Source organism: Columba livia, chromosome 4, assembly GCF_036013475.1.
Source record: "Columba livia isolate bColLiv1 breed racing homer chromosome 4, bColLiv1.pat.W.v2, whole genome shotgun sequence".
NCBI lineage: Eukaryota > Metazoa > Chordata > Aves > Columbiformes > Columbidae > Columba > Columba livia.
This window is the reverse complement of record NC_088605.1, coordinates 15,525,117-15,597,205: the sequence shown is the minus strand read 5'-3', so window position 1 is coordinate 15,597,205 and position 72,089 is coordinate 15,525,117. Positions and strand designations below refer to the sequence as shown.

Sequence of the window (72,089 nt, the reverse complement as noted above, 5' to 3'; positions counted from 1 at the left end):
GTTCAGCTGAACCAAACACCTGAGTCAAATCCAGAAACTTGTGAGATTTCCTTTTTTTCATCAGTGTACTGTATGAAACAAGCAGCTTTGAATATACTTGTTTGAAACTGAAGAATATTACTACCTAAGAAAATTAATACACTTAAGGAATACTAATACATCTATATCTAAGTGAAAGGTATGATAATTCATCATCTGAAATCCCTATTGGTATTTTCTTCACAGATAGAGAGCTACCAAGCATTGCAGAATTCTTTTCAGCAGAAAAAGGGGATTATTGCAAAAACTCTATACACACAAGCAAGCTGGCATTTTTATGGCCAAGTATTTGCATGTTTGTTGATTATTCAGTGTCTGCAGCTTCCAGAAACTTTAACCAAGAACTCACTGTGGCAGGGGAAAAAGTTACTACCTTAGTCACAAATATATTCCCACAATGGAGAGTTTCCCAAATTTTCTCAAGTTAGCCTGCACTGTACTTTTCTAGAGTGATGTTGCTGACACTGTCATGAGATATTGGTATATTTAAGCTAAGCCTGAGGATTTCAAAAGACTTTCAAAGAAAGAAACCAAATGACTTTCTACAACTGAGTCTCCGTCTTGACGTTATGAATAATGAATTTGCAGTAATTTCATTTAAAGAGAAGCAGAGAAAAAGGTCAGTTCAAACATGGGAAAGTAAGCATTGTGATTCTATCAGAAATCATGTTGAAAGGATTCATTTTTTCAAAAACAAACTAAAAGAGCAGCTAAAAATATTAATCTTCTTCCACAGATGTTTGATTAAAAAAGCATGAAAGGAGCCCCCAGCCTGTACAGATACACTGCCACATCCAGTCTATGATTCAATTAGACAAAGAAAGCACATATACGTAGGCTGAATTTTTCTTCAGTCATTGCCCACTTTCCATAGGATCTTACAGGTTGGAAATGCTGCAGGAGCTCAGTGCCACACCGAAGGACGCAGCACGGGCTCCCACTGCTGCAGGATTTTAACCAGAGTAATGGGAGACAACTGTGGCATTTTCTTGCCACCTTTTCCAGGTGTTAACAGGATAGTACATGGAAAGAGAGCACATCACAGAGTGATTTGATTTTTGAAATGTCTTTAGCCAGCAGGGCAGCAACTGAGTGCATTTCTAATACCCATATTTTATCTGATCATCCTCTTTAACCAACAATAGTTTTAGACACTGGTGGGTGTCTACATATCCTTTAAGTAGCTGGCCTCTGTTGTAATAAAACGTGGTATTTTCTATCTTGTAGCTACACTTCACCCTAAAGGGCTGTCATTTGTGCATTGGCCATACTGGATAACATTTATCCAGAGTAACAGTGATTGATATTTTTAAGTCTTAAAATATTAGCAATGTGGCAAGCATCTAATTGCTATATTTGGTCTAAAACCAGAAATAATATCCAGTCTGAGCTGAATTAGAAGCCAGACAGTGATAAAACCAAGAGGATTTGTGTGTGTGACAGTGCACTTGATTTATTGCCTCAGACTGCAAGCAGTAAAAGGCAGTGTCAGTACTCATTTTCAGGTGACAAAAGGCATAAAGAGGTTATTATAAGGACTCTAACAAGTTTCTACAGGCTTGATCTGGGAGAAGATAGTCATGTTAGTTGTTACATAGGGATGGGGCAGAAGCACAAGAGACTAACTGGCCAAGGAGGAGATTCCCAGAAAGCAGCTGAAGGCTTCAGCCGCCAAGAGCTGTACATACCCAAAACACAGATTTTCAAAGCTTTTATCTAGTCTTGAGACATTTTAGCTAATAAACAGTAAAATCGCCAAGGCACATAATGTTTTGCTCCCAGGCAAAAAACCTGTGCTCAGAAATGAAGAGCTCAGCACTAGAGCTCATGCCCAGTTCCCAGCAGGACTGACGCAGTAAGGTCCCTTGTCTCTCTCCCTGGTGAAGCCCCACAAGGTCACGAATCCTGGCAAGATGTACCTAAAATAGAGCAAACAGTGTTCCCTTTGGGTCACTCATGGGCCCTGTCAAGGGAAACGTGCTCAGATCCCTGACACACAATCCGTTGCTCAGAGCAAGACCCAAGCATCCATCTCCAGGATACCCAGAGGCAAGCTGCTGGCAATAAAAACCAATGGCAAAATCTCAGCAGAGCCACATATTTTACACTTGTCTCTTCTATGCTTTGGGTGGGCCACTGAAAAAACACAGTCAGTTAGGTTTCACCCTGTCTAATTTCAGCTGCCTGAAAGTTAAGTGTCTGTTCAAGGGGGTATTGCCAGCACAAGGAGAGAGACATTTGCAGGAGGCAATTTATTCCATGCATCTCAAAGACTAGCCTTAGGATCAGACAGCTCACAGCCCAGAGGGCTGTCTTTCTCCCAGTGATTTGGGATCTATCTGTACCGCAAGATGGTGCAATCCATGGTGTGTCCTGTAGTCCAGGTCACCCTGTCATCAGCCCAGAGAAATGCTGAGGCTGCTGGGGTTTCCCTCCAAAACGGGGGCTCAGGTTTTCCTGCAGAAACAGCCATGGCATGCAGAGGGACAGCAAAAATTCTAGTTTTGCCCTACGGTGCAGCTGGGTTGCAGCTGGAGTAGATATCTGAAGATGAGGACCATGGAGGGTATTACAGTGCTATTTATTGTGATATAAACACAGCCTGTATTCATAGCTTAGGTAAGGACCATTTTAGCCAGATGGCTAAGGCGAGGGGAGATGAATCCAGAATTTAATGATACATACCTTAATGGTACTTTTAATGTCACTTATGAAACAACACCAGAATAAATGCTGAACACACACTCTCACTGTCTTTCAGACTGAACTCATGCTAATGTCAAATATGTTTTAATGCTGATTACTTTCTTGAAAATGTAATATATTACAGTAGATTCTATACAAATATAGTGCTGAATATGAAGTAGCTGCATTGAAATATCACTTAAAGGGAACTTTACATAAATAAGAAGAAAGCTGGTAATATTTGAGTTTACTTTTTTGTTAGCATTTAATATTACAGTGTACAGGTACCTTTATCAGTGCTTTGTTTACCATGATTAAGTCTTTAACATTATGTTACCCCAATGTTAGGGAAATTCTACACAAAATGAATGGTATTTTGCGTATTATATTCTTTACTGAGCATCACAAAGAGGTGAACTAGGTGAGGACAGGCCTGTTAACCAAGTACACTTATTCTCAGGTTTTTACAGGGATTTTTTTAATTGTCTCAAGGTTCTGCAGGATTTATGAGCTTAGCCATAGAGCTATCTGCATGACATAGGGTAGATGAGAGAAGAGACGTGCACCATCAAAAAAAGTTATTTTCACTTACAAATGCTTGCTAAAGAAAATGCTTCAAAAGGTACTGGAATAGCTATTCTGTTGCAAAACGGGAATTTAACTAAGGTGCTTTGTTTTATAAGCATTTAAAATAAAACTAATGTGTGTCTGATGTACGGCAATGAAGTATGGGCTGAAAAATCAACTATTCTGAGCAAATAAAACAATTCTCCCAGAGCTGTCCTCTGTAATCCAAATTTATTTTAAGAAAGCAAGTTAAGACCTTCATGGCCTCTTAGAGAACTGAAGTACTCATGCAGCTCCCTCATCCAGCCCATTCCAGAGGTACAGGGCTATCACTCGGCTCTTGATCTTGGGTAACATCCACATCTGTACCACCAAAACACTATCCTAGCAGACTTTTGCTTAACAACTATATGAGTTTCATACCAACTTAGCCAAGAGACTGAGTGAGCTTGAAGATCTTTGGTTTTCAGTTATTACCAAAGTCTTCTTTTGAGGAAAATTGGGCAGCAGTAGGAAACTGTCTCCCTCATTTCTGCCCTTTCTTCAATTATTTGGCGGTTGGTGACACGTTGGGCTGTATGGTCTCTTCTCCAGATATGCCTGGCCACCAATAAACAGAACTGCCAATAGCCTTGGGGGAAAAAAAGAAAACAAACAAGCAAACAAACAAACAAAAAATATATATACACACATAGTTTGACAAAGTGTCTGGCAAATTCAGTCAGTAGCGGTAACTATAGCTATCTGGAAATACTGGACAACTGCAAATTTCTGCTACATGGGTTGACTCTACAGTGCATGGGAACCTTAGCACTTTTTGGTTTTGTTTCTTATATCTGCTGTCTTTGCTGCATTGGACATTCCGCAGTCATACCTGGAGTGCAGCGTCCTCAACACATCAACAGATGTAAAACCTCTCTTATTTACAGTAATCATTGTGTACGTGCTGCATGGCACATACACACAAAGCCTTGCCCAAGAGAAAAACAGAAGCCCAGCTTCCATGGAGCTGAGCCCCTTAGAAAATACTGGCTATGAAACCATCAGGTAGAAAGGCAATTGGTTCTGAGGTTTAAGAAAAGAAGCAAAATAGGTGCATATGCTGCCATTACAGCTTTAAAAGAACATTTTCTCTTCTGGGGATGCAAACAGGACAGAGCCCTGCAGTCCTGGACCAGCCCTGCTATCCGTTCAATTCTTTGAACCTTTGTCCAGCAAATGCTGTATAGAAAAAAAAAATAGCTTTTTACCATCTACCTACAGCATGTGCCGTCACGGGTTCACTAGAGCGGTTCTGATTTACCATGTCTGGTCAGTGAACAGTACACTGAGCCGGTCAAGTCTTTGCAGCCAGGTGAGAAACAGGACAGACAGGAACCTGGTGAGGCAGATCATTCTCAACAATAGTCTCTAATGTAGAATGAAGTGGCAGAAACAGTACATTATGGATATTATCATCATTATCTCTTGCTACCTCTAATAGGTTTTTATATCATTTTGCTCATTTTTATAGCTTGCTGGCTCAGAACCGACATTATTCGTAATTCACTGGAAGAAATGCTTGATTTCAGCTCCCCTTGTTCTAACCATCCCCAGAATGGATGAAATAGGGATGTGACCGTTGGAGTAGAACAACCTTTTCTTGCATGATTCAAACTAAGACTTTTCTAAAGCATGGTATTTTTTATACACAAAGGTATAAAGGAAACTTCTTTTTACATTTCTTTTGGGATACCTTTTTTTTCCCTGTCTTTCTGCTTAAGAAAAATCTACAGAAAGGTGCAAACTGGGCAAAACACAGTCCTCATGAAACTGCAAGGGATTAAGCACTGAAAAAAATCTCAGAAGACTATGCAAAATGGTTACACAAACCCCTGAACCAATATCTGTAGGATTTTCCCAGAAGATAATTGATAGTCTGCCTCCTTCAAACAGCCTCAGGACATGGAACAGAATGATAACTCATTATGGAAATATCATAAATTGTTCCAGCATTTTTTATCATCTGAAAATGAAACTTTTTCTATGAGAAGGGTAACAACAGGTTAGCAATCTGTGTTATGATAGAAACCCCACTGTAAATACAAAATAATTTAAAATCACCTCTCTCCAATATATTCAATATATTCATCAGTTACTTGGATGAGGGAATAGAGTGCACTGTCAGCAAGTTTGCAGATGACACCAAGCTGGGAGGAGTGGCTGACACGCCAGAAGGCTGTTCTGCCATCCAGAGAGACCTGAACAAGCTGAAGAGTTGGGTGGGGAAAAATTTAATGAAATATAGTAAGAGAAAGTGTAGAGTCCTGCATCTGGGCAGGAACAACCCCAGGTTCCAGTATAAGTTGGGGAACAACCTGTTAGAGAGCAGTATAGGGGAAAGGGACCTGGGGGTCCTGCTGGACAGCAGGGTGACCATGAGCCAACACTGTGTCCTTGTGGCCAGGAAGGCCAATGGCATCCGGGGGTGTATTAGAAGGGGGTGGTTAGTAGGTCGAGAGAGGTTCTCCTTCCCCTCTACTCTGCCCTGGTGAGACCACATCTGGAATATTGTGTCCAGTTCTGGGCCTCTCAGTTCAAGAAGGACAGGGAACTGCTGGAAAGAGTCCAGCACAAAGCCATGAAGATGATTAAAGGAGTGGAGCATCTCCCTTATGAGGAAAGGCTGAGGGAGCTGGGTCTCTTAAGCTTGGAGGAGACTGAGAGGTGACCTCATTAATGTTTATAAATATGTAAAGGGTGAGTGTCACGAGGATGGAGCCAGGCTCTTTTCGGTGACAACCAATGATAGGACAAGGGGCGATGGGTACAAACTGGAACACAGAAGATTCCACTTAAATATGAAAAGAAACTTCTTCTCAGTGAGGGTAACAGAACACAGGAACAGGCTGCCCAGGGAGGTTGTGGAGTCTCCTTCTCTGGAGACATTCAAAATCCACCTGGACACCTTCCTGTGTAACCTCATCAAGGTGTTCCTCCTCCGGCAGGGGGATTGGACTAGATGATCTTTCGAGGTGCCTTCCAATCCTTAATGTTCTGTGATTCTGTGATTCCTGGGGGTGTGCCAAGACCCTGCATCTGGCCAGCTCTGGGGAGCAGGGAGTGCACACTACTTTCTACCTCTTCCTTCAGCAGTTTATTATTCTTCTCATGTATTTGCTGAGATAAGCAACGTTCGGGGTTTCTGTGTGCTCTGCAGGGATGCACATCTGAGGGGGCACAGGGAAAGTGGGGAGGTGCCAGTTTGGGGACTCAGAGGAAAGAAATGTTGTAGAGCATGAGTGGGGGAAAGCAGAAGCACCAGGACTGCAGAGTGGGAGTGGGACTGGAAGGAACATGATGGCAGAGAGGTATGAGCATGGTGTTCCAGAGGAGGAAAGCTGGCTCTGGAAACACAATGCTAAGATGGGACTTCAATGGGAAAATGGGATTATGCATGAAACATCTGAGGGGTAGGAGGTCTGAGATGAAAGAGAAGAAATCTTCCATGGGTCAAGAGAAAGCGGGATACAGCCACCTGCAACACGCTGCAAGGCTAATGGTCACCTGCAGTGTGGGCATTAGCTGCTTGCAAAATAAAATTTAGCTACTGTTGTTACCTAAAGAGGCAGTTTCAGGTGTCACATCCACTGCCATTTCACACTGCTAAGTCTTTATTAACCTGCCAACACATTTGCCTTGTATACCACACCCATACTGTTATTTCTGACTATTCTGCTAGCCCTGTGCTTATTGCATTTAGTATCTTTCAAACTGGTGGATGTTTGGTCTGTTGCGCAAAAGGAACAAGAACTCACTGGGGAATACAGGTGAGCTTTCTGCCTCATTTGCTCTGTATCTTTTTCTAGACCATGCATATTTTCTTAATGTGTTTTCTTATTTTTTAAGGTAAGTACAGTCAATTCCTTACAGTCACTCTTCTTTAGAGATTCTTCTTATGTTGTTTATTACTGACAGTGTTCTTTGGTAACCCCTTGTAGTCCTGCTTCTAACAGGGCTGGGCCAGTTCTAGATGAGGTCAAACCAGGAGTGTTCTGGGTGACATGACAGATGACAGTCACACATCCCCTGAAATACTGTATACACATACATGCATTGTGTACACATACATGCATATGTGTTCAGTGTTTGGTTTTGGTAGGAGTTTATATATCATCTCTAAATGTTATCATGCTACTTAGACAAGTACAAAGACTTGCACTTGAGGAGGAGTATAGGAGGTTTGGGATTATCCTCATTTCCTCTGGATGTTCAGTCTAATCTTAGACAGGCTGTCAAGAAATCTCTATTCCCAACACAGTCAAATGTAACCTTTATCTGTAGGAAGTTCTGTTAAGCCAGAAACATAAAAACCTTGAGACCACACTCTTTATCACAAAGTTTTAGCTAACGCTATATGTAAACTGAACCCCAGCCATCAGAGGTCTGAAGCATGACATCCAAAGCGTTGAATTCTGGGGCCTGGATTGGAGAAGAGAAAATATATATATTGTGTGGGCTCATGCTGTTGTTTTCTGCAATTTGATGGGCTGGCCAGAGCGCCAAGACTTTCCTTGTAGGCTTAGGGGATTGGCACTGCCTGCAGAAAAACAGAGTCATGGGGAATGGGTTGATGTTTTAGAGATGGAGTTAGAGTCCTCAGGATAGCTGGGGACAGTAGAAAGTATTCTATACTGCTACACTACTATGCAACAGCTTGTCTGAAATCGGCATATTTGGCTGGCACTCAGGTGCCTATTGTCTAACCTCTTGTCTAGTGGTTGTAAATATAAGTTAAATAAGAGAGAAAAAAAAAAGTCCTTCGGGGACTCTACAAGAGAAAGAGTGTCATAGGGAACACCGACAGGTCCCAGATATCGTCCTCAGGGTTTATGCTGTTAAATTCTGTTCATAATGCATGCTCACACTCTGTTGTTTTTTAAGAAAGACTGAAACATATATATTTTTTTATCCCTCTTTGGCAACTGGTGTCACTATAATGTTTCCTATATATTTCTCAGAGATAATATCCTGCTACATAGTGCTGCATTTATTCTGGAGTGCCTGCATGTAAATTAAACCATCAGCACCGAGGAAGCAACAGATATATCAGCCAAATACTGTTTTCTTCTTCGAGTTCTGGAAAAAAGTTCTATTTAATGAACAAATATTGATATGATTATTACTTCAAGACCTTTTACCTCATTTGAGAGATATAAACTTGTGTAACAGTATATTTGACCGTACCCATAGTTGACTCTGTGTTTTTCCTTCATGCAACAATGTTTTGCAAAAAGAGCGAAAACCTCATCTTTTCCCTTTGAGTTCTCCCTATTAAAGTGGATGTTGAAGGTTTGGCTTCATCTGTTGAAACTGGTATTGACAATGCATTAAGGCCACACATTACTCACTGGTAGTTTGCTCACGAATACCACTAAAACGGTAGAAGCACATTTTTTAACTGGTGGCTTCTCACACCACTGGTTTTCACTTCTAAAACTGGGAATAAATTCTAATGAAAGGGATGTGCAGTTGCTAGACAAGAGCTCACACCTATACAAAGCAATGGACCTGTGTCCAGAGTTCTTCCAGATGTCAGTAAGTGCACCTATGTGTATTTTTATAGACCTACTGCTACAGTATTTTTCACAAATGAAAATACCCTTGAATCCTGTCCATAAATCAATTCGCTATAATTTTCATCCTCAATAGCAGTACAGCGTGATAGATACAATAGGTTGCCACTCCAATTTCTTGATCCCAGTTGACTGTCTTGGACAATGTTGTGAGTAGTAGGAAAACAAAGCATTTCTATTCCATAGTAATGCCATGGTACCTTAATGACATTGAAGATTGTTGCTGAGAATCCTGCTTGCAAAACTGACTTCGTACAGTTCAATCCTAGGATACGTTTCTCAAGTTATAATTATGTAATCATGCATTCATTCAATGTGAACTTTGTCTTTTCATGAAAAGATATAATATTATATGGTTTAAAATAAAACATGGAACTGCAACCATATATTTTAGTTTTGCTTGCAATACTAGAATATACACAGTCATTCTAGCTTTTGAGAGGAGGCACAAATTAAATATGCATGTTATGAAATGCATTTCATGTGAATAAATGTCAAAGCAGCACACGGTTTCACCCCTCGACTAAGCTGAAGAACTCATTTAATATATTAAAATGAGACTATATAGATGAAAATGGAGAAAATAATAGCAGAGTATCAAATTCAGATTATTGTTACCTGCTATCCTACAGAGTTTGTCTAAAACTGAAGGCTCCTATTTTCTTGGTTTTGTACTTCAACCCACCATCCATTCTGCTCACTTTTAGAAATCATACAGTTTGAGAAAGCTATAGTGGAGTGGTAGATATAGCCTGCATATGCCTATGGGTGAGCTAGTAATGCAGAGTTGTTAAATCAAGAGAGCAGATCTTAGGAGCAACACTGCGCATTACAACCTCTGCATCACACAGCCTGGAGCCGTGACTGCAGGGATGCTGCAGGGTGAGAGCACACCAAAGGTACAGCCCTGTTTACAAGCCCTTCACAGTACTTCGCCAATACAAATTACAGTTAGATAGAAAGGAAAAAGAAAATATAGATTACCCTGTGCCGTATTAACGAATTTTCCTATGGCAGTGTGTTTTTTCAAGGATAAGCAGAATCTGAAATCTGCTGTGTTTTTTAAAGACAAGGAGAAAGAGCTAAGGCATCTGCACAGGTACAGCAGGCAGCTAATTTGAGAGTCCTTTTCTGTACCTGTATCTACAAAAGACAAACATAAACATTCACAGTAGAAGCCCCAGTTTGGTAGTCTCTTCCACCAGGAGGAAGTATGTCACAACACAATCCCACAGACAGCAAACGCACATACCAGATGTGAAGAAGCTAGAGAAAATAGTTTGATTAGATAGGAAAGCATATTGAATTTAGCTGGTCCTTGCATGACCCTGAATCATGTTCAGTCCATTAGGTAAGAGCACAAATAGTTAAACAATAGCACTTACTGCAGCCTCAGGTGCTGGGCTTGCTCAAGGGTGATACAGGAGAAACTCTCTAGCCAACGGCCATGTACGCCTTCCTCCTGATGTACTTACTGAAATGTTTTTCCCCACTGACTAAGGCAGTTAGGCATGATTTTCCATGCACCTGCTTTGGGGACTTGCACATCTCTGTAACCAGTTCAGCTGCAGAGAAGGAAGGCTATAACTTGGGTTTTGTTGTTTAAATTTTTACAGCATTCATTAATGTAGCTGAGATCAGATCCCATCCTAAGAGAGAAAAACACCAAGCAATGGTTGCTAAAAGATATGAGTATTTAGGAAGAATAGACTCTTTCCTTATAAACAGGAAACAACAGAGACAGAAACTGCTCTCTGCTGGAAAAAACGTGCCACATATGCAAAACTGGAAGATGCCTAAGGGAAAAGACAAAGTTGGTATCAGTGTGAGTGGCATCTTGGGGAAAACCCCAGCTGACAGAAGGAGGCTGCATAGAGGGAAGAGTGCTGGGAACTACTAGACGACTGACTGGCACATATGTGATTTCTGGTGATTAAAATAAGCCATTTAAAAACAGACCTGCTTGAAAAGCAAAAAAGTAAATGACATTATACTGGATGGAACAGCTACCAGATGGTCCAGTCACCAGCAGCTACTAGATTTTGGGATTGTTTTTTTTTTTTTAAATACACACATGCACTCACATGAGCAAATGCTCATGGGCCAAACTGGACTGTAAAAGCCATCTGGCACTGACTGTGTAAGTTTACTACACTGCAAAACCTCATTTTCTCTGACATTATTTGTGGTTAGAGGACTAATTCTAGTTTTAGCCAGGCAACTAGGCTGCAATCTGGAGCATGAGAATTGGAGGGCATGGAAACAAAGCATGGAGCCACAGGCTGGATTCTCAGCAGTGAAGAGTCAGCTTCCAAAAGGAAAATGAACTTCACTTTCTCTATTCCTAACGGGACAGTAAAAAAAAATTCCCCTAATTCTTTCCTACAGATCCAGACCTGTTAGAGCCTCCCCCCAGCTTTTACAAATGGTAGAACTCTGCAATTGTTTTACAACTAGGATTTTTAAAATTTCTATTTTTATTTCTATTTTATTATATATTTATAATTTTATTTTATAAATATATATATATGTGTGGATTTTTTTACACTCACCTACTGCTTTCTTCTGTCTTCTCCAACTTCTGTCCATTAGGACACCACAGTATTCAATGAGTTTCTGTTCTTCATTTACTCACTTTCTACCAGTTCAATTTCACTTCCCTGCTCTGGCACATTAAGGGGGCTGTGATCATCTCCAAAAAATGAAGGAGAATTATCTGCCACCATGTATAAATTACATTTGATATGTCATCACAAAGCATGGATAATATATGCTTATAGCACTCATCATCTTAACATCTCCTGTATATATTTTTCTTAATTTTTAAAGAAGAAGTTTAACAATGTGTATTCCTCAACGATCTCATTCTGCCAGGAACTTGGCATAATCTTTATTAAACAATCAAAGAATTTTAAAAAATTTGAACACCTATCTATTATTGTACTACAGACAATGTCTTTGTCCTGGGGTCTAATTGGGTGAGAGACACAATACAATCAGAGTTCAGTTTAGTTTCATTAAATACTCTCTTTGGCTGCAATGTAGAAAAGTTTTTTTGGTGTAAAGAAGGAAAAGAAATGAACGCAAACAACAAATTTCAGATCTATAAATGTGCATCAACAATCAGCATAGAGTCTATTCTATTTCTAGCCTATTAAGAACTAGATCTGCATCATATATGTTAGGTAACTATTCCCTCCCAGCTGTGACCTGTATCCGAGGATGTAATAACAGTACTTCAAGTCTGTTGCTGGACCAAAGTCCAGAGCCCAAACTGAGGCTTAACACATGGTACAAACACAGCCCAAAGTAAATGCTTGGCCCATGTTTACCTTACAGTCCCTAAAATTCACTGGTAAAGCTTTGAACTGTGTGAACGTGAATTAGCTCTGATCTACAGAGCATCTTGACAAAGCTTAAATCACTGCAATCAATGTCCAAGCTACTAACATTGCCATACAGCCCACTTGTGAGGGCAGAGAGGCTCAGCTTTATTGAATTTATCTATATGGACTTGCCCTTGTCGTACTTTGCCAAGAAAATTGAAGTTACCTAAACAGTGGCTGAGGGCATTTACACAGGGACTGGATGTGGTTCAGTTTGTTTTCAATATTCTGAGATGGCAATTTAGAACTCTGAATTATGAGGTTATAAAATATATGTCTTCAATATAACAAGAAAAACATTTGTGAAGGAGACCATGGAAGCCTCAAGCTCCCCTTTGTAAGGCAGCTAACACTTTGTAACCAATTCAACTCAAAACGTTCCTCAGAGAGTAGCAAGTCAGGAAAAATGTTATAAACAGCCAATTATCACTATATAAACCACTCTAAAATTAATTCAAGTTACAGATAAAACCCAGAAATGCTCTGGTGACAAAAGATGACACCCGCATTGCTTCTTAGCCATTTTCCCCCAGAAACACTCAGGGAAAGTAAACCAAATAAACTAATGTGAAAGCTAGGATGTCTCACTGGGATTTTCATATTCCCTTTTTCTCTCTCCTCCATCTTAAATGCTTTGTTTAGTGCTTGGAAACATCTGTTGAGGAGGATGATCCACAAAGCTTCAGTGCAGTTCTCTCCAGAGGCCAGGGACAACTGCTCAGCCACACCTCTGGTTACTGATATATATTTTAGGCTCATTTTTAAAAGTAGAAACATCACTATTTTGATGATAGTCATCTGAATCATTATCATGAAGCTGTCAGCATTTCATTTTACGGTAACAGAAACACTAAGCTTCTGTTAGGATAATTTTGTGGAATTCACAAAGATCCATCCTGCAAGGACCTGTGTATTTACCAAATGTCAGAGCAAATCTCTGACCTCTTCAGGACAACCCAAAACCCACAAAGCCTTCACACTTACTTACAATGCCTTTAATGGAATTTCACTGATGGAAGATAGTTCTTCAAAAGCTCTTGTTATAGGACTAGAGGATGACAAATATATTTCTTTGCCTTAATTGCTGAGAAGTTGTATACAAAAATGTTCACGAGTCAGACCAGAATTTCTCAGCCCTTTGCCAATTCCATTGCAAACAAAAAGTAGGTTGGAGGTTTGCCTCACTTCTTCAACTTGTAATAACCACTCTAGTAAAAAACAGTGACACTAAAAGTACACTTCATCTGAGATTTGGTGTATTTTAATGATTTCTGGTTCATTTGGACTCGGGTGGAAAATGCAACTTTGCTGATGAAACTGTTGCATATAGCTGGTCAACAAACTAACAGATATTCCTTTGGATTTTTAAATTTTGTACAAAACTAACCATTGAGGTGCATTACTAGCATCAGCAAGCCCTACCAAAGATGAGATCCGTGAGGCTTTTCCCACGGAAGACGTAATCAGATGTGCCATAGCATGGCATGCTCTGTTCCTGTGCTGCTGGAATCCCAGGCTACTTAATATGCCACCTCCTATTTACAAGCAATTGCTCCCACCAAAAGAAAATACACCCCCCACCCTTCTACAGGCACCTTTCTTGCCTTTTCTACTTGCAGCTACAGGGCATTTTTCGATGGAGGGAAGAAGGGGTTAAAAGAAAAACAGCATAATCTCCACTCACACATTTTTCACCTTCCCCAAAATAGCTGCAGAATTTGAGCATAGTATGCCATTTTCCTTCCTGACAGGTTAATCCATTTATTATTCATCTATTTAATGAAAATACTGTGTATCCATGCTAAGAACAAAACAAAACCTCCAACAACATTGGTTCTCTTTAAATCATATTCATAATCTTTCACAATTCGATTTGTCCTTTAATTCAGCTTTATTTTTTAACTATAAGTGAAAAGCAGGAAACCTATTTCTTCAGATTTTGCATTGTTGCCACTAGCCATATTTATGGAATGTTTTTCTGGGTTTTGCAAAATTATTAGTACTTCATTACCTGCTTCTGCAACAGCCATGCATCTACTGTGAAAAGGTCACCCAAAAGTTAATGAACCTCATGTTTAGCCAAACTGCTCTCCTCCCGTGGGATAGAAATTTTCATGAAACTCTGCAAGGCTCATCTTGCAAAGTTTCCTGAACATGCTCCAGTAAAACAATATTTAGTAAGTCACAGAGCAAATCTGTCCCGTTTTTGCAGGCAACTGGCTCTATTAAGCTTTCTGCAAAAACAGGGGTCTTGACTTTTCAATGGCATCATTTCTAAAGGAAAACTACAGAAGTGCTTTGAACACAAAAGTATTACAACCACATAGATATACAGAACAATCATATTCCCTTCCAGGCTTTCATTCTTCTAGAGAATTCCCTATCTTCATGGGAAGCACCTCTTTTGATGCACCACATATGGTTTTTTTCACAGACTCATCATGTTGTAAGACTGGATTCATGATCCATTCAGGTAGTATGCCTAGATCTATCTCTTCCTCAGGCATTTCCTCATGATAATTACCTTGAATACAGAAGAATTCTATAATATGCATTTTGAACAACTGAATTTCATACCACTCCTCTTACTCCAGTCCTCATTCCCGTCTTATATCACAGACGTTTTCTGTATGAACAGTGCCTCCAAATTCCAGCCAGCCAGCATGGTCCCCTATGTTCCAAATGAAGTATTAATGAAGGTATGAAATAGGAAAAGCCCGATGAGAACAATATTTGACTCTCTCTCTTGACACTTCCTTTCCCAGCCCTGATGACTGTTGCCCTGTTCTCTCCCTTCCAGTTCCCTCAGGTCACCGCTGCTCCATCAGCTTTCACTTTGGGACCACACCATATGTTCACTTTTATCAAGGAGTGACATCAGAGAAATCCAGCAGAATCTGTTCTTCATGAGCCTGTTTTATTACACCACACGTTGCCTTCCTTGGGTTCAAATATGAGAAAAAAAATCTGTGGCCATTAATTGCACATTTAGTTGGAGATCACAATATCGTAAAACACCTTTGTAGAACCTAATGCTGTCTCAAAAGTGAAACATGGCAGTTAGGTGGATTTTGAATCTGATCTACTATTTAGTCAGAATAACTGCATGAACAAATTGCTGGAAAAAGATGACTACATGTTTGGGGTTTTTTTAATTTAATTTTGGAAGGAATGTTCTGAATGTTCTTGCACCAAGGAGTACATTTTATATATATATATATATATACTATATATTATATATATTATATTATATATATTATATTATATATAATATATATATATTATATATATTTTATATATATATTATATATATATAGGTGTAAAAGACAAGGGCAGTTGTTTTGGAGCTGTTCTGCTCTGCATTAGAGGCAAATTGCTCCAACAAGAAAAGGCGTGTTTTGTCTTTTTACTCTCAGAGGAAATTATTACAGCATTAAATGTCCGTAGGCAAACTAGAAATAGAGCAAGACTTGAGGTTAAGAGATGTTAATTCAACCGAATGCAAAATCTGCTAGACTCTATGGTGTCTGGATTTCATTCACTGATAACCATAGTTTCTAGTTCAAGTAAACTGTGATTTCCACCTACAACAGCCACTCAATTTAAACAACGCCATTCCCAAAAAAAGAGACTATGTTCTCTAATGCTTTCAGCTCATTATTAGGAGCTGGAATTTAATAAAAGGCATGTTCTGATAAAAAGACAGATTAACAACAAGGGAAAATATAAGAGGACTCTGTTGTTTTAGGAGGAGAAACCAAAAGAAGTTTGTAGAAACTAGAAAAACTCCTGGTAACCACCAGAAAAAGACTAGGCAACCCCAGAATACCTAGAGTTCAAAAGATCTGTATTGTGTCTCATTGGCCTGGAGATGTTAATCTTGTCTCCTGTATGTCCCATAAGTGCCCTTCACAGTTACTTATTAGATATTCTTTGCTATGAAATAAAGGTCTTCCTCTTTATCTTTCCTTTTAAATGTCCTGGTTTCACCCTAGTACAAAGTAAGAAGAGAATTTGCGGTGGGAAAACAGTTCCTTCTCTAGCTGCATTGCCCTTATGGAGGCTTCCCTGGGGCTTCAGCCAGGGCCACCTTTTCCATGGTTTCTGAACAGTAACATGAGACAACAGCTCACAGAACTACTGAAGGTTGACTGCTGTTTGAAGCATACCTTGGAAATTAATAGTATTGGCAGAGGTGTAGCTTTCAGGGCCAGCATATATAGAGGAATAAGAGGTCTTAACCAGATTCAAGACTGGAGGCATTGCAGCAGTCCATGTGCACAACCACAACCACTCAAGCTGGAAGGGATCTCCTAAGGGCTCTGGTCCAATCTTCTTATCTAAGCCGGGTCAGCTGTGAGATCAGACCAGGTAGCTCAGGGCTTTACCTAGTTGGGTTTCAAAATCCTCTGAGGACAGAGACTGCAGAACCTCTCCAGCCAAAATGTGTAATTTAAGACATCTATTGTTCAAGTGCTGCCTCATAACAGCATTTTTTCCAGGCCTGAATATATGCTGGTTTTAAGTCAGCAACTGTTTCCTACTTATCTGTCTTGACAGAAGTCATCACCATAGCATCCAAGCACCTGGAACAATCACCTGAGGGACAATATGGAAATTGCAAGGCAGCTCCCAGCACAGCTAAGAGGATTCAAGGGCAATGCAATGCCCAGTGCATCTGCTAGGGGCTAACAGCACCCTCTTATTTCACCCTAAACCTGGGTGACTCCGGTGTGACACCTCCAGCTGCCCACCTGCTGTGAAAGCAGACAGCGCTTCCCAAGCTGCCAGTGGATGCTCCGGTATCATCACCAGCAGCGCACAAATACTCCTGGGCATAGGCAGAGTGACGAGGCAGGTCATAAACAAAACAGATGAGATCTTAAAAACAGGAGCTCTCTTTGAGAGATTACACTTGAAAATGTAGCGACCTGCATTTTTTTTCTTTATCTGTTAATGTTACTGCACAAATTGCAGAAAATCATCACTGTACTTCTTTAACTGAGCAAAAATAATGTTTCATGTTCTGCTTTCAACCAACAGACATAATGAATCTGTGCAGGTTCATTTGTTCTGGTGGACTGCATGCCCTCAGCATAATTGTTTAACTTAGCTGTAACTTGACTTAATTTCCTAGTCATCCTCATCAAATTTCCTCAAGCTGTTAGAATAGAGACCATATTTAAATAGCAGATTCTAGGTATTAATAGTCCAGAGCAAATGGCAGCTAAACAATGGAAAACTTTTTTTCTTGACACTGCAGATAGACAAGCAATCAACAAGCTATTTTAGCTTGCTTGTGTCCCTCGGACAACAAGGCTAAAATAAAAATACCTGTTGTGAAAAGACTTACATGTCTCTCCCAGTTACAAAGAGAAATTCAAATTTCCCACAAAGGTTAGGCAAAAAAATCAGTATTCATCCATTTTCATATGAAACCATGCACTGCTAAACATTTTGGTATGCAAAAGAGATCTCAGAGTGGGGCAGGGAGAGGGGATGTCAGCACTGAAATAGCTTTAGAGCTGCTTTGCAAGACTGGCACTTACACAGCAGAGAGCTCAAGGACTTGCTGACCTTGCCAATTGTTTCACAGGGAAAGGACATTAGATTGCTTGGACCTAACAAGCGAGACAAACGCTCAACAACAGGCATGGAAATACCTGTATTTTTCTCTCATTCCATCATCTGTTTACAAGATTCATTTGAAATATTAATAAGTGACATTAAGTCTGGACGCTAGAACACGCAAGTTTATGAAGTCTGAGTACTGGCATATTAATTAATGTCTATGGTTGACAGTAAATGATATGATACACACAACTCAATTTTATATGGCTCAGTTCTGAGTTGTGGGAGTTCCTGTCTTTAACTGGGAGCTGAGGATGGGAAAGGAACAACTACAACTTGTAAAGCAATAGGCTTTCTAAGTTCTGCTTTTAAAAATATTCTAAATAAGCGTTTAAATGTTAAGAGAGATTTGGAATGAGATCTCGCACAGCTCCCAGCCAGAATACCCGATGCAAAGCAAAACCAGCTATTTTGAATAAAGAGTTTGTGTTGTACACGAACTTTTCTGAAGTTCAGACGAAAAGTAGAGATTGCCACCTGCTGACCAAACGGAGAGTAGCAACGGGGACCAGAAAAAGAAACTTGCCGTGAAACAAACCCTGGCTCTGACTAAATCAACGGGGATTTTGCCGCTGCCTTCACCAGAGTCCAGATCCCACCCTTGCTCTTCACTTCCCTCGCCAGCCAAATAATTACATGCACTCGTAAAACCTCAAAGCTGTCTACTTTATCTGCAGGAGAAAACATCTGACAGAACAAGAAACATATTCAGCCAGAAGGTCTCCGCTTCTGTCAGCTTCAGCTGATGAGCTCTTATGATCATAGTGATCAAATCATAGAATGGTTTGAGGTGGAAGGGACCTTTAAAGATCATCTAGTTCCAACCCCCCTGCCATGGGCAGGGACACCTTCCACTAGCCCGGGTTTCTCAAAGCCTCATCCAACCTGGCCTTGAACACTTCCAGGGATGGGGTATCCACAACTTCTCTAGACAGCCTGTTCCAGGGCCTCACCACCTTCATGGTGAAGAATTTCTTCCTTATATCCAATGCAAACCTACTCTATTCCAGTTTAAAACTGTTGCTCCTTGTCCTGTCTCTACAGACTTAGTAAAAAGTGTGCAGTTCTGGGCCCCATAATTTCTGAAAGATGTTCATGTACTCGTGTGTCCAAGAGGGCAACAAAGCTGGTGATAGGGCTGGAAGGAATGTCCTGTGAGGAGCAGCTGAGGAGTCTGGGTTTGTCTAGTTTGGAGAAAAGGAGGCTGAGGGGCAATCTCATTGGTCTCTACAGCTTCCTGAGGAGGGGACATGGAGTTGCTGAATGGAAATTATTCAAAGCTGCACCAGGGGAGGTTTAGACTTAGCAATAGGAAGCATTTCTTTACTGAGAGGGTTGTCAAGAACTGGTATATGTTTCCTAGAGAGGCAGTCAATGCCCCAAGCCTGTCAGTGTTTCAGAGGCATTTGGAGAACGCCCTTCATTACATGCTTTAACTTTTGCTCAGCCCTCAAGAGGTCAGGCAATTGGACTGGCTGGTCCCTTCCAACAGAAATGGTCTATTCTATTCTATTTAGAACTGTATGTTAAGCAAAAACAGGAGTTCCCAAATTATCAGAAAACAATTTATTCTTGTGAACAAAACATTGCTGCAGTTATGCTCCAAGTGAAAAGCACTTTTCTGTGCTGCAGGCACAAGCGTTTGTGTTGAGCCTACAGATCTTCCACCACCAACATTTGTTCATGACTCTTAAGCAAGTTATTTATTTTAGGTATGTATTAGTCATTCATTCTTCTACTCTCTTGCCTCCTCCTGCTCGCCTCCTCCCCAACCCCAGCCAACAGACTTATCACTCCCTAAACAAGCTGTTGATGTTTGTCTCAGAATTGCCATTTTGCTGCAAGTGGCACACAAATCCCAAATTGGCTATTATACTTGGTTTTGATGAGGGCCTAACAATTCTGCCCGCTTCAGAGAGTCTAGCCAAAATGCATAAGTCACACAACACTGCACAGACTGCTTTGTCGTGGAGGTGAATTTTGGGCTGAAGAAGGCTGGACGAGCTCTGTGGATTACTGCCTCCCTCTCGTTACAGGGAATGTGGGAACACTTTCCTCAACAACAAATTTTAATTTTCTGGCTACAGGAGGGAAAGTGCCCCTTTATATAAATACTGGAGAGATTCTTCCTCTGAAGACCTATGAAATTAGGTTCAAATATACTTAGCTATTGAGTTACTTGAGTGTCCCCAAAGGAAGACTGACACAGCATCTTGGAGAAGACATAAGGAGAAAAAACGTAAGGGAACTGTCATCCTTGGAAAAAAAAAGTGATGACCATTGTTACAGATCAGAAGAAATGGAATTACATGGTCCTTGTTTGGAAAATTAAGATAATAGGGAAAAAAAAAAAAAAGTCAGATCTAAACCTACATATTGGCAGAAGAAATAAAAAGATTACAATAAATAGACATGTAAATATGATCAGTATAGATAGTAGCATATGTGAACTGTTTAAAGTTTGTCACTTTATGTCACACTGAGGGAACTGTGAAAGGAGGGTTAAATGAGAAAGCACAAGGAAATAAACAATTGCAAAGTTTTAATGAGTTTTGCAGACCTTTAAAAAACATGAAAGACCACTGGAGATTTAACAACGAACAAAGGCAAGATAGAAAAGGAAATCAGGTGCATGTTAGTGGAGATAAGAGCAGCATGCAGCCAAACAGCACATACTTAACGAAAATTTTCACTTCATTATATTTAAACCTTGAAGAGAAAGTCTGCTCTTTTACACTATCACAATATGAAGCCTAAAAGTAAAATTGTGCTTTGAGACTTTAAATAGATCATGTCTCCCTGGCAATTTTAATTAGCATGCTTCTGTTTATACAAATGTGTCTGTGGGGAGCTAGTTTGAAAATGGAAGAATAAGCCTAGATGAGTATGTGGAATAATTTTAGTATCCATAACTTAAGTTTTCTTTGTCTACCCAGGAGCAAAAGGATCCAAAAAAGCATAAAATTAGTATTTTAAAGTGATCCAAAATCCCTGTTCATTTAATGCACTACTTACATTTCTAGCTTGCTCATATGCTAGTGCAAATAGCCATCTCAAATATGTTGCAATTACACAGAGAAGTATTTCAATAAAATGTAAATGTGAGAAACAAGTTCTAACTGCAGTGAAACTGGAGTGAAACAAAGATAGAGAGAGGGAGAGAGACAGAGAGAGACAAAGAGGGGTCGGGGGGGAGGGAAGGAAGAAGGGAAGGAAGGAAGGAGGGAAGGAAAAAGGGAAGGAGGAAAGGAAGGAGAGAAGGAAGGAGGGAGGGAGGAAGGGAGGGAGGGAGGGAGGGAGGGAGGGAGGGAGGGAGGGAGGGAGGAAGGAAGGAAGGAAGGAAGGAAGGAAGGAAGGAAGGAAGGAAGGAAGGAAGGAAGGAAGGAAGGAAGGAAGGAAGGAAGGAAGGAAGGAAGGATGGATCTTTGAAATTCTTAGTCAGAAGACTCTCTCTTTGCTATTTTCTGACAGGAAGAGAATTTGAGAATAAATCTATAGAGAAAACAGATGTGCCACCCCCCACCACCATGGTTTACTCTGAGTGTTTTAGTATCAGAGGAGTAATCTATAATATATATCCCAGGAGAATCTAGAAATACTTGCACCTGCCCCAGAGGTTTGGATTACTTGTCTAATAAATTATTTTAATCTGTCCCCCGGGCAAATAGAGAAATTTGGCATATGGCAGCTCTGTCCTTCCTGCCTCTGCTATACATAAGGTAAAATCTGACTCTGGTTTACATGCAGTACTCCACCACTGCAATTAATGGAACTGTGGCAGGAAAAGTCAAGGCATAATCTAGTGCTATAGATATTTTTTGCGAATGGTAGATTTCACAAACTTTCGCTATTAACCAGCCTTCATTGAGTTCTGAGAGTTCACGTATTTTTCTCCTGACTCTTTCTACTCTCAAGATATTTTATTGCAGGCTTGTAAAGAAAGTTCTGTTATGCTGTATAGGATTTGAGTTTATGGGGTGTGTGTGTACATCATATTTTTGATAATCTTGTCTCTTCAAACTCCTTTCAACAAGCAGTAAATCACAAGTTTGGCTGAAACAAACAAGTACAGAAGGTTATTTTAAATTAAAAAAAAAAAAATATCCAGATCTTGCCAGGGAGATCTTTGTATTAAGTTTTAAATAAAGCAACAAAACAAAAAAAAAAAACCACAACTCCCAAGTTCATGCCCGGAGAAACATACAGGATACAAACAGAGAGTTGTTCTGTTTGTATGAAGAGACAGACAGAGGGACAGTGTAAGAGATGGACTTGGAGGAAGGACTTCGTAGCAGCAGTCCTGAGAAGTTTCTTTCCCCTATAACACATAACTTCATGGTCTCTCTCCTGTTGCAAGAAAAAGGAGACTAAAGTATCCTTGTCCAATGTGGGCAATTACTCATTCTGTCTCAGTGGAGGGAGGGTTGGAAGCTGATGCTTTTTTCATTAATGGACAAAAGTAGATACAATCAAAACTCTGGACAACTTCAGATTCTGTTTTCTCACAAGAGAAATCAAACAGTCCTGGGAAAGGGCTTCAGACTTATAGAGAGTGAAATAAATAAATTCCCATCTATACTCAATGTTCAGACTGAGAAAAGTGTAATCACTTTAGATTATTTCCTTTGATGCCAGCAGCCTTGGCAAGACTGTAGTAGTTTTTATCCGTGGTAAACACTGTAAAACATCCCACTGCATGTATCAATCACTTGAGGGCAGCAGAGCAGTGTGAGGTCCAAACAGAGTTGTCCTCGTTTCTCAGGCAAGGCACCCCAGCTACCAGGCTCTGAACCTGACACACGTGCTTTCAGCACACCAAAAAACACGTCGAGCCCCTGCAGCACCCAGAAGCATTTTCTTCCCTCTACAAAAACATCTACTAGCACTAGCTGGAAACACTGATGTTACTGCAACAGCAAAAGACAGAGGTGCAGAGCAGGTTCTTCCTCAAGCATCTTTAGGACAGAGGGGCAAGTGAAGGTTAGACTGCAGAGGAGAGCAGAGGGTTACCAGTATACAGTTTGTATTTTAATTCTCTAAGTCTTTAATTGTTTTTCTAAGCCTGCCTTTCTTGAAGTTTGAATTGCTAAAACATTTCGGGGAACCCTAAGCAAGCAGGTACTTTGGATGATGGGATTCCCTTAGGTTGATCCACTGTCACGTAACAATGTACAGGATTTTCCCAGCACCTTACTGATAAAAGTGAAGAACATGCCTTTTAAGTCAGTGTATAACAAGAAATTAAAACTGTCTTCATGTAAATCATACAACACAGCTGGTTAAAAGAGCCTGCAGCAAATGGAGATAGCTTTAAGATATTTCTAACGACACAATAAATCCACTGAAGTGCAAGGCTGCTCTCTTAAGAATTACTCTTACGAAACAAGCTGTATGACATTAACAAAGCCAGTCAGGTGATGATCATTAACACACAGCAAGAAAGACCATGGATAAAATGAAAAAGGACAGATCTGTGATACCTGAGGCAATGTCTGCTGAAGAGGCTGCAGACACAGCAGTCTTGCCCTCTGTGCTCCAAGGCGCTGCAGACAAGCAGCTGGATCCAGCAGCTGTGTGACAGCCGTGCTGTGCTTCAGCCTCCATCCTCCTGCCAGCCAGCACACTTGTAAAACAGAAGAAAAAGGCCCTTGCAAAGTTGTTTTCCTCCTTTACAGCCTCAACAGCTCCTTTTTACTGCGCACAAAAAATGTTCAATATTTTTTTACTAATCCTATTGCTGGAGTGAACATCACACTTCTCCATTTCAGGAAGGTTTCAAACCTTGCTAGGAACAAATAAAAGTAAAAAACACCAATACATTCGGATTTCTTACTGTTGTACACATTCATGAGAATAAATTTTTAAAATGCTCTCTTCCTACTATAGGATCAAACTCAGGATGCTTGAATGTTTGGGGTTAGCATTGGTAATACTGTTACTACTTTTCCCTGACTATTTTCCTCTGGTGAAACAAATGAAATAGAAAACCTTGCATTTCTCACACTCCACAGCATGAGCGAGCGGGTGCACTAGTCTGGGATTGTTCCCCTTGTCTGAGTCCTACATCAGTTTCTATTCAGAAAGCAGCTGGTCTCTGAATATATTCAGAGCTGGTTATCTCTATATACAACTTAGCCTAGCGGATCCAGGCTTCTATTATTTTTTTCCCCTAGGAGACAGTTATTTCACTATTTGTCAGTCTTTCTCCAATCCCTGCCCCATAACTTTTGAAATGGTTGGCCAATTTTAATGAAATCTGGCAGAAAAGCAGGAATCTTAAAGACATTAAATTCCTGCCATCTTTGTGCAAATCAATAGGTGAGGAGAAAGATTTTGAGCAAGCACTATTATTTCTGCTATTTCATTGAAGATTTTTTTTCTCCCATATTCCATCTTCTTCAGAACAAGACCTGAGGGCTGCCCTTGGACTCAAAGTACACTAGTTTGGGGTACTCCTCTGGATAGGAAGGAAATCTCTGGGCTCTCACTGGATGCCTGGATTTGCAGTGGGACCAGCCTGAGGTCCTAAGCCCAACTCTCTCCTCTTCTCCCCCTGCTTGATGAAGGGCCAGGTGAGGGTTCCAGGTGTGCTGCTGGGGTAGCCAGTGGGATCTGCAACAGACTGGGGACAGAGGAACACCCTCAACTGCACCGGACCCACAGCCCAATTCGCAGCCAGACCCAGCAGGGTAGCATGTTCCACCCTCGCCTCGTCACACCAGCCCTTGCTCTGCACACTCCCACCTCACTAATGACTTCAGAGATTTCTTAATTGTCCAGCTGTATGGGGAACCAAGCACAGAAAGTAGGTCAACAGGAACAAAATAACCCATCTTGTTCCCTCCCTCCACGTCACTTCTCCCAAAAGAATGTTGTCAGAAGGTGACTCAGCATCCCTTTCCCTCTGAACGTGTGGCAACCCTAACACAAATGAACAAGTCAAAAGCCCAAATTATTTTTTTTCCTTTTTAAATTTTATTTCCTTAAACAACATTTTCAAAATTGTCCATGGAAAACACTATTTTTGTACCAGATACAATAACCCTAATTTTTACTTGAGGATTACAACCAAGGTTGCAAAAATGATGGCATGAGCAATTTTGAGCACCCTGTTATTTAGTAGCAAAGTTCTGCTTTGATCCATCTCCCTGCTGACTTCAATGGAACTACACTAGGTATAAATTAAAGCAAAACTCAGTCCATCAGCTCTACTTTAGGCTTCATGCATCCCATTCAAGCAATGCCTCCACCTTGATTTCACCTTGCTGCAGTCAGCACAGAATGCTGATATAAAAGGTGTCGTGCTTTCGTGTATCCACTCACTCTACCTTCATGTTTAAGCTGTACCATTTTACCTTACCGTTAAAATTACATTCAGGTAAAAGTGAAAGAGTGTATAATCTCTTGTGCTCTCTCCGGAGAACAAGCATCCACTAAGTTTTTCTCCGCCTCCCTGTTTACCAACAGCGAAACCATGTACTTTCCAGTCAAAAACAAACAGAAAAGTAAAAAGTCTATTAAACGGAGCACAGTCACTGATTCTAACATTTTTCATCTGAATGGAGAAATAAAGTGGTATTTCTCTCGCAGGCAGGAACCTACATTTCAAAAAAGGGGAAAAAATGCTGAGATCATCAATCACATTAGTGAGAAGTAGATGTCCAATCCCTTAGATGCCAATAACAATCTCAAGCATATTGCATCAATTAGTCACTGATGGCTTGTGAAGAGGTTAGAAAGCTTTACTGCTTCTCTCCCTTCATTACCACAGAAGAGTGCAGCACCAGGAGCCGTACAGGAGTCACAGCCACGGCCACGCGGGTGGGCTTTCCTCTCACGGGCAGGTCAAGGCTCCATCTCCCACTGAAGATTCCTTCCTGGTTACAGAAAAAGAAAAATAAAATAAGTCTGTGGATTAAGCTATTTGTGACAGCAATCTTTTTTCTTTTTGCACTCAGATGTCATCTGCTAAGCAGGCTCTACTCGTCTTCTTAAAAAACCTGGTGATCCAGGAACTCATTCTTTGGCCTTGACAGAGACATAAAATGAGAACAAAGGGAAAAGAGGCATAGCTGCACTAAACTAGGTGTCACAATGAAGTTCTGAAATTGGAAAAAATAACCCTAACCTTTCAGATAAAGTTACACTAAAAAGTGCAACTTTAGATCATTTTTTACATGTTAAAGCTAGATAAAGATTATTTCATTTCTCTGCACGTCAATGCATTTCAAAATATAGTTTGTTGAAATATGACTAAGAAGACTTTACGACTTTATACGTTTTCTTTAAACTTTAACCATACAATCTTCCCAGTAGATACAACCAGTAGTATTAGCTACTGAACACGAAAACCTTAGATTTTTAAAGAGCCCTTCAGTCTATCTGACTAGCCACTTTGAGGAGCCACCACGTGCTGTTTCCATTGATCTGAAGTGTCACTGACAACAATCCCCCCGCTCAGCTCTGGTGGGAGACCCAGGATCGCACAGTAGTTCTAGTTTTGCTCAAGGAATCTCTTTAGAAGTAACTGAAAAGTTCTAGAGGTGTCAGCACAAGGTCATGACAAGCTAGTTTAAATAAAAGCTTTCCTTTCATCACTCTAAAACACATTGTCCTGTCACTGTTTTCATCTCTGACAAGTCTTTCATTTGCCAAAGGTTTGCCTATGGAAAACATACAGGACAAGCAGCCTCCTAGTGAATCAAAATACATTTGTCATTTCATGGATAAGCCACCAAGCTTCACCTTTTACATAGGGGCTTCTTGCCAGTGCCAAATGAAAAATATATCTGTATGTAAATATATGCCTGAACAAATAAAAACACTACCAACACCTGGAAAGATACATGGTTGTAAAGCTAGAAAGAGCAGTTCAAGCATTCTTTATTAAACAACAAGCAGTTTATCCAAATGTTCTTTATTTACCCTAAAAAAAAAAAAAAAAAAAAGACTATTGCCATGTCAGAATATGGACATCACTCTGATCACATCACAGCTGAAGTCACAGTCCGTGTCTTGGCTACATTTTAGTTTGGGTACTAAAGCGTCTCATGCTGCAGCTCAGCTGAAGCCGCTTTTGCTGTTATCGACAAAGCATAAAACCACAGCAATGCTGGCACAATTTCTCTGCTCTTTCAAAACAGGTTGGACTAGATTGCGATTACTGATGTTGCTCCTAGGCATAATAACTTCGCCATTTTTGGAAAAAAGTCACATAAGCCAGAAAATTTGAGACTTTACCTAGAAGCGATCATAAAATACACTGTTCCTGCACGGAGAGAAGCAAATATGAAATATGCATCAGGAGATGTACATTTATACAACAAATCAATTTATCACCACGGGTTCTGGGTTTTATTGTCCCACAATAAACAACACATGAGCTACACACCAGAAGAAAATAAGCTTCAGAGAATGGAGCAACAGCGGTAACACAGATGGTGCAAGGCACAGACATGTTACCACATTCACAGAGGAAGAAGTGAGCAATTCAGCCATGCCAGATCTCTGGCTGGCATTGGGCAGCTTTAGAGATTTTACTATCCAAGAATCTGCCTGGGAATTCCAGTCATTCCTGGTGCAAAGTCCTAGAAAACCTTTTCCCAGAAAACTCAAATTGCTTCTAAAGAGCTCCCCTTCCTGTGTATCCTAGTTTATAAAAGACTACAGAGATTTAAGAGGAACATTATCCTAGTAAGCTTTGCAGACTTGTAACTCAACAGTGCCAGCAACACTTCAGAGAGCACAGAACCTTGCAAAACAGAGCTCATCATGGAGGAAGGGCATCTCTTATCAAAACCAAACTTGTTCAGATTGGTACTTCACCCCTATGCAAAGTGAAGGGTTTTTACCTTTTTTTTTTTACCTTTTAATCCAGCTGTCACCTATATTTCAGATACTTTATAAATCCAGATTCATTAACAGGATACCAAAGGTTTTGAGAGGAAAAAGCTTGCCTGCCAAGTTCTGTTACTACTTTTATCAGTTATGTTACGAGCTGGTTTCAAGAAAGATTAATTTTATTAATGCCCAAGAAATCAGTTGGGGATATTTGTCATGCTGAATTCGATGCTTGTGGGCATTCATAGAATAAGGTTTCTGCAACACTGTCCAAAAGAGAAAGAGCTATTGCAAGTGCTTTATTTTGACTTTTATATACTACCACTATTTCCAAATTCGACATATTATTTTATTACTATTTAGGAGCAGATTTTCTGCTTCAAAAGTGGCATCATTATTCCATTTATGTCCCCAACTACTCAACCATAACCTGAGACAAAAAGACGTCAACCTGAACTCACAAGCCGTGTGACTTGCTGCTGTAAGCACAATGGCTGATATGGATCTGTTCAGCCTTACAGTCCCGTGTCTGGTTCAGGGAGACCAAAACCAAACCTAGACTTAGAAAGAGACTCCTATACTCTCCCAGCCCCCAGCAGCGTACAGTGCAGGGATATTCGGAGCCAGAAGTACTCTCCCTCCATTTTGCGACTTCTCCTACTTGTGTGTCTTTGTCCAGGCTCCTCTCACAGCCATTTGTTCCCACAGTATCATACGCACCTCCTTTTTGTTTGTCTCATGTCTCAGTATTTCTTCAGTAATTTAAATGTTGCTTGAACTTTAAGAATGGCAGCTGGAACTAAGAAATATCTGTTATCTACACTATTAAGTAAGAAAATATTGAGAAACCTTCTGGGACTTTTAATATTAAATATATGTCAAGAATATTTTAAAATGAGACTGTTTCCCTAAAAGAGAATGAAAAAGCAACTGCAGTCATTATCAGTTTGTAAATATTCATAGCAGGTTGCAGGATATATAAAAAAAAATATGAACAAATAACAAAACTGTAATTTATTTAAAACAAAAATATTTCACTACAAGTTCCAGATAAATTAAAATTGACCACAGTCAGAACCCAGAGTATAAAATGACAATTCTCATACACTGATTAGGGGTCACAGATGTTAACACTGGAAATATTCCAAATTACTTTAGAAAAAGTATAACTCAAAGTACAGAAAGTTTGTAGTGCAACACATGAGTCAAACAGATACTACATGTAATTCAACTATTCACATGAGGTGAATATGGAAAAAGCAGAAGTTAAGGAAAGATACTCTTAGGTCTTTCTGGAAAAATAATTGTTCCAAGCATAAGGGAAGATACCAAGCATGTGCAAATTTCACCTGATAACAGAACTAGAGTCTAGGAAATTTAACTGGGACTATGAAAGTAAACGAGATAACTCAGAACAACAAAATACAGAAGAAAAAAAAAATCTTTGTATTCACTCCAAACTGTTTGTTAATTATCTGACAAGTCTTTTTCAATCTGTTATCTCACAAACAAAAATATTTTACTAGCACTGAATATCAGGCATCACTAAGTGATTACATCAAATGACAGTAATAACTAAACTACAAAGATAAATACAGAGTACAAAATGAACAACTATGAGTACTGAATAGTTCTGGAACAATTGAAACAATTACACTTAAATATGTACGTTCATTTGTGAGCTCACTGAAAACAGCAGAATGACTTAACATTTAGTTATACATTCATAATTCTTTGTATAGCTATACCACAGCGCAACCAATAAATAATGTGCATTTTTATTAGCATACAAGACTTCATGTAACCATATCTCAGCTAATATAAAACTGCAAAGCAACCTTAAAACAACCTTAAAAGGACTGATTTCAGTTTAATTCAAATTCATGTTTTGGTTATTTTCAAGCAGCTTCCAGTTTCCTTTACAGCATCTTCCCATAGGACAATGTAGTCAGACCCAGGCAACAAAAGAGCCATTTTCAGCCAGCATTCAGCATAAAGATGTTTTATTTGATAAATAAGGTATTCAACAAGCCTGCAACATTCAGTAAGTTGCATGAAACACAGGATGATACAGAATTCAGAGCACAGAACAATCTTCTACATTCAACTGTTGAAGCAAATAGAGTATGGACTGCTTGTTGCAACAGTTTCAGAACACTGGGCATAACTGATCCCTAATAGCCGTTAAATTCCCCATCTCACTAATGGATTCCCGTTCCCTAGTATGTATCCTTCACAGCACATTCATTGACATAGTCTGAGACAAAGACCACAGATACTCCAGGTTGTCCATGACATCTTGTGTGTGAATGTTACACCCTTATGTGGGGCAGGTATCCTGCTCATGCTGTTGAAATAAGATTTTTTTTTCTCTCATTTTCTGCACCATCCTTGATTGGTAGTTGGGGAACAAAACCAAAAAAACAAAACAAAACAAACAAACAAACAAACAAAAAAAAAAAAAGAAAAGAAAAAAAGGAAAGCACAGGCAGTTGCAGTCACTTTTCCTAACACAGAGTTCTCAAATTGTTAACTTTCCACTCAAGTCTGAAATTTTTGTTCACTATCTGTCAAAGTTTATTTGCAAGGCAACAATAAACCATGGCAGATGCCTTCTGTTAATCCTGTCCCCCGCACCCGGAGAAGGCGATAAGAAGGATAAGAGTCTTGCAAGTTGGAAAAAAAAGTTTTTAAAAGGCTTTACTAATGCTACTAATAAACAGAGAAAATAATACAAAATATACAAAACCAATCTTGAATATCCCGGGAGAGCAGCTTTGCTCGATATGGAGTTGGCGTCATTCCAGCAGCTGCAGGGCAGGCACCTGGAAGTCCTGGGTGAGACTTCACAGCAAACCGGAAGTGGATTCAGGGATGCAGGGACTGGATCCAGGCCTAGTGTCACAGGCATGGCTGGTAGGTCCTCTTCAGATACCAGCCATGGTCAAAGACAATGAGACCCTCATGATCTCCCTCTTTTATAGGGTGTATGACATGGATGGGATGGAATACTCAGTTGGTCAGTTTTAGTCACCTGTTCTGTCTGCCCCTCTTTACAGATACACCCCTCTCGATTATCGGATTCTACTGTAATTCTTAGTTGTTATAGCAATAAATCTAAACATGAACCTCTCCTGCATTCCATCAGTCATCTTATCAGTCCAGAGTGAACAGTGTCTCAAAAAACATGTAGCTAAATTCAGAAAAGTACAGTTACTTAGAAAAACTTAGCTGAAAGGAAAATTCACTAAAAGAGGACTGGTCTTGCTTTTAACAAAACCAGGACACTATCACAGTAAGTCACACATTATTTATATAGTAGACGCATTTATCAAAATGACACTCTTCACTTCTGCCCTTTCTCATTTACTGCTACATGATCTTTAGTTGGCAGTGAAGAAACTTTTCTTTATGGAGAAGAGATGTCACGAAGTTACCAGATCACACATTTGGATATACCAGCAGGGGCTGTACCAGACTCAGAGCTGCAGATTGCCCACCTCTCTTAAGCTTTTGTGCTTTAATCCTTACAGACATCTGTGCAGAAAATAAGAAACTACACAAAAGTATGACTGATTTTTAAAACTACTCTGGTACCCAGAGTTAAAAATCTCATAATACATTTAAATACTTGACAGACTTGTTTCCTTCCATGGATTTCTAGTCTAGGAGTACTTAGTTTACAGTAGGAAAACTGGATGCCAGCTTTACACTTCTGATCTACTTTTAAGTCTGCAATAACAATCTTGACACTCCTACCATTACGATCAAACTGATTTTTAATTACTACTGCAGAGGCCGATTCCTAACATTTGTAGCTGGACAAGATCTCCACTCATTATGCCGACAAATTTGTGTAACTGAAACACTATTACTGCCAAGTCCCTATTATCTTACTGTAAGCTAGTCATGCGTTCTATTATAGGTACATTTTTATACTTCCTATCACTCTTCCCCATCCTGGGATGGACAGGAGCAAGGCAAGAGGAGACTGGAGAGCCAAACTACACCCAGTAAGGCAGGGCTGCTCCTCAGTTATTGCCTCACATATTAACTTCTCTATTTCCAGATTTTGTTTCCTGCCCCTGGGGTCCTGCTTTAGTCACAACAGGTCAGCCCGGGCACCGCCAGCTCGCAGTCTGCACTGAATCCAACTTGCGGAAACAGAAGATACGCAGAGGACTGACAAGAGCAGCCGCAGCCAGAGACAAGACTCCAGTACAGCATATTAAACAGTTGTCACTGAACACTAAGACAACAGCAAGAAGGTGTTAACAAATCTTGAGGCACACAAGACGCGGCCTGAAAACATTTGTATTAGAAGAGCACGTGGGAACGCATTGAAATCTAAAAGAAACTCCCTGAAGTGTTTTAAATGCCACCACCCAGGCCTCTCACGCCCCCGCGGCGGCTGGGATCCCACGCAAAGAGCAGCCGCGGCGGCACTGCCGGGCGGGCGGGTGAAGTGTCCGTCAGTGGCCGTTAACGGGTGCCGTCCCCCGAGCCCCGCCCTGCCGCACGCAGCGTCCGACAAGCCCCGCCCCCTGCCCCGCCCCGCGCCTGGGGGAGGAAGCGCGCGACGCTGCCCCCACCATGATGGCGGCCAGCGCAGGAAGGGGCGGGGCGCGGGGCGGAGCTGTGGGGACACCGCCGGGGAGCACGGCAGCTGCGCGGCGCAGGGCGGCGGGCGGCCGGGGCGGCGGGCGGCTCCGCGGTGCCCGCAGCGCCCAGGCGCGGCCGCGCGGTCCGGGGGGCTGCCGGCAAGGCGGGCGGGGGCTTAGGGCCGCCGCGGCCGCCCCTTTCCCCCGCCCGGCCGCCGGACCGGGGCCCCACTGGAGCGGGCCGCCAGCGGCTCCGCCCCCTCCGTCTCCTTAAAGGGCCCGCGGCGGCTGCGCGCGGTTCCGGCAGTGCTCGCCTCGCGCCGATGGCGCCGCTCTCGGCGGCGGCGTCGCTGCTTCCCTTCCCATCGCCCGGCGCTTCCTCCCTCCGTTCCCTTTCGCTTCCGGGGTCAGCGCTGCCGCGGCCGCTGCTCGGTAACCAGCCCCGTCCCGGGGTCCGGCCGGGAGAGCCGGCAGCCGCGCTCTGCGCAGGCCGCGCCGCCCCGCCGCCCCCATGGCCAGCAACTCCCAGCCGCAGCCCCCACCGCCGCCGCCCCCGCCACCGCCCCCTCAGCAGCCGCCGCCGCTGCCGGGGGCCGGGGCCGCCGTGGGGGGCGGCGCGTCCGAGCCCGAGCTGGTCTCCATGATCGTCAACCACCTCAAGAGCCAGGGGCTCTTCGACCAGTTCCGCCGCGACTGCCTGGCCGACGTGGACACCAAGGTGCGGGCGGGCGGGCCCGGCTGCCGGCGCCTCGGGTGGGTCCCGGCGTCCCGCCGGTGGCTGTCCCCGGGCTCCGGCACGTCGGGGGCGGCTGGGCCTGTCCGGGAGCGGCGGGGCCCGGCCCGGGGGTGGCGGCGGGGCGCGGGAGATGGGCGAGGAGCTCCGGCCGGGCCCGGGGCTGTGCTCCGTGTCCCGGGGCAGAGCGGAGCCCCTGTTGGCACAGGGAGCGCGGGCCGGCGGTGCTGGCGCACCCGGGTTTGTAGCGACAAGGGCCTGTTTAACATGCTGTGGCCGCTGCAAGGGAGCGGCTGCACTTTTGGGGGGTTGGGGGCTCCCATGGGGCTTCCAGCTCTTCATCCCGGCCTCCGGAAGGATAACTGCTTCCCAAAACCCTCCTGTCCAACCTCTCTGTTGTTGCTTTGTAGCCTGCCTACCAGAATTTGAGACAGCGCGTTGACAACTTCGTTTCCAATCATTTGGCAACTCATACCTGGAGTCCTCATCTCAACAAGAACCAGCTGAGAAATAACATTAGGCAGCAGGTTCTCAAGTAAGTGACAGCCCTGGGCTTTCTCTGTTTGAACGTGCTCATATACCATAGGAGGTGACAGAAGCTTTAGGTCAATTGTAAAGTGTCTGCTTTCTTGGAAGGAATTTCTGAAGAAGCTTTTTCTTTAGTATTTAAAGCATGGTATTATTTCAGATAGCGACTCACCATCCGTGTTAGTCAGAATTACACTGCAAATATTATTTTGTCAGATCCAAGTTGATGCAGGGCTGGAAAGCTTGTTTCTAACTTTAGAAGTAACACCCTAGCTAAAGTGTGTCTTTCCTGTTTCTTTTAAGGGAGATATTTGTACAACTGCGATTGTCATCAAGTTTTGAGCAAAGAAAAAATTACTTGACAAACTAAGATCTGCAGAGTACAAAGCTAAATTTACTAGTCAGGACACTGGATGTGAATCTAGCTAGACAGAGAAGAGACTTTCCAGAGCTGCTGTTATGTGAAAATGATGTCAATCACTTATCTAATGTTACATTGTATCATGAGGGTTTTCTCAAGTTTTTCTTCTCAAAACTTAGAGTCAAAAGAAATGTTAGGAAATCTATTCAAAGTAGCATGAGTTTTGTCACTAAATTGGGTCAAACAAGAGATTTAGGAATTAACTTATTCAGTTAGGGTATAATGATGCCATTGATATATGGTACTGAGGAGCTGTTTTGTTTGTTTGGAGGAGAGTGGTTGTTGTTTGGAGGCTTTTGGTTCTTTTTAGAGAAGGGATGATGACAAGAGACAGTGTATGTTCCACAAAAAGTTACAGGGGTCTAGAGAGAACCTACATTTACAAAGCTCTCTATTGCCATTAACTTGATTTTACTGAAGATTAGATGTGTTCTGTAAAGCTGCAGAACTCTGAGATGTTACACTGTATTGGGAAGAACGTAACTTAGGGTGATGATGACGACTGGTGTAGTATTTGTTTGTCCCTCATGCGTTCTATAATTGATCTGTTTTATGTTGTGGGAAATAATAACATAATATTTGTTCTTATTTTTTTTCTACAAATGTCCCTTTTATGGTTAAATAATACTTCTAGGCATGACCACTAATGACATAACAACGGGCTGTTTGATGCATTGATTCCATGCAGTTGGATTGCTTTGTTTCTGTATTATTTTTTTCCTAGTTACAAGGCTTAGAGAGAGCAGCTGGCTAAATATGTACTTGAAGTGATGCTCAGAAAATGTTAATGTTTCATTAGAAGTTTTTAAGAGTGTTTACGTCGCATCTAAATGAGCATATTTTGTTAAGATGTTCTTGAAAAGTCATTTTTCTTATTAAGTATTCATGTAACTTTGTTCCAGGTCTGGAATGTTGGAATCTGGAATTGACAGGATTATTTCTCAGGTTGTGGACCCAAAGATCAACCATACATTCAGACCTCAGGTGGAAAAAGCTGTCCATGAATTTTTAGCCACATTGAATCATAAAGAGGAGGCAGGCCCCAGTACAACTCCAAGCGAGGAAAAAACAGATGGTTCTGTTACAGTACAAGGTATTCTGCCATTTCTCTGAGCAGTCTATTAACAAAACTTTGTCAAGAGAGAGGAAACATTGACTAGATTTGATGCTAGCACAGAATTGTTAGCATCAGTACTAACAAGCTGAGCTCCCAGCAGTCTACCGTAATACTTGTCTCTTGCTGTCTGTATAAAGGTAGAAGGCAAGAGAGATGTTGCCAGGTACCACCATGTCACTCTGTCACTTCTGCTTGAGATTACGAGTGATCAGTTTACTGTAGGGGAAAAAAGTTAGTCTCAGGGTTTGGCCATGTAAGTTTTACAGGATCAGATAAGACATATCTTTAACAGAAGAATGATCTAATTTTTTCATGCATTGGTAGATCAGACCAAAAAAAAAAAAATCTATGGGGCAGCTGTATTAATGCAGTTGCTGTGTGCTGTGAAATTTGAATGGCTAAGGTCCTCTCAGGAGCTTAAGTTTTTCTGTAAATCAGCCAATCTTTAGTTTGTTTATAAACACAGCACTTTTTCTTTATGATTTTCATTCATGTTGTCAGGTATCAACTTGTAAACACTCCTGCAGGTAATTGTCCATTCTTTCCCTTCCTAAGAGACTCCACAGCCATCCATCTATTTGTAACCAGAGCCTTTATTTAAATCCTACCCCTTTTCCTGTGAGGCCCACTTCCTTTAAAGTACATGAGTTAACTACCTAGTTGCAGTTCTTAGTGCTAGTCGAGTTAACCCTTTCTCATCCATCTTCAGAGGTGCTTCTAAGAAGATGGGAAAGTGATAAGTTATTTCTTATAGTCTTGTTGTTGTATAGTAAATATGCTGAGTCCGTTTTCCATGTCACTCGCGGAGGTATCAGAGGTATGAGATACAGACTTTCACCTACAGTATTGTATATTGTGCTTCTGCAGGGTCATCATCCCAAATGGGATGATGGTGAAACTGAACAAGGATTGTGCTTAGAACATCCTTCCATAGACAACCCCTGTTTCCTTTAGCTGATCTCAGGAACAGCGATATGTCACAGAGCAAAATGAATCTCCAGTAACCAGATCATAATCACTGCAGGAATGCATCTTCTTGGGGTTTTTTTCTCTTTTTTAAACCAAAATCTCTAAATGCAAAATTAGTCAATCCTTTTAGTTAATTTTACTTATTTTAGATAGAGTAATTTATTGTTTTTCCTTTCAGTTGATTAAAATTCTGTCTGAATGGAATTACAGAAACTAAGATGAACTAAAACAATTTTCTTTCTTACTGTTCAAGGTATCTCTGCTACAGCTCCTAGTGGCAACGTAGCTAGCGATGCAATGTCAATTTTGGAAACAATAACTTCTCTTAACCAAGAAGCAAGTGCTGCCAGGGCTTCAACGGAGAACTCAAATCCCAAGAACAATGACAAAGTTGCAAAAAGACTCTCATCTCAGCAAAGTGTGGATGGTAGCACTGACAGAGAGAGAAATGTGGAGGACTTGCCAGATAGGGAGAAAGCAGTTTGTGATCTTTCTGGAGAAGGGTCTGAAACATTTGCAAAGTGTGAAGATTTAAATGAACTTCCCTGCCAAAGTGAAGAAATAAAAACTTCAGCAAAGGATACTAATAATTTGACTTTTATAAGTAAAGATACAAGTAAAGAAATTCAACAAGAAGGTGAAGATCAAAGGAGTAAATTATCGGATAAATATGACAAGAAACCAGACAGTAGTGAAAAAGGTGAAAGAAGGAAAGAAAAGAAGGAAAAACTTGACAAAAAGTCTGAGCATTCGAAGAAAAGTGATGATACTACCAAGTCAAAAGAAGAAAAGCAAGCAAGAGAGTCAGAACCAGTGAAACAGTTAGTTTCAGAAAAAAATAGCAATAAACATAAACCAACAGAAAGCACTAAAGAAACTAGAGAAGGTATGCTGTGGGCAATGCTCTTCCTTAAAAGATGTATATGGTTTGGGTTTTTTTAAGCATATTGATGAGGTGAATCAGAAGTATATTTGGAATGTAGGTTCTCTGCTAGTTCTAGCCAAATTGTGTAGTTAGCCACAGCTAAGTCTCGGTTCATCTCCCTTAACTGAGGTACCCACATTAGGAATTGGATGAAGTGTGTGATTGGTCATCTGCCTTACTCTGACAAGTTCTCTCAAAGATTATAGTCTGCATTTAAAGTTTCTGGTTGTACCGCGGGGTGATTTTTGTTTTGAGTAAACCGGAATTAGTCTAAGCACATTTCACTAAGGTGTTGCAAATTTTTTTTTCTTATTTCTTGTTCTTAAGATAAATCTGTTTTCAGTGGCAAAATCACTGTTTTGGTAGGAAAAGTTTGTCAAATACAGTGTGCTCCATTACAGCCATTTCTTTCTGTTTTTTCCTTTGTAAGAAAATACATCAGTGGATTCAGATATGGATGTACTCAGTGACATCACTGTCAGCTCTGTCCATACCAGTGACCTTTCATCCTTTGAAGAGGAGACTGAAGAGGAGACTGTAATTTCTGACAGTACTGAAGAGGGGGAGATCACATCAGATGGTAAAGTAATTAGATTGTTAAGTAGAAAGGAAGAATACGCAATGCGTTTGTTGAATACGTCATATAATAAATTTGAGTTTTTGCAGTATGCTTTTTTGTATTTATTTAGAGAAAGAATTTGAATGTGGAATGGATAGTATTTTATAAAATTACAAAATATGAGTAGTGGACATACTTTTAATATTTTTTTAATAGCTTTATGTATTCTAAGCACTCTAAATCTCATTTCATAGGCAACAAAAACACTTAATGGTGATTGATATGTCACTTTCCTTTGTTATAATATTGGAGTGTTTTGTTTGCGACTGCAGGGTAGTGGTCAAAGCTGACTTTGCAAATCAGGTTGATTTAGAGATTTAGGACTGCAGGGATCTCCAGATTCTGCCTGACCATAGCACAAGGAACAGGAATGGATTTAGCTTGAAGAGTTTGGCAACACCAAATCTTTTCACTGCCTGAGTTACCTTTCTGTGTTTTCCTTATCTAGAGCAGGCCTCAGACTCTGATTTCTGCAGATATGTGGCTTTTGCAGTTAATAAGACTTTCCACTTCATGGTATAGAGTGCCTTAATACCTGAATGAGTTGTCTCTTGTATGCTGTGAGCTTATCTTTTCTGCTCTAAGAATATTATTTAGAAGTACAGAATTACTTGCATATTCTCTGGATTTGGTCTTATCTTTAAACATGACATATTGTGTTCAGTTCTGACTAAGTATTTGTGAAGTGAAAGCAAGTCCTAAGTATATTTCAGGGATACAAATAATTTGTACAGTACGGGACACAAATGTTTTTGCTCTATTTCTAGTTATCCGGATAAAACTGAAATAACTTTATTTATTTCTACTTGAATAATACATGAGTAGAAACAACAGTGTGTTTTGTGTATGTATTTCAGTAAGCCTATCTAGTTTATATGTTCTCAAATATTATACAAATTTTTTGGGGGTAGGGAAGAAGCTTAATTTAATACATAGCAGAAATCATATTCTTATTTACTATGTCGTGTTAACTACTAAGTACTATATGTAAAAAGGCACTTTTTCTCAGTGAGGGTGACAGAACACTGGAACAGGCTTCCCAAGAAGGTTGTGGAGTCTCCCACTCTGGAGGCATTCAAGACCTGCCTGGATGCCTTCCTGTGTAGCCTCACCTAGGTGTTCCTGCTCCAGCAGGGGGATTGGACTAGATGACCTTTCGAGGTCCCTTCCAATCCCTAACATTCTGTGATTCTGTGTGATTCTGTAATGTGATTACAGGCAAGAGGGTAAGCGCAATTGTTGTACCCCATTTTTTTCTGGGGTTTGTATCGTGCAATTTTTTGGCTGAATGGTGTGCACAAATACATGAATCTACCTTTCAGGTTTTCATAATCTAATGTAGGTTTGTGTTTGGTTTTTATTTATGTGAAAGAGTTCAATATTTTTAACTGGGTTTTTTTTAGAATAAATAATTGTTAATATATTTTGAGTAGCTTTGCCTCCTTAAAGGTCACGGTGAAAACACTGCCCTAATATATTAATATATCTCTGCACTTCACTAACCGTTCATCAGATGAAGAGGAGAAAAACAGTCAACATAAGACAAAGCCTCATGCTAATGAGCTGAATGATGGGAAAGCCAAGCCTGTTCGTCACACTTATGTTCGCAAGCCTTTCTTGTACTCCAAATACTTCAGTGATTCCGATGATGAACGAACGGTAGAACAACGCCGTCAGTCCATTGTAAGTGTGCATTTTGTTACTGCTTGCATTCTAGCTCCTTGAACTTTTCAGCACAGAAATTCCACTTCTTATTTGGTGATGGTTTGTGGGGGGGAGTCTTCTGTTTCTTCTCACTTTGTTGGGTTTTTTTCCCAGTGTGTTACAACTGCCTCTTCTTCAGACTCCCACCAATACTACATGATCCGCTCTCCAGGGAATAGTTATTTTTATATATATATACACACATGCACACACACACACACACACATATATATATATATATAAATATAAAATAGTTTGAAAGAATCAGGTGGTGAAAGCAATGACACACTTTTCCACCCTTTTTCCCCTTCTCTAAAATGAATAGTCTTTTGGTGTTGACAGAGGAGTTACTAATTACACACAGTGTCTTTGCAGAATAACAACAATAGGTGGATCCTTTCTTAACTGAGTGATTTGATATGGACAGTAAAAACTGACACACATATGAAAAGCTTGGTCTTCAGCAGATTTAGTGTATATAAAGACAATATGAGTGGAAAAAGTATCTACCTGCAACCTGCCTTCAATGTGGTTTTGTGTAATTTGGGCTCGTGTTGGCTGCTGCAGGCTAATTCATTACGTCATCTCTTTACAAATGTAGTTCTTCCTGTCCATGAAATCAGTAGTTTGTAGCATGTCTTCAACTATTAAGAATGGAGAGAGAAGTTTAAGCATGTTTCCTATGTTCTGTGGAAGAAAGACCAGAATACAGAAGAGAGAACAGCAGTTTTTACATTTTTTTTCCTTTGGCTAAATAATTTTTTTAATTTATATGTATTTGTATATATATATATCTATATATCTAGTATATATATTCTATGTATATATTATGTGTATTTTTAAAATAATTAAATCATCTTTGAGAAGGTTTCATAGCCTCAGTCTGCAGTATTAAGTGGCAATGAAACTCTTTGAAACTTAGCTGTTTCACTTCACAGAAGTATTAGAGGATTCCATTAACTTTCACATCATGATTTCTAAGGACTATTTATTTTTTAGTTTTGCCCAAGCTACAATGTTCTGTTTTCAGTGGGTTTTAGACATACATTTGTATTCAAAGAATACTCTTTGACCTAATGATAAATTAATTGTTTCCCTTGGTTTTATATCTTCAGGCCAAAGAAAAGGAAGAGAGACTTCTAAGAAGACAAATTAACAGAGAGAGACTTGAAGAAAAACGTAAACAGAAGGCTGCAGAAAAAACAAAATCCCAAAAAACTGGAAATCAAAATGCTAAAGGTATGAGAAGTATAGCATTATCCCCCACCCCTCTTGTATTCTCTTCCTGTGGAAAAAAACATTCAGGGTAACATATTGGTGATAGGTCTCTGGTCATTTCCCTTCAAAACCCAACATTTCAACAGTGATGTAACAGAAAAATTTATAATTCAAATTATTAATGCAAAATTACATGTCTTTTTTCGTATATCCTTCCATATATCATTACATTGCTTAAACACAATTAATACCTGTATACACTAGTATTCTCTGCTACAGATGAGTACTCTCTACTGCTTTCAGTCACATTTATAGCTGAAACAGTAATATAATGGCATGCTTATGTATTTCACCATCTGTGTATTATTTTAGGAAAAAGTGGCTTGACCTTAGAAGAACCGTCATCAAGAAGTCATGAGTCAAAAGCTACTGGTACCAGCATTAAGGATGTGCTTAAAGAACAGAAATTTTTAGAAAAAAAAGTAGCCTTGAGCAGAAAAAGAAAAAGAGATTCAAGGTATTCATGTGTTTTCTTAAAAGGAGTTATGGTTTTGCATATTCATTTTTGCAGACTGAAAAGGTTCTCTTCAACTTTGCAGCTAGCCTTACCCATTTTAACAACTTCCTCTTAAAATATTCACATAATTTTGTTACTAGTAAGCATGAAGTTCAGGCAGAAAATGAAATTATAGCTGCTTAAGTATGCTGCAGCTCAGACTGCAGTAGCACGAAAATGGACAGCTTTTAGATGTTTGTGCATCTAATACATCAGTTAGTTGCCTTGGTCTTGAAAGTGATGTTTTACATAGATACATACACGTGTATATATCTGTCTATATATGGGTTTCTGAAAGAGAAAACCAGTGTTTTTAAGGTTCTCTACAATAAGGGCACAGTGGATTTTTTTTTCTAGGGCAAGGAGATCTCTTACCCATTTAACAGGAACAACTATAGTACTGATATTGTCACACAAGTATTCTCTGCTTTAAAGCATTGATGTCCAAAGAGTATCTGTGAAGTTGGCACATGTAATTTGCCAAGAGAAAAAAGCTTGGGCAAATTGGCTAGTCAAAAGTTACGTGACAGTGTTCTATTTCAGTATTTTTAGTGTGTGTAGCTCTCTCCTTCAGCCTTAAAAGCAAAAAGTTTACAAACCAATGTTAGGGTGATACTCATTTTTCTGTTTTAGGCATGCTGAAGATGGCTGCAAAAAGAAGTATGAGCCATCTGAAGACGATACTAAAGAAATGCAAAAGACAAATGAGGTATGTGTCTCTTCAATTATAAACCTTGTGATCTTCCTTTCAAATTGTGACACTATATGTTCATATGTCCATACTTAACTGCATAATATTGAGTTTGTTCTTACTAGTCTGTTTTTTCCTGCTAGTTCTTTCAGTTGGGTTAGTGATCCGACATTGCTGTAGTAATGTTTTCTGAATTCCAGTAGCCACTAGAATATGCAGTTTATGTATTTGGTGCTGATGCATGTTGTAGTAGAACATGACATATAATTTAAGCCCTATTCTGTGAAGCATGTTGGGTTTTATAAAAGAGCAAAGTGTGTCAAATAGGCAAAGACTTGAGGAGCTTGATCTATGTAAACTTCTCACGAGGAAGTTAAATAAAAACTGAATGTAGTGCGAACAGTGAAGAGAATTTTTATGGTTATTACCAACAATATTATTAACAAAAAGAAAAAGTGATAGTTAGAAGTTCAAATGGAAGTCTAGAATTATCTTCTGTAGTTTTTTTTTTAGACAGATAACATAATGTCTATTTGAAATAATTTATGGAGTATTTGCAGTTGTGATTGTCCATTTAAAAAGCCATTTAAATCATTTTAGAAAGAAAAATCACTTTATGAAGAAAAGCTACTCAAGTTCAAACAGACTGCTTAAGATTAACTTCTGTTTCTTTGGATTTTCCCACAATGGCAGATAGTTAGGATGAAAATGGCAAGTTTCATTTTCTTACTGACAATATTTCAGGCAAATTTTTATTGAAATGTTAAGTGTATTCTGTGGTATATTGTTTTTATGGAGAGTTTGCCTTTAACAGTTCTGTTTGGTCATCTGGCAAAGGAGCTGTGTAATATTTGCTTATGTATATATAATAAACTTTCTTTTACAGACTTGTGAAAAGAATTCTTCCAAAGAATTGAAGCATAATCATGGTAAAAGTGAAATCTCTAAACAGCTTAGAAGACTTTCAGAATCAGTGCATTCAACTGAGGAAAGCAAAAGTGATTCTAAAGCAGAAAAAGAACATAAAAGAAAAACCTCCACCTCTCTTCAGGCTGAAGGAGCTCAGCAGGACAGTGAAACAAGGGATCCAAAAAGACAACTGGATAGAGCAGAAGTCAATACTGAAGAACTACAGAAGCAGAAATCCATATTTAAAAATGAAAAACACCCCAGAAAAGATAGTGACACAGAAATTCAACATATGAGAAATGCTGCCAAAAAAGAAGCCAAGTCTTACAGAGATAAAAATGAAAAGGAAAGAACTGCTTTAGAAGATAAAGTTTCTTTAAAGCACAAGTATAAAGGAGATGGTCTTCACAAATCAAGTGAAGATGTTGAACTCCATTCATTTGAGAAAAGTTTGAAAGGAGAGGATGGTGGTCAGAAGCATAATCAACAAATAAAGGTTTCCTCAGATGACAAATATGAAAAAAAAAATAAACACCGAAGTGAACGGAAAATATCAGTAACAGGGAAAGATGGAAAAAATATTTCTGAATCAACCTTAAAAGCTGAAGAATCTCTGCGTAAGGAAAATAAAAAAGACAGACATCTCTCAACAGAAAAATCAAGAGCAGAATACAAGTCCAAAAGGTCCCTGAGTGATTCTAGGCCACAAAAGGATTCCCTAAGTGCCTCAAAGCAACTTGTTTCTGCAACGCACAGAAGGAGCGAAAGCTACTCAGAAGATAAACATGAAATAGAATCAGCTAACTCTGATAGTAATTTGAAACAAGAAGATGGTGTTCATAAAGACAGACGAAGATCTAAGAGCCTTGCAGAAGACAAGGTTTTGTTAAAGTCCAAGTCAAAGAGTCATAGTAAGCAATTCAAAGCGTCTGAAACAGAGTTACAGGAAACTTCAATAAAACAAGAGACTGGTCAGAAACTAGACAAAGAGAAGAGCACGGAAGAGAATGATTCAGATAAGCAACGCAAATCCAAAAATGAAGACAAAGTTTTTGAGGAGAGCAGTGCTGACTTTGAGCTTGTAAGTGGCACGCAATTGACTCAGGGATCACAAAAAGACTTCAGTCACAAAGTGAAGTCACATTCTGGAGAAAGAGGATCTGTGAAAGAGAAATATAGAGGTGATAAAGATTTAAGCAATTCCAAACTGGAAAAGAGGTTCTCTGCTGAAGGTCACAAAAGCAGAAACCTAAAGCACAACAACAAGGAAATAAAGAAGAAGGAAGAGAGTATCAAATCAGAAGATAAAGATACTAAAGAAATGGATAGTGGGCATGAAAAAGTATTGAGCACCATGGTGGCAATGGATAAAAAACAAAGTAAGAAGATACCCAGTGAAAACAGAAAAGGCAGTATATCAAACCAAGAGTTACTTGGAAAGGCAAAGCAATCAGCTAGCAACACCGAAAGCAGCCATGCTCCAGCCTCTCAGAAGTCAAGTATGAATAATGATGACTTGCATTCTGGTCATGAGGAAGAGCTGATGGAACTTGATTTGGAACAAACAAAAGTGCAGGAAGCATCTAATGTCAAAGGAAAAAACATTCAAAACTCACTCCAAGCCACAGGTGCTGAATGTGCAGCAAAAGAAAAAATACCTCTCTCTGTTTCAAATGAGGAATCAAAATACAGCGTGGCAGATCCTGACGCCTGTGAATTGCAGTTTCTACCTGCAGCTGAAAAAACTATTAAACAAGAAGATATCTCTCATAAACAAGTTGGTGCCTTAGACATTTTGTCCAAACAAGCTTCCATGGATCAAGGACCCAATAAACAAGGGGCTTATCAAATGACTGGTGTGTATGAAAAAAGCAGTAGAGTCTTACTGAATGTTCCCAGTAAGGATCAAGTTTCAGAAGACAGCAACAAACCAAAGAATTTAAAAACTGTGATAAATTCTAATTCAGATGATGTTCCTTTAGCAATTAATTCTTCCAGAGAAGATGCTGCTGATGCAAAGTCCATGGATATGGATATCTCAGATTTTACAGATTCCTGTAGTAGTATGTCTAAAGAATGCCATCATTCAGATGGGACTTCTGTATTTGAGGATACTTTCATTTTGAAGAACGATGCAGCACAGGTTGTATACATGAAGCAACAAGATAGTGCAGTGCTGAGTTCTGTCATGAAAGACGGTGGTGGCAACAACAGTATGACAAAGAGTATAGAAAAAGGTAATGAGATGCCCCAGCCTGATGAACCCACAATGGAAGACAGCACAGCGGGGTTACCTAGTCAAGATGATGAAGAAGAGGCAAAGTTAGAAAGCACTCAGGGAAGTGAGTTGAAAATGAGGGAGGAAAACTTAATGGCTGACATAACTGAAGATTGTGGAGATACAACAGAAGAACTTCTCCTAAGAAGAAAAGCGAGAAAGTACTTGAGTAGAGATCCTTCCACAAAGGGAGAAAGCAGCTCGATGATGGATAACGTGGAAAAGAATGAGGTGCATGATATTGATGATATGATACAATCTTCCTCTGTGTTAGTGCTTGAAAGAGTTCCTGAAGGAACAGTCAAAAACTCTGTTATAGCCAGTGGGCAAGAAGGGAATAGTGTGATTGGTGTGGAAGATAGAAATGAAAGCAGTGCAGTAGGTACCAGTGCAGGAAGTAGTAAATTTAGTTTGTTGTACAGCAGCCTGCAAACAACTCCGGCCACTGCGATAGGAACTAGCACAGAAAAGATCATTGAGAGCACTGTAATGGCCACTAGTACAGGAGAAGAAAGAGCTGACGGTGCATCACATTCTGAAAAGGACAGTGATGCTACAACCACTTGCTCAGAAGAAGAAGGTGAGGTGACGGTAATCTGCACAAGCATAGAAGCTGATGAGGGTTTCACAACAGGCATATGGGTAAAATGTAGTGAGGGCAGCAGTTTCAGCACGGGAGCTGATATTGGTGAGTGTACTGTTGCAGCAGCTGAAGAAGGTGGTGGCAGTGTTGTCACTGAAGGATTAGCAGAAAGTGAAAGTTTCCTAACAAGTACAGAAGGAGAAGAAAATGGTGACTGTACCATGGTTGATGCAGAAGAAAGTGTTAAGGATTCAGTCAATGCAAGTGGAGTAGAAATTGAAGATAATGTAAATAGTGCCGGGGCAGAAGAAAAAGATGATGCTGTGACTAGTGCAGGCTCTGAAGAACAGCGAAAGACCTCAGCTTGTGTAGATACAGGCAAATTTGAAAGTTCTGTATCCTGCTTAGGTGAAGCGGAGAGTGATGGTGCTGTAACTAGTGCAGGGACAGAAACAGGTGAAGGGTCAACGAGTGGTGACAGCTCAAGTGAATTTAGGGGCAGTGTGACAGCTGGCCAAGTGAAAGAACATGAAGGTACTGTGACTTGCACGGGTGCAGAAGAAAGAGGTCATAACTTCATCATCTGCTCAGTTACTGGTACAGATGCCCAGGGAGAAAGCACTGTAACTGGTGCTTGTATTGCAATGGTCGCAAACAACAGCGCCACAACTGGAACAAGCAGTGACAAATCTGAGGATACTGTAAATGGTGAAAGTGCAGTGACCAGCACAGGCATAACCCCAGAAGATGATGCTGAAATTTCAGTAGTCTGCACAGGTCTAGAAGACAGCAATGAGGGGTTTGAAGTTTGCTTAGAAGCTGAAAAATGTGAAAGTCTAATGGACAGTACAAGAGCAAAGGAAGAAGCCAGTGTCGCTACAGTCAGTGTAGGTCTGTGTGATGATGAAGGTTTTGTGACTAGTACAGGTTCAAAAGAAGAGGATGAAGAAGGTGAGGACATTGTGACCAGTACAGGAAGAGGAAATGAAGAAAATGAGCATGCTTCTACTTGTACAGGAATGGAAAGTGAAAATGCACTGATTTGTATAGGTGCAGAAGAAGGTGGAAGTTCCATTATCTGCATAGTTGCTGAACAAATGGAAGCAGAGTCAGGAGTGGCTGGCATAAATAAGCTTACTGTTGATAGCATGATGAGTGCAGAGGAAGAAACTAATTGTGCCACAAACTGCAAAAATGCTAAAGGAATTGTTGAAAGCAGTGTAACCAGTGCAAGTGCTGCAGATGAGGGGGCATTGACTCCGCATATAGGAAAGCTTGAAGGTACCTTGATTGCTTTAGATGCTGAGGAATGTGAGGGTCCCATGACCAGTGCTATGGCAGTGCAAGATAAGAGTCAGTCTGACACTGAAGACGAACATGAGAATGCCATGACTTCCTTTGGCAGCAGAGAACTTGATGCCTCTATAAGTAGTGCAGTTCCAACAGAAGACGAGAATTCTTCTGTTCCTGCTGACAGAGAAGAAAAAGTAAAAGGTGATATAATTTCTACCAGTACAGTGGAAGAAAGTGATGTTCCCTTACATTCAGCCTTGGATGCTGAGGAAGGTCCACTTACTGTTGCAAGAGTCACTGAAAGTCGGGAAAGCTCTATGGTCTTAATAGACACTGAAGACACAGAGGTGCCCATGCCCAGTACAGCTACAGAGTTCAAAGAGTGTGTGCTTACTTGTAGCAGTAAGCAGGAGAAGGATGAATGTACTATGATTTCCACCAGTATTGTGGAAGAATTTGAGGCTCCTATGTCAAGTGCAGCTATTGAATATGATGGTCAGCTCCCCTCTGTGAAAGCAGAAGAAATAAATGAGAATGCTATGGTTTCTATAGATATGGAAATATATGAGGTTCCCATGCCTAGTGAATCTAGTGCAGGGGGAGATGATAATGACGATGATGAAAGCCACCCAACTGCTAGTGGTAAGGAAGAAAAAGATGAGTGTGCTATGATCTCCACAAGTGTTGTGGAAGAACAAGTAATCCTAATGTCAGGTGAAGTCACAGAAGAGGCGATTCAACATGTGTCGGACACAGAGTCGAAAAATGAAAGGGTAATGATACCTACAAGTACAGCAGAATGTTTTGAAGCTCCTATGTCTAGTGTAGCTATGCAAGAAGAAAACAAACTCACTGGTTCAGAAACAGAAGGAGGATATGAAGCTGCTATGATCACTACAAGCATGGCAGAAGAATGCGAGATAGTCCTGATCAGTGCAGCACCACAAGCTGAAAGTCAGCTCATTGTAGCAGATGGAGATGAAGATGCCATTATCTCCCCAAATGCATCAGAGGAATGTAAGATAGTGGAGACCACTGCAACTGTAGATGAACAGTTTGGACTAGCTGCTTTCAATGCAGATGCAAAAAGCAAAGGTTCTGTGATTTTTGTGGGAGAATGTGGAGCTCCTGTGCTGAGGGTCGCCACCAACAGTGAAGAACAACATGCTGCTTCAAGTGTAGGAGATAAGGAGGAGGGAGAAGTGATCACTCTGAGCACAATGGAAGAATGTGATAGTCTCTTCACTTTCACAGTCATAGAAGAAAGTCAGCTTGCTGCTGAGACTACAGAAGTAAAAGACAAAAGTGAGGAAATTTTCGGTACTGCTAACCAGATTGAATGCATCCTGTCGACTACAGGTCCAGAAAACAGTAGTAACTCATTGCTTGTCATTGGTAGAGAGAACAAGGCCCGTGAGAGTGATGTGAGGGGAGAATCAGCAGTATCGCGGACCACAGCAGACAGTGAAATCACAGAAACAGGTGAAAATTCAGTGAACCTCATGAGTGTAGATGAAGCCCTTTGTGTGGAGATCAGCACAGAGACTGCTGTGAGTCCAAGTCCTTCCTCAGAGGCAAGCGAGGATGATGAGCAAACTGAAGATGTTTTGCATGAGGATGTTACATCAGAACTCTCTTGCGTGATTTCAGAAGCAGCAGTAGAGAGTGAAACTCTAAGGAATGTAAACTATAAATTTAACTCAAACTTGCTTTTAGAAAGTGATTTTTCTGAAATAAGGACTCCCCTGCCTGGGGCACAGGCTCCTTCCTTGGTTTCTGCAAATGAAGTGACTGTAAATACCAACAATGGTGAAATTTCAGTAGAAGCAGAATTAGGGGAAAAACGTAACTTCCCTGTGTTGCATGTAGAAGAGCTTTGTGGCAGTAATGACAAAACGAACTTGATCAAAGTAGATGATGTTGGAATCAAAGTTACTTTTCCAAAAAGTAACTCAACCTTGAATTCAGGTGAGGTTTTCTCTTTTTTTAAAATAGCTTATAAGCTGTCATAAATACACACATTTTACTGTGATTATAGTTAGAAATAACTTTCACTGTTCAAATAGACCTGATTTCTTTGTTAGTTGCAAAATAACTGTTAACAATATCTTCAAGAATTGCTGACAAACATTTAAATAAGCATATGACTGCGGGAGTATAGGAGTGCCTGAGCACAACTATCTGAGGTATGTTGGAAAAGAATCAAATGTTATTAGAGTCCAAAAAAGTTATTAAAATACAGTGATGTAAAATTGTGATTTAATGTTTGAATTGGTTTGGAAGGGGTCATTATCATGAAGCCAAAAGATAGGTTTTGTTATTAATGTGTTTTGAAATCCAGAAATGCTTTTATAGGAAAATATTTTATACATATGTTCAACATTTTCAAAAGGTAACTTCTTAGTAATTTTGAAGGTAAGAGTGGCCATCCTTAATCAAAATAGGAGATTTTTCTATGGATGGTTTTTTGAATTTTGTGTTGTGAATACACTTGACATGGTCCTACTTTGTGTTACAAAAGAATCAGGCAGTCATCCTATATAAATGAATATTTTAAGTGAGCAATTATGACAGGTGTCTATTCTAAATAGAAAACTTTAGTTATGATAGTATATGACATTAAGGATATCGTATTTTATTTCTGAATCAATTTTTCTGGAAACTAACGTTTGAAATGAACTTGCATGATTGTTAGTTCCTAAAATATCGTGTTAAGAACATCCTGCTGTTTGCAGCTTTTCTCCTCTTTGACCCTCCAGAGTAGCTGAAGCACCATATTTATGAAAATTATTAAATTCTCTAGATGACCTAATGAAGTCAAGATTATGACTTCATTATAAATTTTGGAGAAATTAAACTGTAGAAAAATAGTTGAGAAATCTGCTTGTCTTTGTTTATTCCAAAGGAAGTGGAATGATGACAATCAAGTACTGCTTTTAAAATCTTTTCCTTCTCATGTCTGTCTTTGCTATTATTTCAAAAAATACACTAACATTTTTATAATGTGAGTGCAGGTCCAGTTTCTCAAAAGCTGGCTTTCTTCTCTAGTTTTATTGATATTTGGGATGAGAAATCTTACTCTTCAGATTTGGGTGTCTTGGGAATTTGTCAAGGAAATGTGCTGAACTAGTAAGCTTGAAAAATGTTACTCAACATTTATAAAACAAAGACAAACATGAGCCATGAAAATGTAAACTGCCACACTTAGGTATTTCTGTCTTGGTGCTTTGCTCAATCCTTGTTGTCCATCAGTGTAGCCTCTGTAAGTACCAGCGGCAGTGGTAGTCTTATTTTGTGGACTGCAGCCACAATTTAATCACTTTACATGCATCACTGATGAATTGTCATGTTATAACTATTTCTTTTTGTTTAGGAAAAGCTGTATAAACAGGCTTTTGAAATAGGTGCCCAAAAAGTCTGTAGAAGTCATGTGAAGATGCTGTCAGCGTGGCCTGTTTTTCAGATGTTAAAAGTGTACAGCTGTTCCTATGGGGAATGAAATGGATGGGGTTTGAAGATTATATTAAATTACATTAACACTAACAGGAGCTGCTGAACTTTCAGTCTATGGAAATTGGATTATTTCAGTGGTTACAGTGTTAGAACTTACAGTTTTACATCTCATTGTCACTTAAAGAAAAATGTTATCCTTGGTATTAAATTTTCATTCTGCATTTATTAATACAGTGGTGATTTGGAATTTGGTCAGAAAATCTTTTAGTGTTTTTTTAAAGGAAAAGCAAGAAAAAAAAGCCAAAGTCAGAATTCACAGAATTCATATGGTAAATCCTGATAGACGATATTTTCCAATCCTTTTATACTTAAGGAAAACAGAAGTACTTGTATTCTTGCAGATGCCAAGTTATTTTTTTGAGCTGGTTTGCTGCAGACAGGCTTGCTATTGTTTCCATTGCCTACAGGAAGGGATTAAATTCCTGTGCTGTGTTCATGAGGTGGTACTGAGAAATAGTATCCTACTGTAGCATGAGATAAATGCAGCATAATGTAATCTAATAATTTTAACATATTTGTATTTCATTAGGCAATAATGCAGCTTTACCAAAGTTGGCTGAAGAACTAGAATTTGAAACTAACTTGAGACCTGAAGAGGTATTTATGTTATTTTGAAAATTTGGCTATACTATTTATTGTGTAATTATACATCTTGCTAGGGTTTCTTACTATATTTTTTTGTTTTTGTGCAGCAAATTGTCATTTGAACTTCAAAACTTTCAAAGGGTCGTTTTCCAGATTATTCAGCTGTGCTTTCCTAAGCAGCTGGCATTTAAATTGTGGGCTGGCCATGTTAAACTCTGGTAGAACCAATCCCTGTGCCCCCCAGCCATGCTCTTCCTGTGGCTATGACGTGCAAGTTTGCTTTTTTCTAGAACTGGTCATACTGTGTGCATGTTGCTTGTGATAGTGCTTGTAAAATAGTCATACGTGCCTTAGCACTTACAGCTGACAATTGTTAGTTTAGTGTTTTGAAATTGTAAACATACACTGCTCTTTATTTTGTTGTATCGGTCCCATGTCAGTCTTCAGACATGCCACTTCTCTATGTGTTTGCGGAACACTCGCTGCTGTTCTGTGCTGTGATAACTGTAGCCTGTTTCATGCTGGAACAGAAGAGTAGGGCATCCTGGATAATCCAGAGTATCGGGGCTCATGGTCACTTACAGCTTGTGTAAGACCAAAGCTAAGGCTGTCTCTGTGTCTGTGCTGTGGTCCGTGCTAGCCAGGATTCCAGATGTGTTAATCATTCAGACACAGGACTGGATCTGTGTATTCATATCTTGCCAAACTCTCATTATAAACATTTTGAGGGAGAGCATGTTTCAGAGGCTCCCAAGCACATCTGAAAGGGTGGATCTGCACAGGGTTACTGACTTCAGCTCCAGGGCAGACCAGTTGAGTATTTCCGAACCATGGTTTTGACGCCTGGGATGCACTTCAGGAAAGTCCACGTCACCTTCAATCTAGTAGGTTTTATTGATTTGAGTTCCATCTGAAAACACTTGTACTGTTTGCCAGCTTAAGATGGCCTACAGTCAGCGTAGCCGTGTTCACATGGTGCTGTATCTGAGTTTACAATGTTCAGATCTGACTTAAGTAAACTTAGCTCCATATAGCATTATCTGTGCATTGGTAACATATAGCTGATCTGCAACTTGAACTGGAAAAAAAAAGTTGAAAAGAGTTCGCTGTACCTTGTTACACATTGCAGATACATATTTTTCTGTATATGTGAACATTTCTAGAATATTGGTCATTTTTGGAACTCAGAGTAGGCATTGCACCTTGACTTCCTGATATTTCTCTTGAGGTCTACTTGTTAAACTGAACTCTGGTACCAGTGTTAACCCTGAGGTCAAGGTTATGGCACTGTACTGTTCAACAGTAATGTGACTAAGTTCTGCCAGTGTTCCTTATTACTATTTGTATTGCTCTCTTAATAAGAACTTTTGAAGCCTGTTGTAGATTATGGTAAGCCAATGTTCATCATGACATGAGGAAGGGGAGTGAGACATACTTGTTCTGGATGTCTGTGTTATTTTTGTTTCTTTTTTGATTTCATGTGTAGCCACAACAACCTGAAAGTCCAAGAAGTGAAGAGGGATATGTGGATCTTCATACTAAAGAGTTTCAAAAAGGTGACTTTTACACTGATAGCAGCTTACTTTTCATACAGATTTGACTGTTACTTATGATGGGGCAGGGGGTCTAGATTTGATATGAGTAGAGGGATTGAAACAAAGCCTTCAGAAATCTTCTTGAAATGTCTTTAGGAGCTCATGTGGCTTTGCATTTGGCGTGTGGGAAAGAGGGGCTCAGGGTAGGTCAGCCTTTTCTTCCAATATGATATGCTGAAAGAAGGGTGGAAAGCATTTAGGATTTTAACTAAGTAGACTGCTAACATTCTGTTCAAAATCGGTAAATACAGAAAAACATTTGCTTGGGAAAAATTTAGAAACTTCCCCAAAGAATGGCTTTTTTCCTTCTAACTTAGAATATCATTGTTTTGGGTGTTGTGACAGGCCCTTTGAGGATATGACAACAGTAAATAGAGTATGGCTTTAAGTCACAGAGGTTATAGAGGGATGATTTTTTTTTTTTCCTCTCTCCAGAAAATTAAAATATTTCTGGACATCCACTGAGATTTGAGGAACATTTATAAGTAGATAATCACCTAGCTAGAAATCTCAATTAGTCAACTTGGATCTGTACTCAGTAATTCCTTTTCTATGTATTAAATTAATCTTAAATGGAAGAAAAAAAAATGTTCCTGTTTCCCAAAACCATGGTATTTTAAAATGTGTTGCAATCGTTTGGCTTTGCTTTTAAAGCAGAAGTAAACCTTTACTTTGTTCCCATCTTGAGGGATTTCATGCTCCAGATGCATTACAAACGTGTTTACAGCACTACCAGATAAGAGTTAATTCTCAGGTAATGGAGTAACAAGTAAAACTGAAGTGAAATACGAGAGGTAGCAGTGACGCCGCTGTATGTAGAGTCCAAAGAGGTTGAAGATGCATTTCCTCTTACGGAGGGTTGCAACTGAAAGCATAAATGCTATGAAAGGACACACTGTAAAGCTCACTTGCCAAATTAGACATGCACCAAAATTAGTGTTTACCAAATAGAAGACAAAACTAGGAGTAAGGTGAGATATGAGCATTGGTATAAAACCAGATTCCTTTTTATCCTTGTGGTAGGCCAAATTCACATACCTGGTTTAGCGGTGACGCGTGGTCACGTAAGTGGTAAGAGACATGCTCTGCTCACCAGAAAGAAAATATAAACCCTTAGAAGGGGTTAGAAGAATGTGGTCTTCAAGACAGCAGATCCAAAACTGTGATCAGATTTTTCTTTACTGTGAGCTTTATTTTAAGAACTGGGCCACATCACTCAGTCACCCAGACAGTACTTAAAATTTAAAATGTGCAGATTGAACTAGCTGTCATAATCTTGTTCCATGTAAAATGTTTAACAAAAAGCCATTTGTTGTGTAAATCATGTTGGATATGACACACACTGAAGAATAATGCTTCGTAGCTCTTGGTAGAGGTTTTTTTTTCTCTCCCACCACACAACAATCTATATATATATATATATATATATATATATATATATATATATATATATATATATATATATGCATGGATGTATACATATAGCTCAACGTACGTAAAAGGAAGTTGTTTAAAAGACAAATGTGTGTCCTGTCATGAGTATGAACAGCAGACACAGTAGTTTAGTAGTCCAAGATTCCTTGGAATGTAAACAAATCATTGGTGTTTGAGTGGGTAGGATCTAGCTCTTCATTTGACACTGCTTTAAAAATTGGAAGATGTTGTGCAACTGAACAGTATAGCTGTGGAAGAATTGTTGCTAAAACATGTAGATTGAAGAAATGAGCTACTGATTATAAAAAATCCTGTGTGGAATAGAGTGGTTTTATTGGATCATAGATTTATGTTCTTATTGTAGCTGAAACATCACTCGGAATGTTTTAGCTTTTTTTCTTTAATTACAATATTAATTCAGTGCCCTGTGAATTAGACTTCAAGGGTTTTGTAGCACACTTGACGGTTTAAGATTTTCTTTGTATCTATATGAAATGGCTTTTAAAGTTATTGAAATTTTTCAAAAGTGCGAAGCACTCATCAGCTCCCTTAATTCATAATTATTTTCCATATTTTGGTGGTATGGAAAGGTAAGGCTCTATTGTATTCGAGACAGAGTTAGAGCACAGTAGAATCTAGCAACTGGACAATTTCTGTATGTGCACTGCATCAGCTGCACGTCTTACTAGTACAATTATGCAAACTTCAGTTGTATGGAAGCGCAATTTACAGCACAGTTTTCATTGCATTTTACTTCATCCCATGATCCAGCATCTAAGATTGTGATAAATAAAATTCAGGTTAATTCAAATGCTAGAATTATATTGGAAAAGTCAAAGTTTCAAAGATGACAACCCCATGATTGCCTGTATTTTAGCCATAAAATTATTTTCAGAAAATGTCTTTAGAAATCCATATTGTTAAAGATTAGATGTCTTATTTCTAGCATTGCAAGTAAATTTTGTACAGTTTCAGTTACTCTGGAATCCTTTCAGGAAGGTGAGGTAAAAGATATATGACATTTTACTCTTGCTTAGCTTTTCTGATTATTTTTGTAATTCTTTTTTAATAGATTTGCTGCAGAGGAATATTGCTTTAGAAAGAGAAACTTGTCATGTAAGTTCTTGGGTTTAAAATTTACTCTCTGAAGTCTGTGCTGCTTTTTCTTCTTACTTGCATTTACTTGTATTTACATTAAATATTCTCTAAAGGAAAATATTATTTTTGTATATGCAGAGCCTATGTATATTGAGACTGTGCAGCTGTGTAGGTTGATGTCTAATTAGTCTTTCAAATTTGCCAGTAAGTAAATCTCATATTGTTGTTCCACGGTCTATAACTATTTCAAGACTGTTATTAACTGGCAGAAAAGATAAGCTTGATTGTCCTCATTAAGAAGAGAGGACAAAAATAGGGATTATTCTTGGGGCTTTTGATCATGACTAGAAACCTGTTCTTCTAATGCAGTCTGCTGTGGTTTCACAAGAACTTGGAGTTTGTAGGTATAAAAGGGATGACTGGGAAAGTTGCAAGTGTAAAGGGTTTCTTATGAAGCAGAAACAAGATGTAGTACAGCTGACAAGCTAAAAAATGTTTGTAATTTCTTCAACTTGTAGTAAATTTATTTATTATTGTATTGTAATGGTGGTTGTCCACATTTCTGGTGCTAGTGAGCTGCTGCTTCTTTTTCTGCATGTAGGAGACTGTCCTTTTAAATCAAGAAATATTTTGTGAGAATTGCCATGATAAACTGCTTTTAAAGCACTCAGTAGGGTGCTTAATTATAACTGAGACTTCTATCATTAAAAAATAGAAATTAGAAATTCTGAAAATGCTATGAGTAAGAAGTTCTTTCATGGTGCTATCCTATAGCAGTAACATTACTTGAGCTCTAGTAATAAGTTGTTCTTGTGATACTGTTATGTGCATGTTTTACTTGAAAGTAGTAAGTAAAAAAACCTCTCCCTTTTGTGTTTATAACTTTATGGAAAAAAAGAAGGTAATGAGAGAGCTGTCTTTGTGTTTTATGTGTAGGCAGAAAACTTGGATACCCAGATAGCTGAAGAACACAGATCCAGAGGCACACAATGTAAATCTTCAGGAACAATGGATAAAGAAAAGTGTAAGTCATACAGAACTATGTGAATTTGTGTAAAACTTTTCTGCTGCACAACAAAGTTCTACAGCAGTTAGGCCATGGTAACAAATTTACTACTGCACAGAAGAGCATTTAGGAGCTTTTTTGATCATGAGTAAACAAACTACTTCTCTTTAGTCTTAAAATCGATAAAATTAGTAATTATTTTAAAATAAAACACAGGGAGGGTATACAAAACTGAGGAAAGCTGATCATCTCAGGAAAATCTAGCCATTCAATAGAGTTTGTGGGGCTGGATGCTTCCTTCTGTTAGATTGGGAAGAACTAAGTTTTAGTGTAACTTTTTATATGTCTAGAAGTAAGAAGGAAATCAGTCCACTGAGTGGCAGAAACATTTCTAAGTTAAAATTAGATAAAGTTAACTTAGAGATAAGTTAAACATTTTGTTGACATAATAATTATGAGGCTGACTGTGTAACACCTATTCAAGCTCCACTCTCAACTGCTTTTGCCTTTTCAGCATCAGAATAATTTTTAAAAAGGATAATTAATGGTGTCATTTTTTATAAGAGTTTTTGTTCTGCTTGTAAGAATTTTGATTTGATGAAGTGAGGGATTAGAAGCCGTGCCGCTTTCTGAAGAGGGGTTAGCATAACATTCTGTTCACATTTTTGTAAACAAGATGCTTCTTTTCAGAATCTTTTGAATTACACTGATGAGCTGATATAAAAGTGACATCAAAATCTGGCAAATGCAGAAGACACTTTCTTAGCACTTGAACTGTTGTTTGTTTTTGCAGGCTGCCAGCCGATTGCTCAGGATGTGAGAAAAGATGATGAAGCAAGTCAGTGTTCTGAAATGAAATCTGATAACATCAAGGTATTTTCAAGAACATTTTTTGCATGTTCTGCAATTGTAAACAAGATGGAAGTTTTTATTTCTGTATCAGTTTATTTTGGGAGGTATTTTCATTATTAACAGTAAGCTACTTTTGCATTGTCTTAAATAAAAATTCAATGAGTACAGAATGATATTCCCTTTTCAAGGCAATTAAAAAAAAAAAGGCAGGAATTTGTGTAGTGTATAGCACGTGAATACCTTTGAGGTGTCCTGAACTGATTTGCACAATACTGAGGAGCTTGGGATTGCATGGAGAATTGCTGGATCCCAGCTGTCCAGTCAGTTCATCATCTTCATGCTTGTACTGATCTGACATCTGCAAGAGGGTATCAGCCTGTATCTGACTTCTGAGTCTGCTCTGATCCCTTCTAAGTGAAAACAGGAGTTCAGAACAAAATAGATGTTCTTGTTAAGAGTAAGACTGTCTCACCCATTGATTCTGGTGAAGCTTCTCAGCATCAAAGCTTTTATAAGACATTACAGAATCTTGATGAGTAGAATAATGACTCATGTATTGGAGTGTGTGTTTGTTTTTAGTATAAGTAATTGACAATGATCTTTCATTTGTAGTAAGATGTTATTTTCTTCGTTGTTTCAAAATAATGTAGGAAGTTATTTCAGGTGATACAGCAGAAGTGTCCAAAGAAATTGATGTAAAGTGTACACCTCCTAAAAGTACTATGGAAGAAAAAGGTAATGAAACTACCCTTTCTGGGCAATTTTCTGATCCTGTACTGAATGCTATTTGCATGATTCTGATAGAAATTAGGAACTTCATCCCAGTTTGATCCCAGCAAATACTTGCATATGTTCTCTAGTCGCTGTCTGTTCTGTTACACCTATCAACTAATGCCTTAATCCTAGTTTCTCATATGGCGAGAGCAGATTTGATGTTTCTGCTGTGCTGTTGCCCATCCACTCCCTTATTGCTTCAGTATGTGCCTTGGGTAGGAAAGCCAATTGCAAATAAACAGGTGGACAAGGAAACAGCATGATCAGCGTATGTGACAAGAACTTCTCCTAACTCTGACTACAAATAAGGGTGTCCTTTCATTAAAAAAATAACATGACATATTCACAATCAAAATCTGTCCTGTTTGTTTCTGTAGAAAATCCAACCAGGAAAGAGTGTGCAAGTTGCAATGTCGTAGTTGACTCATTAATTGCACTAAAATAAATAATAAAAGGTGGTGTGTCCACAGAGTTAACATTGACCTTGATGTAACTTGTGTCTGTCTCTGTGAGAACAGTGTGAATATCTTCTTAATGTTAGTTAGACATATTGATAGTTTTATCTCTCCAGTAAGCACGTTAAGAAGTCTGAAACTGTTCTGCAATGACCTTGTATCCTCAGTTTCCTGGAACATGGGAGAATATTGAATAGTGGCTTGTATATGTCTTGCCATTTTACAGTGGGTCACACTCTTGAGCTTTTGTTTTTACCTTAACTTAGAAGACCTCACTAACTCATTTAGTGTTAGGGAAGCATTCTGGTAGACCAATATTTGCTACAATGCAAATAGTGTTCATTTCTCATGGGTGTTTTTAGGGAATTTTGGGCTACAGAGTGAAATAACACTTTTAGTGAAGAGGTGGTGGCTTGTACCTTTTTCTTTGTCTGATTAAACAAAAGTGTACAGGTTGTTTGTTTTTTTTCTTTTTGGTATGTGTGAAGATGAATTTACCATTGAACATGAAATGTCTGAAAAGGAAAAGCACAGTCTAGAATCAAATGAAAATTCTCCAGAGGTGAGTGGTCTTATTCATGTTAACTGAGATAATGTAGGTTCACACTGAAAATAAGTACTTTGTCTTTGTGTATGTTTTATTGACAGCAATATTAAAACTTTGACTTCAACAAAAAAATAGCTGTGAAAAGTTTTGCTTGGTACTGTGAAGTACCAAAGACACATGTAGTTTTGTGTCAAAAAGTGTAAAACTCAAAGACCATGAGACATCAGTGGCTGATTATTGAAGTAGAAGGAACTCCCTTCATATATATCTTAGTACTTATAAACTCTATCAAAAGCAATTCTATAGAGCTGTGTTGTATAGAAATCTTGTTTTCTGACAGCCTTGTAATTGAGACGTGGACAGTTCAGTCACTAACAAATATAACTTGGCTTTACAAAAATGTTATCACTGAGCAACTTTAAAACTCTTTGTTATCCGTGTAGTCTACAGTGGTGGTTGTAAACAAGCATCTGAACCCGAGATATTAAAATTGTTGCTAGTCCCTAGAAATGGACACGGTTCTCATCAAGACATTAGGTTTTGTCATTTGCTTTTTTGCCTCAAATTTGGAAGCAGAAGAAAATTTAAAGAGTAAATTGTCACATTTGTTCACTCAAGGCTTGAGTTACTAAGATCCCTTGCCAGGGGAGACACCAACTAGCCTTCAACAAATGGTGAATGAGGCATTTTTTCCAATTTACAAGGAAAGAAGGTTAAGTCTGTTATTGGGGATTTTGTGATCTGAGATTATGGATCTTTATGATCTGAACATCTCACCATATTCTTTGTTTAAAGTTGTCTTTTGAAGCTTAAACTTCAAAGTAAGGGGCCTTTTTTATGAAAGGCCCTGTTTATACAGACAACATCCCCAACCTGTGTATTTTAATAACTAGGATATTGACTGTTTTAATGGCACTTGCTCAGCTGTTACACAATGTAGCCTGTGCATTATGGCCTTGGGAAAAGGGACTTGCAAGATACGAAGTTTGGAGTTTTCCTAAGACTGAAGAGATGTAGTGGGATATATGGGGTAAGCCAGCAACATTTGTGAGATAGAGCTGTTGGGGGAAGGGAGCAGAAGGCACTGCATTTTCAGGCTTGCTTTGTGCCTGAGGCTGGCCATGGAGTGGTTTGTGTAATTAGGAGTTGTCTCGTTTCCTTTCAGCTCTATCAATGCATTTCATAACAGGCAGCATCTCTTCCTATGAAACCTGCCTCATCTATATGTTTAAACTGATGAGCACTACTTCTGCCAGTACCACATTCTGAAGTTAGCAGTAATCTTTGTATTATATTGCACAAATGCTAAATGTCCATTACAGTAGTTAAATTTTTTTTGTCCTTTACTTTCAATAGGAAAATCAGCCTGTAATAGTGAAACGGAAAAGGGGGAGGCCTCGTAAATATCCTCTTGAAGCTATACAGCCTGGTGGTAAGTAGTTCATAATACCTGTGTGGAAAAACAAAGAAAATAGTGACATTCAAGTTCTGAATTCATATTTTTTCCCTCAGGTGGGGAGTCAAAAGCTGATATGAGCACTGGGAATGTAAGTGCCTTTATTTTGTTTGGGTGCATTTAAACACAGTAATTCAAGAGCCATTTATCTGTTAAACAGTTAATAATATTTCAGAAATATCTTATGGAAAACTTGATAATTGAGTTTGGTCTAAGCAAACAAAAGCTATTTTTAGTATCTCCTAATATAAGTGAACTTCATAAGCAAAATATACTATTAAGTCAAAGCACAGCAAATAACCTAGGAGGATCAAGTTTAGTACAACATGCTTGATACAAATCTAAGAGTTACGCTGGATAGCAAAATGCTTGTACACAGGGTGAAATTCTGATTGTGTGCATACATGTCTCTTAATTTGTGCTGAGAGTAATTTTGGCCTGAATATCAAGGGTGACTGTTTGAAAAATTTGAGATTATTTTTATCTCTACTGAACCTATCATAATAATAGCTCATAGTAAGTCTTAATATCTGTAAAATAAAGTATTGTGTAATACGGTTGTATTATCTATATTACAGTGTGTACAATTCATTCAAAAGATAGAGATATGCTGGTTGGTAACTTAAGAGCTCATGAAACGTACCTCAGCAATATCTTAATTTCAACCCTTGTGAAGTACATTCACTGCTAAGAAAGGGTTATTTTGGGACTGTTTCTGCAATCCAGTTGGATTACAGCACAGGGTGGTAATGGATCAGGCACATTTGTGAAGTCCAGCTAGTTGGATTGCATTGAAGTTGCATTGAAACTCATGTTTTCTGCCTGTTTGCTTGGTAAGGCACTGGCTGGCATGGCTGTCAGAAATACTCGGAATTGACCTAGGTGACAGATAGCAGGAGTTTGTCCCTGCTTGGTCTGTCCTTGCAGCATTTCAGGCAGCCCTTTGAGGCCTGCCCCTTTAGCAGGTCTCATGGAGTTGTTTCAGAATTCCAGAGGAGGGCCACGAACATGATGAGAGGGCTGGAGCCCCTCTCCTGTGAAGCCAGGCTGAGAGAGCTGGGGTTGTTCGATCTGGGGAAGGCTCCAGGGAGATCTTAAGCAGCCTTCTAGTACCTAAAGGGGACCTGCAAGAAAGCTGGAGAGGAACTTTTTACAAGGGTGTAGAGCGATAGGACAAGGGATAATGGCCTTAAACTGAGAGTAGGTTTAGATTAGATATAAGGAAGAAATCCTTCCCCATGTGGTTGGTGAGGCACTGGAACACATTACCCAGAGAAGCTGTGGATGCCCCATTCCTGGAAGTGTTGAAGGCCAGGTTGGACGGAGCTTTGAGCAACCTGGTCTAGTGGAAGGTGTCCCTGCCCATGGCAGAGGGGTTAGAACTAGATGATCTTTAAGGTCCCTTCCAACCCAAACCATTCCACAATTATAGTTTCTAATCTTCCCTATTTTTTTTTCCAAATATTAATTTAATTAAGTGTAATTTGAACTAGTGTGTTCTGTGGTGTTTGGGGTTTGTTGTTTGAGTTCTTCAGGGTTTTTTTTAAGTTTTATTTTCAAGTAAGGATTACAACAAATTTTTAAATCCCCCTCAGAAATAGATACACCTTGGCACCCTCAGTACTGGAAAATAATCACTTTGTTCTAGGTTGATTATTTTAAAGGTCCTGTATCTCTTAGTGATGACTTATTGGTGTGTCAGTCAGTTACAGGCTGGCTCCAGGAGGAGCAATATCTGCCTTCCATTTGAGATAATGGTTCTGTAAGGTGAGATATTATCTTTTTGTGACAGTTTTTCCTAGGCTGCTTTGAGAATACGTTGCTACTTCAAAGGAAGCACAGATATCCTAGTGTAGTCGTTCAGTCATGAAAGAAACAGGATTTTGAGACAGTCATGATAGGAGATTATTTAATTATACATAGTTCTTTCTACATTCTGAGTAAATACAAAATTCTCGTGATTCTGCAAATCTGTGTGTGTGGTTACAAAAGTGACTGCATGATTTCTTTTTTGCATTGTTGATAATAAAGTTTTCAGAAATGTATTTGACTGAAACTGCTTTTAACTGTCTTTTATTGCTATTACTTTAGTGTCAGATCACTGCAACTGCTGTGATTTCTTCTGTGTATGGGCTGATTTGACTCGTTTCAATTTTTTATCATAAATGGGAAAAATGCATGCTACTGTTAAGAAACTCCAAATCTTATTACAGTGTCCACGTTTTCTAGATTTGCAGATAGGTTCTACTACAAATGGGAGCAAGTTTCTGTGTTTATGTCATACAATCCTGGATTTTTCTGATTCTCTTTGAAGTAAAGAAACTACTTTTTTTTTTAAATTTCAGCTGCAGTTTCCTATTTTTGCGAATAGAGGAAAAATGCCTCAAACAGGTAAGGAAATTATATCTGTTTTAACAAATAAAACAAAAGATGGAAGAAATAAAATAGGGTTTTTTTTAAGGAAACCACATGGTTCCTTTGTAAGCATCATCTCTGGCAGTCAGTATCATCAATGTATGAAAACTTCTGAGTAAACAGAACACTGCAGATATGTCCCTAATTCTACTGAGTTTTTGCTTCAAAAAAAGAGCAGCTTAATAACTTATCTCAAAAATGCCTCAGCACTCCTAAGTGCTGAATAATGCATTGCAAAATATAGCAAATAACTTGTTTGTGTGGACAGACACACAGCAGAGCTTCAGAGGCAGGTAGGTACCCCATCAAACTGGTTCTTAGTGACTGTTTTCCATTTGATCACACTTACTGCACTAACTGTTTTAAAATTTCAAATTTTGTTCAGTTAATTGGATTATGTGTGGATATGTGTGTAAAGAACTTAGTGGTAGCTCGAGGGGCTATTTCCCCTTTCACAACTGCTGTCAGATCTTTAGAAGATGATCACTTAACTTTACACAAAAATGTACTTTTACTGCTTCAAACAAAAGTCAAATAAAGTGAGATACTTTTCTATTTCTCTGTCTTGTTCATACATCTGTGATTTGTAAGAGGTCAAACTCTGGTGAATTGTAGATGGCGTAGTCAGTTTTTCACATGTATGAAGTCTGAACTGCATTGGTTGTTTAAACGTCACTTTTTAATTACGGCCATTCCTAAAATAGACTTTAAAATCCATTCAGGAAGCAGACAAACCTGAAAGGCAGGTTAGAAAAGGGTTTGTAAACAAATACAAACATTGAGGCCACAAGTCTGAGAAAACAGGTCTTCAAAACAAGTCTTCTGGCGTTTCCAAAAGTTTAGGTTTCTACAGAGAGATTAATCTAGCTGCACTGCACATATGGACTGTTTCCTATTTTTTCTGCATTTGTTAAAATGTCGGCTTTAATCCATATACATCAGAATTGCCTCTGGAGGGTTAGCTGGTTGTGTGGTACTTGGTTTCTATCAACTGTGACGAGAACAGACAAGAATGCACAAAAGGTGTAAAAGTGCTTTCTGGTTTGCTTTTTATTCAAAAAGACAGACACTTAACTGTGTACTTAAAGCTTGATTTAGTGTAAGTAACATTTCATTTTCCAGGTAAAAAGGCTGTTGATGTCACAGCAATATTAAGAAGAGTGTATGAAGTGGATTAAATATCCTGTTAAACTTTTCACCATAGGTTAGCATTCATGTGAGAAAAGGATCTGAAAACACCTGGCAGTGAAAAGAAAACAAAATGGAATCCCTCTGTGCAGTTCACTTATTCTGGTAATTCTGGGATGTTCTGCACAGGGTTTTGTGGTAGGGACAGACTCACGTGTAGGGTGAGAAGCAGAGAACTTACTTTCAGTCAGTGCAGCTCATGCAGCTGAGACACATCTGGTTTCTGAAGGCAACGTCCCTCCATAACACTGACGCTGAGCTTGAAATTAAAATTATTTGCGCTAACCGGCAGTTGCTGCTGTAAAGCTAGCAAGATTTTTAAATACTATGGCTTATTATTTTTGCATTTCTGTTGAGGCAAAAGTCCTACATTTTTACATCCTAAAGAGAGGATTGTGTCTGGCAAGGAAGACGTCTTGTACTTACATGGAATGTTCTTCAGTCAAAAACCGTTTGCTACAAATCTGCCAAAATGTACCAGAATTTTCAAGTATCTGTGTTTCGAACACAGCAGAACTAATGTTAGACTTACTTTGTGTAAAATACTTACCACAGTGGACAGTCCTATGACTTATTGTATTTCCTCACTGAATGATTAAACATCTTTGCGTTTTATTTCATTTGTGTATTTCATTTATGTACGAGTTTTTTCCACTTGACTTTAACAAAGAAACTTCAAAAAACTTGCATGTGAATTTTAGAATACGTTTCTGCTCTTTGATATCTATTGACATCTATCTATGAACATTCTTCTGTCATTTTTTCAGTCTAATCAGCAATGGGTTTAGAGTTTGTGTTGTCTCTTGTGTAGCTTTCAGAAGACAAAAATAGGCAGCAATTTTATGATGGGGAAAAAAGGTGTAAAAACTTGCTTTTTTTAGATTGCTTCTCTCCTGTTACTAAGGATTTTTGTCCTTGCAGTGTTGCAGATAATTCCATTTGACAAAGCTCAAAAGCTTTGTAAAATAATCTTTCTTATCATAGAGTTAATCAGGGTACGAGTGAAAGCATCTGCCATGGAGAGAGGCCAGGCTGAGACATGGGTCTGAGAATTATAAATGCATTTGAACATGCATAAGCCAGTCTAAGAAGTATTTTAATAGAGAAAGTCACATAATTTGCATGCCACATATTAGACAGGTTTTAGATATTGCCTTGCGGAGCTACAGCTGCCTTGGTGCTTCACCATGGGCATCGCTAAGTGCTAGAACAGCTTGCCTGGAGGGGCCGTGTTCCTGGAGACTTTCAACATTGGATTGAACAAGGTCTTGAGCAGTATGATGAGATCAATTAATTTAGCCATGCTTTGAACAGGAGGTTGGACTAGATGACCTCCAAAGGCTGCTTCCAAGCTAAATTTTTCTGTGATTCTGTAATTGATTGGCAGTACTTAGAAGGACTAAGTAACTTTTGCTTTTCCATTAAAACAAAACAGCATATGCAACAAAGCAATAAATAATGTCAGTCGTATAAAGTCTTACTACTTTAAAAAAAAAAAGAATCATTGTCCCAGTCTCTGTATATAACATAATACAACAAAGCCATATTCTAAATTAGATAAACTCTAAGTGTTTCCTGAGCTTCTGTGGTGTTTATGCAATGTTGACAGAGTTGGAAAGAACTCCTTTTTAAACTGATTGGCAAAAGATTTGAAGTTCAGGATTAACTCGTGTTCTTTCTTTTTAGGTACAGACACATCTAATAAGAAAGAAACAACAAATGTAAGTGCAGCCATTTTAATTTGTAAGTTTATAAGCAGTATGTAATGAAAAATGTCTGTCTTCTATTTAAATTAAATTGTTCTTGCCTTACTTGCTTCCATTGTATTTTTTCAGGAGGATGAAGCTGAGAAAGCAGAAATGATTGTGCGTAAAAGGGGAAGAAAGCCCAGGCGTTCTCTGGTTCAATCAGAGGAAACTGGTAAAAACATGAAACTCTGCTATTCCTTACAGAATGAGATTACTGTGCCTTTCAGTTTACTAATACCAACAAGATAAGCCTTATTCAATTTTCCTTTCTTGAGGAAAAATCATTGAGTTACAGCTAGTGTAAATATTATGTAAATATGTGTAAATTGCTGTAATCTTATGTCAGAATTGCTACATCCCAGATGCTTCTATAAAGCCTCATGAATTTTCTGTGAATTCTGGCTATGAGCTGCATAAGTAAACTATTGTGAATGTGTTAGCAAGATTAAGTCAAACAAGTATGAACTAAAAATGTTGACGCATAAAGGAAATGGAAAATTACTTACTTAAAATGGGGTTTGTGAATAGAATACCTTTTCTAAACTTAGTGTCCATATCCTTTTGGAGGGCTTTTGAAAAATTATAGCACATGTGTAAAATTTTACATGGACAGAAACACTGGAGCCAGAAAGAAAACGTCGGAAATTAACGTCTTCTGAAGATGAACTAAAAGAGCAGGAGGAAGGTGAGGAGGAAGATGGTGAGGAAGATGATGAAGCACATTCCGGAGCCACAACTAGATCAGCCACAAGATTAGAGGCTCAAAGGTAACTGTGTGTAGAGACACCAATAGTAAGAGGCTTTTTTCTACATTGCTCTCAGTTATTGTGAGGTTTGCGTTGGGTTTTTTGTTGCTTGTGAGTTTGTTTGTTAGTTTGTTAGTTTACTTCAATTTGATGAGAGCTTCCCAAATAATTCTGGTTCCAGTTCTAGTATCACTTTTCTAGGGACAAAGAGAAAGGTGGGGGAGGTGGGGAAACTGTTAAGGTGTCAATACATGTACTTGAATATAAGGTAAGAATTGTTCCTGTTGGTAATCTTCATCCTAGTGATGTCTCAGGAGTTGGATCTGAGGGCACTTAGTTCTGATAGGTAAAAAGGGACCTCTGACTTAACTGTGCAATTCACCATTTGATATTTGGAGTTGGAACAAGGTGAAAATATAATTTTCCATGTCAGTTTCTTTTTCCAAATATTGTCAAAGATAAATACATTAATCTGCAGCACTGGAGGAATTTGTTTCTAGCATGGTGATCTGCAAGCTCAGAAGGCAATTTTATTGCAAAAGACTAGTGTGGTAGCAAGAGTTCTGTTTTCAGTTAGTCAGTCTTCATCTGACTGTAATAAAGCATCTGTATCTGAAGATGCTGCAAACAGTCTGCATTTTATAAGTAACATTTGGAATAAATCTGTGGAAGGGGCTGTTTAAGCATTGCTGGGTTGTCATTTTTCCTGCCTTAAGTAACCTGTTGCCCAAACTGTGGAGTTGTTTGCCCATAACCAGTTTTTCTGGTGGATATTGAAGCAAGTGTGAGTTTCTTTACACTGGATAAGCTAATTCTCTTTTCTTCTGCAGCCTGTTCACCTTTGCTGCTTTTGTTTTTCTGCTGATACTACAAGCTATTTTTTTCAAACATGGACACTTACGTACCAGAGTTATTGCAGATTTGTAACTATGATTTTTATTTAGTTAGATACTAAATACTGTCTGTAAAGTAGCCTTTCGATTCTACATTTTATATGAAAATACACAACTTGGTGTTGCAGTTTGTCTTGAAGCATGAGAATGTTGGAGTTTATTCCATTCTTTCTTTTGGCAACTTTGATTTACTTGTTGCAAATACTGTGCAGTCTTAATTTTCTGCACTCGGAATGCAAGAAGAAAGTGACTTGGTAAAAGTATTTTGTTATATATACATTCATCATTCTTTTGTATTACAGAAAGCAGCCCAGCAAGCCAACCACACGTGCAACTTCTAAAGGCAGCAGTCCAAGTTCAGTTTCTCCTAGAAAACGACAGAACCTAGCAGCAAAAAAAAGATCTCCAAGTGATACAAAAATTAATAAATCTCCTCCATTGACACAGTAAGTATTGAAGTTGAATCTACTTCTGTTATTTGTTTTGAAAGACACTACCTTGATCCTTTCCTTAAATAAGAATGCTGCAAAATCTGAACAGCAGTCTAGCTTTGCTCTGTTCTGTTCTTGTGTGATTTATAAAAGCTTTCAAAGGATTTTAATCTGTTTACATTTTCTCTTTTTCTTCTTTTCTTTAATGTTTGGAATACAAGAATTTTTTTCTTTCCATCCTCAGAAAACTCTTGGGGGAATCTGAAAATGTTGTTACACAGTATTTTAACCTGAGCTGTGATTCTTTCCTGAATGGGAGGATGACCAGCTGTATTTCAGGTTAAAGCAACATATGATTACATGATTCTAATGCTTCAAAGATCTTTCTAAGATCAGCTGATAAAAGAGGAAAACCTCTGAGAGTCCTTATATCAAGTGTTGAAAATATTTCCCTTTTCCTCCTGCTCAACTTTTTAAAGTTGAGACCCCAGTGTAAAATCCCAAGGGAGTAATAAATGTGATGCACAGTTGGTATTCATCTTGTAGTTTACCTGTAAAATGGGTTTTATGCCCAAATACATTTGGTTGTCATCTACTCTGAAATGTGGCAGTGTCTTCAAACTGAGCCTCAGGAACACACGTATCATGCGCTGATTGGCTGTCACAATTCACTGCATGTTAATTACTTCGCATGATTATGAATGGCCAGGAGTTCAAGCCACACTTAAAATTGGCTGCAGCTGAAATGTGATGGGTTTATACATGAGTGCTTAAACAGAGATAAGGGTATGTGGTCTGCCCTGTACTCCCTCTTGTGTGTGCAAGACTCTTGCTGTTCTGCTGTCTTTGAGACAGGGTACAAGATAACATAGTTCATTATATTCTGTTATAATCCACAAGTCTTTCTGAAAGAAAAAGGAGGAGAGAGCTCTAGCCCCAAATTCTACTTCTGGCACACTATTCAACATACAGAACTAGTATGTATTACCCTGCCAAGATGTGATGGGAGTGTGCGAGGTCGCCATATGGAGAGACCTGCGCTTGTATAATGTTTTGGTAGAAGGCTTTTAAATAATCTATCCTGGTAATTCATCAGAGACAGACAATTAAGTTGCATCCTCTAAACAGGATTGTGCCTGGCCACCCTTTTTTTTTCAATAGGTCCTACCATTGTTAAAATAATTATTAATAATGTGTTTCAGGTTAAAGGTGCAGTCTACCAAGCGTAAAAGGGAAGACAGCCCAACAGCGGTACGGAGGAAAGGCCCACAGAAAACAGAGGAGACACCAGTCAAGAAGGCAAAACGATAATCTCTACCAGCTGGTACTGTTCATGGAAGAGTCAAGAAAAAAGAAAAAATAAATCTGTGCTTCTATTTTTTTTAAAGCAAAGGGATTTGCACGTGCTTGTTTCAGAGCTCTAAGTTAATCAATGCAGTACTTTTTAAGTTACATTTTAAACAGCTTTATAAACTATTGTTTATACAGAATATTATGTACATTTATTTCAAATGAAAAATAAGTTTACTTTGTATCTGAATGAAAAACAAAGTAGTTATATATTTTATCAGTGACTTGGAAAGTTGGGATTTCCCAATGTGACATGCTAATGCAGATGCTTCCAACCCACGAGGCACCCCTGGGCCTACTAATACACTTTGTACATAAACTTGTAAAAATAGGTTGTATTTTACTCTGTGTATGAATCTAATCAATGATGGACATTTTATTTATTATATGGAAAGCATTGGTCTGTAAACTTTAGTATATACCTTAGGTTTTTTTAATTATATATTTTACATTCTATGCACATGTCAGTAGGAAACTTCCTGTCTGCTCCCCCAGGGCTGTCTAAAACCTGAAGTTCTCTAAAATACGCTCAGACAGTTGATAAAGTATTTTTCTCGCATGCGTTAAAGTAGTTTAGCATAGTGAAAGGGAGTTGGCTCCTTTCTGTTCACATTTGTGGCAAAGTATAAAATTTAAAATGTAATCTTACTCGATTATATTTTCACTTGTGAATTTACTACCAAACTCAAGAAATAAATAGTATTAGGTTAGATTTACTCACAGTCAGCCAATGCTACCCTGAAATGAAACAGTTTTATTTTGCAACTGAACACCTGTTCTTTCAGTATTTGTCTTTTTCAACAGAGGGACCCATTGAAGTCAAATGTCACTTCTAACTATAGAGCTTCAGCATTTTGTGTTACATTTTATACACCGGTATTAAAAATAAAACCTGGTATTATTGCCAGAATCTTTTTTTAATGTATATTAACTCTGGTTAAGAGCAAATGTTCAAGTGAAGTTGTATATAAAGTTAAACTTTTCTTATGATCAAATGTGTCTCTTGTTATGATGTGATGAGTTGCCAAACAATCTGAGATTATTTTAAGTGTTTTGTTGATATTCTGGTTTATAATTAAAAAGGATTCTGGGGGGTTGGAATTTTACTTTTTTTTTCTTTTTCTCTTTTGTGAGGTTTGTTTTTTGGGGTTTTTTTTGAACTTATTGTAAGGCAGATGTTTCCGTCAGATATTCTGCTTGGTTTCTTACTGAGATTTTTATATAAAAATTATAAAATGTTTGCCAAAAATCTGAGTTGCCATATTTTATTATCCTTTAGTTGTATTTCTGTGGAACTTGTTTTTACAAATGTATTTGGCTGGAGCCATATTTATAAGCTTTACCTGATAAGTATCTTTTAAATGTTTACAGGTGCATATATTTTAGGTATATTAACAGTAGGGAAAGGACCTTGCCGTTTACCAGGCCTAGTACGCTACAAAAGCAAACTTGAGTCTAAAAACAAAGACCTCTTTGCTCTGAAAATTAACTCCTTTTAATTTGTACCTTAACTTTGCTGCCATACTAACACAAACCTTGCTAACATACTACTGGTACGCAGCTGTATATTACTAACACAAATGTTTATGCACTTTTTTCATACACAGTTGTAGGATAAGTTGATTATTTTCCTTTATTTTTTCCTTTTTTTCCCCCTTTGCCCCCTGCAGTATGCATAGACCAAAAAATTGTAGAGTTCTTCTCAGTTCTTTGTTCTGTAGTGTTAAATAAGCAAAACTGTTCATTTTTCAGCTCTCTAGACTATCAATTGTATTCGAGCCCTTTGCTGCATCTGTTCCAGTTCGTTCCCTCACATCTGTGTTCAGAAGCGAGATTGCGCAGGAGGTTCCTAAGGAAACCCCCCACACACACCAAGTTATCATCATTTACGCATCTCTCTCTCTGCTGGCAGCACCTCTGCTGCCACAGTACAGGTTCTATTTGCCTTTTTCACAGGCACATCTCTTCGGATGGATTATAATGATTGACAAAGCTACTACTCATGTCAGATCCTCTTTGCTATTGTCTAGTGACCTCAGTGGAGAAATACAACCCTGAACAACAGTGATGTTAACCTACTCTTCTTCCCCCTAGTGAGGGATAACATTTAGGTAAATTGTCTTGTCTTTGGAATGTATCTTTAATCACTCATTACATTATTCCAGAATATGGAGGCATTAAAGGAAGTTTCTTCTGCTGAGAGAAGACCTTTTACTTAGACAGGGGGAAGTGCCAATTCCACAAACTGTTTTTGCTTACACACACTTCACTCACTGATGGTATGAAAATAGCATCTAATTTTCCTTTTCAACAGTGTGTGTATTTCAGCCAGGCCACATCATTGTCAATCCATGTTTGGAATTCTTTTTTTAATTTGCTTAGTAGTCCCAAGTGCCTGTCATCTTAATTACTATTATACTTTAGAGCTACAGTAATGATCTGCTGTATTTAAGCATAACTTGGGTGTTGAATGGTTCTAGTTTCCAAGTTCTTCATACACTGTCTCCCAGAGCCCTTCCTGAGCACAGACAAGGAGGGGGAGCAGAGGAATGAGTTTTCACTTGGGTGCAGCAGCAGCCACATCCATCTTGTTCAAAAGTTAGGCTTGTAGTCCAGCTTAAACCTTGACATGTATATAAAGCAACTGTGCTTTCCTACCCTGCACTGAGATGAAACAATGTCCTGAAAGTGTTTTGTGGAGAGATTTGCTTGAGGCAGTTTGTTGCCACCTGTAGTACAAGAGCACGGCTACCCTGCAACCCAAATAAATGAACCACTTGGCTACTTTTTTATGTTACAGCGGCTGTTTTTCCTTGCCGTTTCTTCTCTCAGAACTGCTTAATTTCTCAGAGTATTAAAATACTGAGTGAACCAGAGCTGTCCTGGTAGAAGATGGAGTTCGAGTCCCCCTGCTGAGTTTTACAGAACAAGAACTTGAATCCTGCTAACTGCACCTCAGCTGCCTGTGGTGACCAACTGGCTGTTGGCTGGTTGTCAATATCTCTTCATAATTTTTAGTGCGTTCTACATAAAAGGTTACTTGCAACTTTACTATAAGGTTTTCTACTATATAGTTTTTAAATCACACAAATGCA

At 39.1% G+C, this 72,089-nt stretch overlaps 1 protein-coding gene across 2 annotated transcripts; it reads left to right on the top strand.

The window, feature by feature from the left end:
• Positions 1–32,740: 32,740 nt before the first annotated feature.
• On the top strand, positions 32,741–70,243 carry BOD1L1 (biorientation of chromosomes in cell division 1 like 1). 2 transcript variants are annotated; one of them, XM_065060562.1, is made up of 25 exons: positions 32,742–33,082; positions 33,508–33,632; positions 34,949–35,139; positions 36,386–37,018; positions 37,488–37,637; positions 39,190–39,359; positions 40,496–40,619; positions 40,971–41,115; positions 41,788–41,863; positions 42,732–48,876; positions 50,951–51,018; positions 52,493–52,562; positions 55,108–55,151; positions 56,070–56,157; positions 56,933–57,012; positions 57,642–57,726; positions 58,709–58,782; positions 60,124–60,199; positions 60,280–60,314; positions 62,569–62,614; positions 65,513–65,547; positions 65,662–65,746; positions 66,188–66,341; positions 67,516–67,659; positions 68,847–70,243. In XM_065060562.1, exons 1-25 carry the CDS (start codon positions 32,876–32,878, stop codon positions 68,953–68,955), a joined length of 9,159 nt encoding a protein of 3,052 aa, XP_064916634.1. In that variant the 5' UTR covers positions 32,742–32,875; the 3' UTR covers positions 68,956–70,243. The 2 variants fall into 2 exon arrangements, 1 of the variants encoding a protein (XP_064916634.1); XR_010472128.1 differs by lacking the exons at positions 50,951–51,018; positions 57,642–57,726; positions 58,709–58,782; ... (6 more) ...; positions 67,516–67,659; positions 68,847–70,243 and having other exon boundaries at positions 32,741–33,082.
• Positions 70,244–72,089: the final 1,846 nt, after the last annotated feature.

What these genes read in the sequence shown, in the direction of transcription:
- BOD1L1 (XM_065060562.1), top strand. Translation starts at nt 32,876, where the DNA reads ATGGCCAGCAACTCCCAGCCGCAGCCCCCACCGCCGCCGCCCCCGCCA. An exon ending in CACTAAAGAAACTAGAGAAG is followed by an intron (nt 37,019 to 37,487) that starts GTATGCTGTGGG and finishes TTCCTTTGTAAG; the next exon opens with AAAATACATCAGTGGATTCA. An exon ending in AACAATGGATAAAGAAAAGT is followed by an intron (nt 56,158 to 56,932) that starts GTAAGTCATACA and finishes TTGTTTTTGCAG; the next exon opens with GCTGCCAGCCGATTGCTCAG.